The 68,453-nt window shown below is 57.6% G+C and overlaps 3 protein-coding genes across 3 annotated transcripts; all 3 read right to left on the minus strand.

Annotated features, from left to right (window-relative positions):
• Nucleotides 1-8,717: 8,717 nt before the first annotated feature.
• On the minus strand, nt 8,718-35,961 carry NPC1L1 (NPC1 like intracellular cholesterol transporter 1). Its single transcript, XM_030549410.1, has 18 exons — nt 35,908-35,961; nt 26,181-27,721; nt 23,018-23,118; nt 21,516-21,688; nt 20,852-20,980; nt 19,747-19,929; nt 18,879-18,993; nt 18,484-18,611; nt 18,207-18,344; nt 17,818-17,907; nt 15,403-15,593; nt 14,475-14,593; nt 13,192-13,318; nt 11,392-11,447; nt 10,754-10,904; nt 9,786-10,017; nt 9,004-9,117; nt 8,718-8,888 (listed from the first exon to the last, which is right to left on the minus strand). Exons 1-18 carry the CDS (start codon nt 35,959-35,961, stop codon nt 8,718-8,720), a joined length of 3,813 nt encoding a protein of 1,270 aa, XP_030405270.1.
• Nucleotides 35,962-48,664: 12,703 nt separating this feature from the next.
• On the minus strand, nt 48,665-57,551 carry DDX56 (DEAD-box helicase 56). Its single transcript, XM_030551780.1, has 14 exons — nt 57,439-57,551; nt 56,477-56,638; nt 55,818-55,978; nt 54,386-54,556; nt 53,887-53,977; nt 53,404-53,648; nt 52,818-52,937; nt 52,163-52,276; nt 51,490-51,584; nt 51,132-51,205; nt 50,671-50,760; nt 50,149-50,254; nt 49,546-49,646; nt 48,665-49,064 (listed from the first exon to the last, which is right to left on the minus strand). The coding sequence occupies exons 1-14, from the start codon at nt 57,490-57,492 to the stop codon at nt 48,978-48,980; spliced, it is 1,671 nt and encodes a 556-aa protein (XP_030407640.1). The 5' UTR covers nt 57,493-57,551; the 3' UTR covers nt 48,665-48,977.
• A 3,800-nt stretch (nt 57,552-61,351) lies between these two features.
• On the minus strand, nt 61,352-65,067 carry TMED4 (transmembrane p24 trafficking protein 4). Its single transcript, XM_030551781.1, has 5 exons — nt 64,849-65,067; nt 64,416-64,516; nt 64,002-64,127; nt 63,411-63,557; nt 61,352-62,737 (listed from the first exon to the last, which is right to left on the minus strand). Exons 1-5 carry the CDS (start codon nt 65,051-65,053, stop codon nt 62,588-62,590), a joined length of 729 nt encoding a protein of 242 aa, XP_030407641.1. The 5' UTR covers nt 65,054-65,067; the 3' UTR covers nt 61,352-62,587.
• Between the last annotated feature and the right edge of the window lie 3,386 nt (nt 65,068-68,453).

Raw genomic sequence — 68,453 nt, forward strand, 5'->3', positions numbered from 1 at the left:
TTCCTGCACACACCAGTTAGCCACCAGTTGAGGGAGCCTAAGACGCTCTGAGGAACGGTGACGACCATGTCTATGGCGTCCCTGCCTGGGTGGTAAACTGAGGTGAGCCAGGTTTGAAGGGGATGCAGGCGTAGTTTGGCGTGCTTGGTTACAAAAGTGCACGCGGCCATGTGACCGAGAAGGCTGAGGCAGGTGCGGGCCGAGGTTCGGAAAAGTTTGAAGGCTTTCTATGACCGAAACTAGTGTCCGAAACCGGGGTAGTGGAAGGCAGGCTGTTGCGAGTTTGGAGTCTAGAATAGCCCCAATGAATTCTATTCTTTGAGTGGGCACTAGAGTAGACTTCTCTAGATTGAGCATCAGGCCCAACCGCTCAAATAGGTCAGTAATGATGGCAACATGCCTGGTGACTTGGGCCTCGGAGGTCCCACGAATAAGCCAGTTGTCTAGGTAAGAAAAGACGTGTGTTCGCCAACAACGCAGGAAGGTGGCCACTACAGCCATGCACTTTGTAAACATGCGCGGGGCGGTAGAGAGGCCAAACGGAAGGACCCCAAATTGAAAATGTTGATGGTGCACCATAAACCGTAGGTACCGTCTGTGCGGAGGGTAAATGGTGATGTGAAAGTATGCATCCTTCATGTCGAGAGCAGCGTACCAGTCTCCGGGATCCAATGATGGGATGATGGTCCCCAGGGACACCAAGCGGAACTTCAACTTCTTCAGAAAGATGTTGAGACCGCGCAGGTCCAGGATGGGTCGGAGACCTCCTTTTGCCTTGGGGATTAGGAAATATCGGGAGTAAAATCCCTTGCCCCTGAACTCCTCCGGCACCTCCTCTATAGCTCCGATGGAGAGGGGCGTACGAACCTCTTGCCAGAGGAATTGCTCGTGAGAGGGGTCCCTGAAGAGGGACGGGAAGAGAGGGTGGGAGGGAGGGGGCGAAATAAATTGGAGGTGGTATCCAAATTCCACCGTGCATAGGACCCAATGATCTGAGGTTAATTGGGCCCACGCAGGGAGGAAGGAGGAAAGGCGATTGGAGAACTGAAGGGGATCCTGGGGAAGGACTGGTGCTCTGCTCTCGGGCGCACCTTCAAAAGTTCGGTTTTGGTCCTGCTGATGGTTGGCGGGACCATTATTCTGGCCCCCTTGGGAACCCGATTGCCGTCTGAGGTTCCCATGACCACGCCTCCTGCTAAAGTCTTGTCGTGGCCTGGATGGGGGGGTAAAAGGGCGCTGAGGCTGGGTACGGAAAGACCTCCGTTGGGTTTGCGGAGTATGCATCCCGAGGGAACGCATGATGACGCAATTGTCTTTGAGACTCTCGAGTCTAGGGTCCGTTTTCTGAGAGAAAAGGCCCTGTCCATGAAACGGAAGGTCCTGAATAGTGTGTTGCAGTTCAGGAGGTAGACCTGAGACCTGCAACCATGATATTCTCCGCATTGTAATCCCCGAGGCCATGGTTCTGGCCGCCGAATCAGCAGCGTCGAGTGAGGCCTGCAGGGAAGTCTGTGCCACTTTCTTCCCTTCCTCCAGAAGGGCCTGGAATTCTGGGCAGGAGTCCTGTGGGACCAGTTCAGCGAACTTACCCACCGATTGCCAGGTATTATAATTATACCTGCTGAGCAGGGCCTGTTGGTTAGCCACCCGCAGTTGGAGGTCTCCAGCGGAGTAGACTTTACGCCCCAATAGATCCATCCTTCTAGCCTCCCGCGATTTTGGGGCAGAGGCTTGCTGGCCATGGCGCTCTCGCTCATTCACAGATTGAACGACCAGAGAGCATGGAGGAGGATGGGTATATAAATATTCGTACCCTTTAGAGGGTACCATGTATTTCCTTTCCACGCCTCTGGCCGTAGGAGGGATAGACGCCAGAGATTGCCAAATGGTGTCCGCTTTGGCTTGGATGGACCGGATGAATGGCAGAGCCACGCAAGTTGGGGCATCCGCCGACAGTATGTCTATGCCTGGGTCTTCCACCTCTGGGACCTCCTCCACCTGAAGGTTGATATTTAAGGCGACTCGCCGGAGAAGGTCCTGGTGGGCTCGGAGGTCGATCGGGGGCGGGCCCGATGACGAAGTACCAGCTACTGCCCCGTCTGGTGAAGAGGAGGACGACAGACCCGGCACGGTTGGCTCATTTAGTGACTCCTGTTCCAGAGGAGCATCAGGGTCCAGGAACACCTGAGGGTCCGGCGCCAGAGCCGAATCGTCTGTACCTGCTGGATGAGGGCGGCTAACAGTGGCCTCTGGTGCACGATGTTCTGACGGGGTGGAACGAGATGGAACCGTGGGTTTGCCTTGGGCCTGGTGATATGCCCAGGGTGCCCAGAAGAACCACGGAGGCGCTTGTTCCGTGCCCTGAGCCTCCTGGAGGACACGGCTCTGCGGTTCTGAATCCCCATATGCGGCACTATCAGCGTGCGAAGACTCAGATGGGTGCTGTGATGGCCATCGCTGAGCAGAGAGCACGTGAGGAGGAGCCCTGTGTGCAGAGTACCACACGTCGTGCCGCACCGCAGAGCGGTACCGGGAGTCGTACCGGTGCCGAGAGGTTGACCGGGACCTGCGACCAGCGGGGTGCCGGGAGGTCAACCGGGATCGTGAAGCTCTATGGTGAGAGCGGCTGTAGCGTGAATGGTGCTGGGAGCTGGACCACCGTCTGGAGTATTGGTCCGGAGAGCGGGATCTTGAGCGGTGCCGCGAGTACGACCGGTACTGAGGAGATCAGTACTGGGACTGCGAGCGGCGCCTAGATCGGGACCGACGGCGAGATCGGGAATGCTGGCGAGACCTCGATCTTGAGTGGTACCTGCTTGCGGCGTCGATGGAAGGTGGCCTGACCAGGGCAGGCTTCCCCGTTGACGCAACAACCCGCACCGGCGGTGCCGGGAGTTGAGGCAGGGTGGGCTCCATTAGGGCAATGAGTTCCCTTGCCATCGAGAAGGTCTCTGGTGTAGTGGGAACGATAAGCTCTACCGAGGCGTGTGCCGGGGAACTGTCATGCACCGGACTCGACGACTCTTGCATGGCCGGAATCAACGGTGCCGAGATTGCCGGTGCTGCAGCAGTTGTTGGTGCTGGGCGACTCGGTTTTGGCTGATGCTCAGACTGCGGTGTAGATATTGGAGCCGCAGGAGCTTTGACCTTCTTGGCACGCGGGGAGAGGGAGCTGTGCCGGGCTGGCTTCTGGGCCAGTGATGGCTGGTGCTGGGGCATCTTGGTGGTGCCGGCGATCTCCAGTGCCAACGAGGCACTTCTCCCCGGCGCAGACTGTGTGACACTCGGTGCCGAAGATGGAGGAGTGAGGGCCACCTCCATTAGGAGCTGCTTAAGACGAAAGTCCAGCTCCTTTTTTGTCCGCAGCTTAAACGACTTGCAAATCTAGCACTTATCTGTAAGATGGGATTCCCCCAGGCACTTTAGGCAGGAGTCGTGGGGGTCTCCCGTTGGCATCGGCTGCCAGCAGGCCAAGCACGGTGTGAAGCCCGGTGAACCAGGCATGGGCCTGGGCACTGGGAGAGGGGAAGGGGCTAATCCCCAACCTTCTGAAGTATATACACTAACTACGTTAACAAAAGGCTAATAAAAGTATTAACTACAACTATAAAACTATATACACAATAAGTACTAGAATGAGTGAATAGTTAGGGAAGTGGAGATCAGCTAAGCAGCGCTCCACTGTTCCAACGACCGACATGGGCGGTAAGAAGGAACTGAGGAGCGGATGGGTTGGCAGGGGTATATATTCGGTGCCATAGCGGCGCCATGCCTGGGGGCGCCCAGTCGACCCGCTGGGTGTTGCTAGGGTAAAAATCTTCCGACGAACGTGCACGCAGCACGCACACACCTAATTGGAACAGATATGAGCAAGCACTCGAAGAACTTGGCCATCGCTGTATGGAATTGATTCCATTTCACCAATTCTAACTCTCATCTATATTTTTTTCCTTTTATGAATAAACCTTTAGATTTTAGATTCTAAAGCAGAGGTGGGCAAACTATGGCCTACGGCGCTGCTGGCACCACCTCCCTGTGGTCCCGGGCCGGGGGAGGCAGAGGGCTCCATGCATTGCCCTTGCCTCCAGTCACCGCCCCCCACAGCTCCCATTGGCCAGGAACAGGGAACTGCGGCCAATGGGAGCTTCGGGAGAGGTACCTGCAAGGGCAGCACACACAGAGCCCTCTGCCCTCCCTCCGCCAGGGGCAGTGCTTCCTGGAGCGGCCTGGGTGGGGCCAGGGTAGGTAGGGAGGGACCCGGCCCTCGCCCTGGTTCTGGCACACACCACTGCGACCCTGGAGCCTACGGTGACCAGATGTCCCAATTTAATAGGGACAGTCCTGGGTTTTGGGTCTTTTTCTTATATAGGCTCCTATTACCCCCCCGCCCCCCCCCCCACACCCCTGTCCTGATTTTTCTGTCTGGTCACCCTACTGGAGCCGCTTTAGGTCAGCGGCGTGAGGTCGGAGCTCAAACCCCTCCTGCACCCCACACCCCAACTCCCTGCCCTAAGCATCCTGCCTGCACCTCACACCTCTCGTGCACCCCAATCCCCTACCCTGAACCCCTTCATATACCCCACACCCCTCCTGCACCCTTGCCCTAAGCCCCCCCATACACCCTGCAGCCCTCCTGCACCCCAACCCCCTGCCCTGAGCCCACTCATACACCCCATATCCTTCCTGCACCCCAACCCCCTACCCTGAACCCCCCTCATATACCCCACACCCCTCCTGCACCCCTGCCCTAAGCCCCCCATACACCCCGCACCCAACCCCCTGCCCTGAGCCCTCTTACACCCCACTCCCCTCATACACCCCACACCCCTCCTGCACCCCAACCCCCTACCCTGAGCCCCTCATACACTCCGCACCCCTCCTGCACCCCAACCCTCTACCCTAAGCCCCCTCACCCCTCCTGCACCCCAACCCCCTACCCTAAGCCCCCTCATAGCCCCTTCACCCCTCTTCCACCCCAACCCCCTGCCCTGAGCCCCCTCATGCACCCTGCAGCCCTCCTCTGCCCCAATCTCTTGCCCTGAGCCCCTTCCTGCACACTGCACCCCCTCCCACACTCCACACTCCCTCCCACACCCCAACCTCCTGCCCTGCATACAATTTCCCCACCCAGATATGGCCCTCGGCCCAAAAAGTTTGCCCACCCCTGTTCTAAAGGATTGGCAACAGTGTGATTGGTGGGTAAGATCTGACTTGTATATTGACCTGGGTCTGGGGCTTGGTCCTTTGGGATCAGGAGAACCTTTTTTCTTTTATTGGAGTGTTGGTTTTCATAACCATTCATCCCCATGATGAGTGGCACTGGTGGTGATACTGGGGAACTGGATTGTCTAAGGGAATTGCTTGTGTGACTTGTGGTTAGCCAGTGGGGTGAGACCAAAGTCCTCTCTGTCTGGCTGGTTTGGTTTGCCTTGGTGTACAAAGGGACCTCAGCCTGGGCTGTGACTGCCCTGCTCTGAGCAATCTGTTCTGAATTGGTACTCTTGGTTGAGTCCCACCAAGGGCAGCATCATTACAGCCCCTCAGTCTCTCCTGGTCTGGGTTTAGACTGGGTAACTGGGTGAAAATTACTGGCCTGTGCCGAACAGGGGCCCTTCTGGCTCAAGAGTCAATGAAACAATTTCATCCCCAAGTGCTTAGCAGAGGCAGGAATCCTTTGTACTGAAATGCAGCTGCCTCTGGGGTGGAGCACAGTTGCTGTGCAGCAGCCTGCACCAACATCCCAGTGTGGGGTGGAGACGGAGGAACGCCTGTGACGTTATTGGTATAAACTGGAACCATATAGAACATGGTTTGCAACGAAGGTCCTTTAGTGGCACCAAATCTTATGTAAAGGAGGTCATATAAGGTGTCTAGGACCAGTTTATGGGGTTGCTGGTTATGATTATGCTGTCTGTATGTCTGTATCATTTTGTAGTTGAAGTTATAAGTATTGGCTGTATACTGTCTGTATTTCAAATTGGAGCTGTAGTTCTGGGTGACACCCTAGATAAGTTGGTGTTAGCTCTGCTTAGCCTGCTTGATGGCACATTAAGGACTATCAGCTACACAATTGACCCATTGAGAGGAGGCAGATACGCCTTGTAACTCAGCAGGGTGTGCAGGAACTGGCCATGTGACTGCAAACTCCATTTTGCTGTAATTTTCCACAATAAGAACAAAGAAGTGTTCTTACACCTGGAAGAGCCTATAAAAGGCTGATGTCTCATCTCCATCTTGTCTTCAATCCTGGTTCCTACCTCTGGAGGGACTTTGCTACAAGCTGAAGCTCTACACAAGGGACTGATGACCCATCCCAGCGGGGGATGTTCTCCAGAGACTTGATTTGAACCTGCAGTTTACTCCATCACTGCTACAAACCTGAACTAAGAACTTTGCCATTACTGTATGGAATTGATTCCATTTAACCAATTCTAGCTCCCATCTCTATCTTTTTCCCTTTATGAATAAACCTTTAGATTTTAGATTCTAAAGGATTGGCAACAGCGTGATTTGTGGGTAAGATCCGATGCGTATATTGACCTGGGTCTGGGGCTTGGTCCTTTGGGATCAAGAGAACCTTTTTCTTTTACTGGGGTGTTGGTTTTCACAACCATTCATCCCAAGGATCGGTGGCACTGGTGGTGATACTCGGAGACTGGAGTGTCTAAGGAAATTGCTTGTGTGACTTGTGGTTAGCCAGTGGGGTGAAACCGAAGTCATTTTTGTCTGGCTGGTTTGGTTTGCCTTAGAGGTAGAAAAACCCCAGCCTTGGGCTGTGACTGCCCTGTTTGAGCAACTGGTTCTGAATTGGCACTCTCAGTTGGGTCCCGCCAGAACCGCATAGTCACAACCCCGCACCGGGGTTTCCCTTTTGCAAGGTTAAATGCAGACAAAGGTAGAAGGGTGAGAACAAGGTTTAAATAGTAGTAAATTGTTATGTAAACACTGAGGTGGGTTCCGCCCGGCCCCAGGGCCAGAATCTGCCTGGAATTAAACACAGCAAATCAGAGCCCCCAGACTTCCGGGGATCAGAGATGTAGGCCCCCCTAGCTTGGCCCATCCTAGGGGCTCACAACTCGCTGGGCAAGGAAAGTGTATGCGCCCTTCCAGGGGCCCGAGTGATGGGGTGTCTTGCTGGGACAGCACTGAGTGTGAGGAGACAGCGCCCCCTAGTGCCAAGCTAGGATGTCGAGGTCAGTGCTGGAGGTAGGGAACCCCACTTCACTCCCTGCAGCACAGCACCCCCGGGCTCTGCCCTGGGGCTGGCACTGAGTGCGTGGGGGCCCTCCAAGGCAACGGGAGGGGAGATTTCAAGATGCAAAGGGGGGGGCTGTCCAGCAGCAGAACCCCCCAATCCGCATTGAGTCAGAGAGGAGTGACCCCCTGGCAGTAGCAGCAGCTCGGTGCCCCCTGGCTCTGCCCCTCAGAGGCGGTGGGAGGCCATGGGGGGGTCTCTGGGCCCCCGGCCCTTGCTCTGCTCTTCCTTGTCCTGGAAGCTGGGGTTCCTCGCGGTCAGACTACCCTCAGGGCTCCTCTTCTCCGGCTCCAGCTGTGGGGCCTCAGGCAAGGCTGCACCGGGGCTGGGGCTGGGCCCTAGGGTACAGGAGGGGCAGGTTAGAGCCAGGTGGGATGGCAGGCGCCATAGCTAGGGGCATAACAGGCAGCTTCCGCCCCCCCGCCAACCATGGTGCCCCCGTGCCCTGCCCCCTTCCCCCCAGCTCCCACCTCTGGGGCAGGATCCCTGGGTGTTGGACTGCGTTCCTGAAGATTTGCTCCTCCATGGGGCTGCATGAGGGGGTCCCTGGGGAGGAGGTTGGGGTTGGGGGCGGCTCCCCTCAGAGATGGACCTGGGGGAGCATGTCAGAGGGTGGCGGGGGGGCAGTGAGGGGAGCCGGGCAGCGAAGCATACTGAGAGAGCCTGAAGGGATGGGGGCAAGGGGTGCTGGGGGAAGCTGGGGGCTGGTGAGCAGGCAGGGGCACTGCAAGGGCGGGCAAGCAGCGAGGGGTGGCTGGGGTGCTGGAGGAGATGGGATGGGGCAGCGAGGGGTGCGGAGGCACTGAGGGGGATAGGTGAGCAGTGTGAGGGTGCTGGGGCGGGCGGGCAGCCAAAGGGCGGGCACTGGGGGAGGCGGGCAGTGCAGGGTAGTGGGGTGGGCGCTGGGGAGGCGGGCAGCTTGGGTGGGTGCTGGGGGAGGCGGACAGCGTGGGCGGTCGGGGTAGGCACTGGGGGAGGTGGGCAGTGCAGGGTAGTGGGTCGGGCGCTGGGGGAGGCAGACAGCGTGGGCTGCCAGGGCAGGCACTGGGGGAGGTGGGCAGTGCAGGGTAGTGCTGGGAGGCGAGCAGCATGGGCGGGCGCTGGGGGAGGCAGACAGCGTGGGCGGTCAGGGTGGGCACTGGAGGAGGTGGGCAGTGCCGGGTAGTGGGTCGGGCGCTGGGGAGGCGGGCAGCATGGGTGGGCGCTGGGGGAGGCGGACAGCGTGGGCAGCCAGGGCAGGCACTGGGGGAGGTGGGCAGTGCAGGGTAGTGCTGGGAGGCGGGCAGCATGGGCGGGCGCTGGGGAGGCGGGCAGCACCGGTAGGCGCTGGGGGAGGCGGGCAGTGCAAGGTCGTGAGGCAGGCACTGGGGCAGGCGGGCAGCATGGGCGGGCACTGCGGCAGGCGGACAGCACCGGTGGGCGCTGGGGGAGGCGGGCAGCATGGGCGACCGGGACGCAGACGTCAGGCACCGAAGTAGCTGAGCAGCACAGGCAGGAAGACCAGGCCGTGCACCAGGCCCAGCAGCGTGATAAGCAGGTTCAGGCGGAAGAAGAAGATCTGGATGAGCTGGGCCTTGGCAAATGCCAGCACCACGATGCCCGGCAGGTTGGTCATAGCCACGCCCGCGAAGACCTGCAGGGAAGGGGTTGGTCAGAGATGGCCCCAGCCACTCCCACACTGTCCCTCCCTCCCCGGGGCTGGCTGGCCCCTGACCCCCCCTCACCTTGCCCTACGGCCCCCGACTCACCGCGCTGCCCATGTTGATGGTGGCCTCCTTGGCCCTCTCCAGCCGAGTGGGCTGGGTGCTGACAGCAAAGGCCCGGGTCAGGTGGGACACGAACTCCACCGAGATGCCCACAGCCTGCAAGGGGCACAGGGCAGTTAGCGGGGCTGGGGCAGGCTCAAATCACCACCCCAGCACTCTGTGGTCCCCAGCACCTGCACCATCTGCCCACAGCACCCAAACCCCATGCCTGGGATCAGAGACCCCGCCCCGTCGGACACAGTGGCAGAGGGCAGCGAGGGGTCACTGGGCCTGCTGGGTAACAGATTCTCCATGCAGCACTGAATCAAGGACCCACCTACCCACAAAGTCCTATCCCAGCATGCAATGGGCTTCGGAGCATCACAGCCATGCCCTCCCCTGCCTTGGTTGGGTCCTGTGGGCATCTGTGAATGGCAGCCTGGGGCAGGGTTGGGGGATGCTGGGAAGCAGGCACCTGGGGCTGGAGGTTGGGTACGGGTGCTGGGTGGCTGGGGCTGGGAGATGGTGGCCCAGGGGTGAGATTCGGGGGCTGAATGCCAGGGGCTGGATGCCAGGCATCTGGGGCTTAGTGTTGGGCTCCTGGTGATGGAGGCTGGAAGCTGGGTGCCCAGGTCTAGGTGCCAGGTGCCGGAGGCTGGGTGCCTGGGGCTGGGTGTCAAGGGCTGGGTGCCAGGTGCCTGCAGCTGGAGACTGGGTGCCCAGAGATGGGGGCTGGGTGCCCAGGGCTGGAGGCTGGGTACTGGGTGCCCGGGACCGGCACGCACCGTCACCAGATTGATGAGGGAGACGGCATTGTAGCTGATGTCCCAGAGCGTCATGGCGCCCACGGTGTCCACCAGGATCATGACGATGGTGAGCAGGTTGATGAGGCCCGAGCGCAGGTCCATGCCCAGCAGCATGCAGCAGACGACGAAGGTGGGCACCAGGCAGAGCGCCAGGTTGAAGAGCCCCTCATTGACGATGGTGAGATACTGCTCGTAGAACACGTAGGTGACCCTGGGGGCCGGGCACAGTGTGAGACAACAACGCCCCCCACCCCAGGACCCTCCCTGCCTCACCCCTGGGATATGGGCCCATGGACAGCCCCCCCCAGGACCCTCCCCTGCCTCCCCCCGGACAGCCCCCTGGACGGATCCTCCCCTGCCTCCCCCCGGGACACGGGCCCCTGGACAGCCCCCCCGACCTTCCCCGCCTCCCCCCGGGACACAGGCCCTTGGACAGCACCTCTCCCCCGCCTCCACCTGGGATGGCCCCCTGGGACCCATTCCCCTGTGCCTGGCACATGGCCCCCCAGGCTGCCCTTGGGACCCCCACCCGTGCCGAGGACATGGGCCCCTGGATAGCCCCCACGAGCCCCCTGGGACCCTCCCCTGCCTTCCCCTGGAACACGGGTCCCGTTTACAGCACACACACCCCAGACCCACCCCCATGTGCCTGGGACATGGGACCCTGGATGGGCCCCCAGGACCATCCGCTCCCTGCCTCAGAGACATGGGCCCCATTGTGCTTCCCCTCTGTCCCTGCTTCCACTGGACTGGCCTCAGCCCCAATCACTCCAGACATGGGCCCAATCAGGCTGCCCCCCCACAGGGAACCCAATGGGCATCCCCTCCCGCTTCTCCTCATGGGACAAGGCAGTGACATCCTTATGGGAAACACCTTCCAGCGTGCCCTCCCCAACCCCAGGAACCCCAGACGCCCCCTGACCCCTCCGTGCCATCTGCCCCCTCACGTATAAGGGAAGACCCGGAAGTTGGGGTCAGTGCCCGGCACCCGCCGCATGGAGTCGGTGATGTTGGTCGCCAGTGTCCGTGCCGCCCTCAGAGCGGCCGTGTACTCCTGGGAGTTAGTGAGGGGCGTGTGGTAGGCCATGAACCGCGAGGCTGGGGAGATGGGGGGTAAGACCACTGCCCCCTGGCCTGGAGAGCTCCTCTGGGACTCCCACCCCTCCCAGTGCTCCCCTCCCCCATATCCTGGGACTCCCTCCCCCACCGTGCCCTCCCACTGCTCCCCTCCCCGAAATCCTGGGACCCTCTCCCCCACTGTGCCCTCTCCCTGCCCCCTCCCCCACTATGCCCTCCCAGTACCCTCCTCCCCTCCCCACCACCCACACTGCCTGGATCCTGCCTCCAGTGTGGTCCCACAGGGCCCCTTTGTGTCCACTCTTTCCCCAGCATGCGACAGGTAATGGGGCTGGACCCCCAGCGTTGTGTGGCGTAGGAGGGCAGTACAGTCCTGGCGCTCGCAGGGGGCAGAGTACTGTGTGCCATTCCCCCCTCCCCTGGGAGCCAGGCCCTCCCCGCCCATCTCACTGCAGAGGGGGTCTCCCCTGCCCCCTGTGTGGGTGTCCCTAGTGCGGCTGGCACTTACCCTGGATCTCGCCATCTGAGCCCAGCTTCACAGCGGTGTCGTAGGCTCCCAGCCCCCTGGAAGGGACGGGGGGGGTGGGTGAGAGCGGGGAGGGGCAAGGCGAACTCCCCCGCTCCATGGGAAGGCCCCCCCCCCCACCTGAGTCTGCCTACAGCCTGAGCTGCCCGCTATGGGGCAAGGGGTGCCTGGAGAGGTCCCCAGCGGGGCAGATGTGGGGTCCCCGTGTGGGGCAGTGCTGGGCCCGAGGGTGCTGGCATGGGGCTCCGAGTCCAGCCCCATCAGCCAGGGTACGCGTGTCCTGCACTGCTAGCCAGGCTGGGGAAAGAGGGGTGGTTGGGGGGTGCTGCTAGCTGGTCCCAGAAAGGGCAGGGGACCCCCCCTGCCCAAGGTGGTGGCTTCCCAGGGAAGAACATCCCTAGAATGGCAAACTAGGGGGGGAGGGGTGTGACGAACTGGGAATGTTCTTAATGTTTTCTCTGAATACTGTGTTGGTGCCTCAGTGTCCCCATGGCAGTTCTTAAGTATCTGGCAGAGCAAAGGGCCAGTGCACCTAAATGCCTGGCACTCTGTCTCCTAGCAACTGATGGCCTGGGCCCCTCCTCTGCAAAGGTGCCAGCTGAAGGTGTTTGGAGACAAAGGAATCAGGTGACCTCCTGGCCCGGGGAAAGGAGCTGAGGAGAGAGGAGGGGCTGGGAGGGGTTGTGAGTCTGGAGCTGGCTGGGGTCGAGGGTGGAGGGCAGACCTGGGGGTCTGGCTCACTGCCCCTCAGAATGGACCCAGCCGAGGGGTCCGGTTCTCTGTACCTACAAGCTCTGTTTTAGACCCTGCTCCTGTCATCGAATAAACCTCTGTTTTACTGGCTGGCTGAGAGTCATGTCTGACTGCAAAGTGGGGGTGCAGGACCCTGTGGCTTCCCCAGGACCCCGCTGGGGTGGACTCGCTGTGGGAAGCGCACGGAGGGGCAGAGGATGCTGAATGCTCCAAGGAGAGACCCAGGAGGTGAAGCTGTGTGAGCTTCTTGCCCTGAACAAGTCTGCTCCAAGGGAGAGGAGGCTCCCCAAAGTCCTGACTGGCTTGGTGGGGAGCAGTTCCAGAGCATCGCCTGGTGACTCCGTGACAAGGGGTCAGTTGAAAACATCTCCCCGTAGGTCAGGCCAGCGCTCATGGCCAACGCCCCCGGGTCCTGCCAGGAGCCTGTGCCCCGCCTGCCCAGGACAGCTATGGGCACATCTGAGGGCCTGGTGAGCTGCAGCCCCCTGGGATAATCAGTTACTTTGTGTGTGTGTGTGAGAGACACCCCTGGCTAGCAGGGGGCATTGTCTGTCTGACCCCCTCACCAGCAGGGGGCACTGCATGTGTGTATGTCTCACCTCTCACCAGCAGGGGGCGCTGTCTGTCTGTTTGTCTGACCCCTCACCAGCAGGGTGTGCTTCATGTGTGTATGTCTCACCTCTCACCAGCGGGGGGCACTGTGCAGGGCATGTGCTGCACCCCAGTCCCAGCCCCTGTGCCCGCAGGGCATGTTTCCAGCAGGGGCGGCTCCAAGCCCCAGCACACCAAGCGCGTGCTTAGGGCAGCAGGCCACTGGGGGCACTCTGCCGGTCACCGTGAGGGTGACAGGCAGACTGCCTTCGGCGGCTTGCCTGCGGAGGGTCCGCTGGTCCAGCAGCCTGCCTGCTGTGCTTGGGGTGGCAAAATGCCTAGAGCCGCCCCGGTTTCCAGCCCCCAAGGACTGCCCCATGCCTGATCCCTCCCCCGCTGCCATCCCTGCACCAGGCCCTGCCCCTGCCAGTACCTTACCCCTTGGGGCAGTTGAGGTTGGGCATGTCATGCAGGAACCAGGGCAGGAAGCGGTTGAACTGCTCCACCGAGGGGCGAATGACCTCGCTCAGGTTCCTCATGCAGCTGAGCGGGCAGCTGGCGGTGGCTGTGGGGCAAGAGGCTGGCATGGTGAGGGGGCCTCAGGGCGTGAATCCTGGGGCGGGGGGGGCCTGGGGGGCTCTGCTCACCCAGAGGAATTCCCAGGGCGGATCAGACCTGGCTCTGCCCGGACCTGTCTCCTCTCCCACAGGGCCAGTCCCAGGGACGTGCCAGAGCCCCCATCCCATGACTATTCTGGAATCACCGGCCCCCTGGAGCTGTTTCTCCCAGACCCCGTCAGGCCGGGGCCGGCTCATGGCCAGGGGTGGGAGGGCTCAGATCCCTGCTGCTGCTTTATCCCTCCAGGGAGCTCCAACTGCTTTTGCTGCCCAGATCAATGCAGGGCTCTGCTGAGCTCTTGGCCTTGGAGATCTAGTGGCTGGGAGTTCCACAGGCTCCACTGGATTGAAAACAAGCGGACTGTGCCCTTTATTGCTTGTGTCTGAAGAAGTGGGCTGTAGCCCATGAAAGCTTATGCTCAAATAAATTTGTTAATCTCTAAGGTGCCACAAGTACTCCTGTTCTTTTTGCAGGATGAGCTGTGAACCCAACCATGCCCTTTGCCATCCCACTACGGCTAGACTCCTCCTCGTTCCTTTGCCTCTCACTCCCACCTCCCAAACACACACTGATCAGAACTGAGTCTTGCAAGCGCTGGCAAAGTCATTTTCAGCTGAAACTAGCTTTCCGGTGTGGCAGGGGAGCTGGCCAGACCCCACTGACCCTACCAGCGAGCTTGCTGCCCCAGCCTGCCCCCACCAGGATCTCACGCCGATCGGAGGGGAAATCTGGCTTTTCAACCCTGCCCCAAACCCCTGTGGCTCTGGCCGGCCCCTCGCATTGGAATCGCCTGGCCACGGCATTCAGCGGTGGCAGCCAGATGCCACTGGGGCGCGCAGAGCCCCTCTGTCCGAGGTGTGGTCCTGTCTCGCTGAGGGGTGAGCCCTCTTCTCCAGTCCTCCCCCTCCCCAGACTGCAGGGTCCCTGCCTTGCCCTGCCCCACAGGGGGTCCCCAGCCCATCTCTGACCCCTCTTTCTGCAGTGACCACCTGCCCCCTTGGTTTGGGGGTCACAGTGCCACGCCTGCCGAGGGAGCCCTTTCTGTGCCCAGCTCTGGGCAGCACTATCAGGTTAACCCCCCCAGCCCTACGGGCGAGACCTACTGTTGGTGGATGGGCAGAACTGGCTGTCACTGGAGCTGATGCGGCAGCATCTCGACAGTGGGTGGAGCCAGTCAATGAAGTCATCCACCCAGGACGAGGCAGGGATGGCCAGGTAGGATCTGCAAGAGGAGCAGGGGCTGGACGGTTAGACGCTGGGCAGTGGGGAGCCCTGCCTGCTGGGATGCAGTATGGAGGGGGCCTGGCAGGGGATTGCAGGCCTGGCTGTAGGGCACCACAGGCCCACCCAGGTCACGCGGAGCTGGGCAGGAGGTGCTGTGTGGGCTGGGGAACCCAGGCTCAGATAATGACTTAGGTCCCAAGTGACCATTACAGGTGCCTGCTTTGTCCAAACAACAAATCAACACAGCGGAGCTCCCAGAAGATGCCCAGGGCTTGGGGGCGATGGCCTGCAGGTTGAGAGTGAGGAGCACCAGCAGAACTGCGGGGCAGTGGCATCGGGGCAGACCAAGGGGTCCTGGCAGAGCTGGGAGGGCAGGGGTGGCAGGTCAGAGCGAGGGCCCTGGCAGAGCTTGGGGGGCAGAGGGAGCGGGTTGGAGCGAGGGTCCTGGCAGAGTTTGGGGGGCAGGGGTGTCAGGGCAGAGCGAGGGGCCCTGGAGAGCCGGGGGCAGGGGCTGTGGGTCAGAGCGAAGGCCCCGCAGAGCCGAGGGGCAGGGGCCATGGATCGGAGTGAAGGCCTCAGAGAGCCGGGGGGCAGGGGCTGTGGGTTGGAGCGAAGGCCCCACAGAGCCGGGGGCAGGAGCTGTGGGTCAGAGTGAAGGCCTTGTAGAGCCAGGGGGCAGGGGCTGTGGGTCAGAGCAAGGACCTCGCAGAGCCGTGGGGCAGGGGCTGTGGGTCGGAGCAAGGGCCCTGCAGAGCTGTGGGTGGCCCCACGGCTGGGCACCCCTCTCCCAGCCCCAGGGGCACTCACACGTTGGGGAATCTTGTGGCATACTGGATCTTCTGGGTCAGGGAGTTGTTGTTGCAGCCGGCGCTGGAACAGACACCGTTCATGCCGGGCCCGGTGGAGAAGTTGTAACCGCCGGTGGTGACGAAGTAGGTGGGCAGGCCCACCATGAAGTATTGGTTCAGGTACTGGAAGTATTGCACCATGTAGGAGTCCTAAGGAGACACCGCAGGACCCGTGTTATAAACAGATAGCTAAGGGTTAATGTCTTTTACACCTGAAAAGAAGTACCTGAAACACCTGACCAGAGGACCAATTAGAAAACCAGACTTTTTTAGATCTGGGTGGAGGGAAGTTTGTGTGTGAGTCTTTTGTTCGGGGGTTTTCTGTTTGTCTTTTTCTCGGCTATGAGAGGATTTTTGTTTCCTGCTTTCTAATTGTTTGTTTCCAAGTTGTAAGTACAAATATAGTAAGGCAGTAAGGTTTTTATTGTTTTTTTTTTATTTACCTGGGTATAGTTGCTGAAATGTTTTAAATTGTATTTTTTTTAAATAAGGCTGTTTATTTTTTTTTTTAAGCAAATGACCCTGTATTTGTCACCTTGATACAGAGAGACCATTTTTATGTATTTTTTTTTCATATAAAGCTTTTTTTTTAAGACCTGTTGAAGTTTTTTTTTAGTGGGGAACTTCAGGGAATTGAGTCTATGCTTACCAGGGAATTGGTGGGAGGAAGAAGTCAGGGGGAACGCCAGTGAGCTTCCCCACTGTCTGCAATTTGGGGGGCGTGTCATAAACAGATAGCTAAGGGTTAATGTCTCTTACACCTGAAAAGAAGTACCAGAAACACCTGACCAGAGGACCAATCAGAAAACCAGACTTTTTCAGATCTGGGTGGAGGGAAGTTTGTGTGTGAGTCTTTTGTTCGGGGGTCTTCTGTCTGTCTCTCTCTCGGCTATGAGAGGATTTCTGTTTCCTGCTTTCTAATCTTCTGTTTCCAAGTTGTAAGTACAAATATAGTAAGGCAGTAAGGTTTCTATTGTTTTCTTTTGTATTTACCTGGGTATAGTTGCTGAAATGTTTTAAATTGTATTCTTTTTAAATAAGGCTGTTTATTCATATTTCTTTTAAGCAAATGACCCTGTATTTGTCACCTTGATACAGAGAGATCATTTTTATGTATTTTTCTTTCTTTTTATATAAAGCTTTCTTTTTAAGACCTGTTGAAGTTTTTCTTTAGTGGGGAATTCCAGGGAATTGAGTCTGTGCTCACCAAGGAATTGGTGGGAGGAAGAAGTCAGGGGGAAATCTGTGTGTGTTAGATTTACTAGCCTGACTTTGCATTCCCTCTGGGTGAGGGGGAAAGAGAGATTAGCTCTCGGTACTTCTGTTTTCCAAGGCTAAAAACGGGGAGGGTGGAATCCCTCTGTTTAAAATCACGGCGCTTGCTTCTGTGTCTCTCTCCAGGAACACCTGGAGGGGGGAAGGGAAAAGGTTTATTTCCCTTTGTTGTGAGACTCAAGAGATTTGGGTCTTGGGGTCCCCAGGAAAGGTTTGGGGGGACCAGAGTGCCCCAAAACACTCTAATTTGTTGGGTGGTGGCAGCTTTACCAGGTCCAAGCTGGTAACTAAGCTTGGAGGTTTTCATGCTAACCCCCATATTTTGGACGCTAAGGTCCAAATCTGGGACTAGGTTATGATAACCCGTCATGCCAGCTCCCTGCCTCTGCCACCCGGGGTGGTGGGGTAGCTAAGTTGGCTCGGAGACTGCCCCACCCAGCCATGGCCTTCCCCGCCGTCATTTCCGCACCTCATGCTGCCACCGACCTGGGCACAAGCCATGGCTAGCATATCAGCCCCCTCCACTGGCACCACAGAACAGAGGGCGGTGCCAAGATGTGGCCTGCCCTCCCAGGCGCCCCCAGCCTGGGCCCCCCAGAGATGCCAGGCCCAGAGCTCCCAGTGGGGCTGCAGCCCCAGGAACCTCCTGCCCCAGGGCAAGCTGGTGTCTTTGAGCAGGAGATGGAGCAACCTCAGGGCTATGGGGCACCCCCCCCTCCCTAGCCCCCGCCCAATCCACCAGGCGCCTGCCTCCAGCCAGCCTCCTTGGAGCCCAGTCCAGGGCAATGCCCCCAGGGGAGAGCGAGCCACGCACGGCTGGAACACCCAGGTGCCGAGGGCACGATGGAAAGGTGCCCAGATACCCTGGTGATGGGGCAGCAGAAAGATCTGGGCAGAGCAGGACTGAGCTGCCCTGTTGGGGCTCCTGAAAAGCTGCCAACATGGCCGCGGTGGGGCGCGACTGCCCAACGACCAAGGAGCGTCAGGGCCAGGCAGCGCTTGGACAGGGCCTGCAAGCAGCCCAGGCTCCGGGCGCCCTGTGAGAGCCGTGCAGCCCAGGCAGACACGGGGCGCATGCGGGGGGAGGAGAGGTTCCTACCTTGGGCATCGCCAGCTCCTGGTCCAGCCCCACGGGCACCTGCAGCGCCAGGTAGATCCCAGCGCAGAACATGAACAGGAAAAGCAGCATCTGGAGGGTCGGGGGGCACTGTGGTGAGGACAGCTCTACCATCCCTCCCCCCTGCCCCTCCCCTCCCTGCCACAGAGCACCCCAGCCCCAGCACACGGGCCCAATCCCGCCTGCGTAGAGGATCCCCCACCCGGGCACCTGGGCCCTCTCCCCCAACCTTGGACCCAACACGCTATCTGCCCCTTCCCCGCCCTGGCACCCGGACCACCTCCCCCAACCTTGGACCCAACACCCTCCCTGCCCCTTCCCTATCCTGGCACCTGGGCCCCCTCCCTTTCCCTCTCCCCCCCCCCACTCACCACCAGAGCCCTGACGGCACGGTTCAGCAGCACAGGGGTATAGATGCGCCGCATGAAGGGGCACAGCAGCCCCTCACTCCGTGCCGGGCACCCCGCCTTGCTCAGGCGGTGGCAGCAGCAGAGGTCGAGGCGGGCGGCCTGGGGGCAAAGGGAGCGTCAAATCTACCTGCTTGGTGCAGATGGGGAACGGCCCCACCCCCTCCATCCCTGTGCCCCCCGGCAGGTGCCCCTCGCCTCCTGCCCCCCAGCCCCGTGCCCCCCGGCAGGCACTTCTCACCTCCTGCCTGCAGGCGTCGAGGGAGACCAGCGCCACGAACATGGACATCTGGAGCAGGAAGTCAAAGAGCACAGCCAGGGCGGCGTTCAGAGCAAAGGTGCGAACAGCCGGCATCCGCGTCAGGGAGCCTGTGGGCACGAGAGCTCGTGAGTGGGGGGGTCCTTGTGCCCGGGGGGAGAAGCTTGTGAGTGTGAGGGAGGGGCCCTGTGTGAACCTGGAGTTACCCTGCCCAGACTAGCATTTCCCAGGCACGGGACCCGACGCCCCAGCCATGGCCTGGTGGCATGCCAGGAAGGGCACAAGCAGACATGGTGCTGGGCACCCCCAGGTGCCCCATACCTGGGCCCAGCCCTCTCCCAGCTCAGGCCCCCTTGTCCTGCACCACGGGCACTCACCCAGGAAGAAGCAGGTGGCCTCGGAGAAGCTGCACAGAAGCATGCTGGGTGCTACGGTGCCCAGCACCCGCCCGATGTGCTGCTCGCGCCGCTCGCCCGGCTCCTGCACTGACCTCTGCAAAGCACCCACCAGGGTGAGGGAAGGGGCTGGGTGATGCCCACCAACTGCCCCACCCTGCCCCTCAATTGCCCTGCCAGGGGCACCCACACCCAGCCTGCTGCCCCCCACCTGCCCTGCCCTGGCAAGGGCACACCCCTTGCCTATTGCCCCTCCCCCATGTCCTGCTAGTGGACCCACACACACACAGAACCTCCCCGCTCCCCCGCCTGCTTTTCTTCCTTTCATCACTTGCTCCCACAGCCAGACAGGGTTGATTCCCCCCACCCCACCCCTGATGCTGTGGGAAGGGCCCCTCTGACCCCCATGTTCATGAATGTCAGACCCTGACCCCAGCTTCCTCAGCCGGGCCCCAGAGGGACACTTCAGCCCATGACCGATGGGATGTTCCCCAGCAGGCCCCAGAAGCCTATGGGATGCTGCCCAGTAGGATGTGCCAGGAGGGGGCACTGCCCTGGGGTGTGGGAGATAGAAGGGATTCCATAGGGGGCTGCGTACTCTGGGGGGCCTGCGTACTCTGGGGGGCCTGGGTGCTCTGGGGAGCCTGGGCTGGGTGTGCTGGTGGGGCTGGGTACTCCAGGGGGCTGGGCTGGGTGTGCTGGTGGGGCTGGGTATTCTGGGGGGGGCTGGGTACTCCGGGGAGGGGCTGGGCTGGGTGTGCTGAGGGGGCTGGGTACTCCAGGGGGGCTGGGCTGGGTGCTCTGGGGGGGGCTGGGCTGGGTGTTGGGGGGGCTGGATGCCCCGGCTCACCTGGTACTCCAGCACAAAGATGAAGATATTGTCAGCGCCCACAGCCAGCACGAGGAAGGGAACCACCTCGATGATGATGAGGGAGGAGGGCAGCCCCACGTAGGAGTAGAAGCCCATGGAGGAGAACACGGCGCCCAGCACCACCAGGATCCCACCCAGGCCCAGCGTCACCTTGGAGTCCACCTGCAAGGTGCAGTGCAGTGGGTCAGGGCAGCTGGCACCGTGGGAGGCGGGGCCTCTTGGGAGTGATACGGAGCCTGGGGGAGATGCGACAGAGGCCTTCCAGGGGTTGCAGGGAGCGCGGTGGAGGGCTCAGCCGGGCTATGGGTAGGCTCTGGGCCTGGAGCTGTGCATGGCAGTGCCAGGGGATGGTTGCGGGGTTAGTGGGGGGCCAGGGGCGGCTCCAGGCACCAGCACGCCAAGCGCATGCTTGGAGCGGCAAGCCACAGGGGGCGCTCTGCCGGTCGCCATAAGGGCGGCAGGCAGGCTGCCTTTGGTGGCTTGCCTGCAGAGGGTCCACTGGTCCCGCAGCTTTGGCGGACCTCCCACAGGCTGCCGCCGAATTCGTGGGACAGGGGACCTCCCACAGGCAAGCCGCCAAAAGTAGCCTGCCTGCCGTGCTTGGGGCGGCAAAATGCCTAGAGCCGCCCTTGTGGGTGGCGCTTTCCCCTGGCTCTCGGGGCAGGCTATGGGGCTGGAGTTGTGCGTGGCAAAGCCAGGGGGCGCTGGGCTGTGGGGCGAGCGAGCCGGGGCTCTGCAGAGGTGCAGGGTACATGCAGTGGACTTGGTGGTTCTGTGGCAGCTGGTTGAGTTTGTTCCAAGCTGGGCAAAGGATCCTACCGGGTCTAGAGACTGAGGGTCCACAACAGGCAGCCCTAGCCCCCCACTCTGCAGGGAGAGGGCAGCCCCCTCTCCAGGGCGCGCTCAGCCCCAGGGGGTGCCAGCAAGGGGTGGGCGAAGGGCTGCTTGGCTACTGGAGACTGGCATGAGAAAGGCCAGCAGACAAGCACTGCCCTCACCACAGGCTCATGCCAGGGCCCCACCCCAGTCCCCTGATTTCCAAAGCAAGCGCGATAGCCTCCCACCAGCCCCGCTGCCCCCGTACCAGGATGCGCCTGCAGCTGGAGTACTCGCCCAGGGCCAGCGCGATGTAGAGGAAGATCACCAGGTAGCTGATGGCGAAGATGGGGATGTCCTCAGCCATGGTGCGGTTAATCTCGTCCTCCAGGGAGCGCTGCAGGGGCCGGGGGTTAGAGACAGGCAGTGCCACATGGGGTAGGGGCAGCGCCTGCTTCCCGCTGCCACTTGCTGGAACTGTGCCCGCTGGAGCCAAGAGCTGTGCCCAGGGGCCTCCTATGGGGCTAGAGGGCTGGGCTGTGCCCTCTATTTGCTCCTGCCCTGACTGCGGCTGTCCCTCCCCTATCCCTTCCTGCTGTTCCCCCCTTTCCTCCCAGCCCCAGTCTGGCATCAGGAAATGCCCCGTGCCTGTCACCGTCTCCCACGCATATTCCCCCAAACCAGAGCTTGCCCACTGTGCCAGCAGCAGAGGCTCATCATTGGCCTTTAATGGGGCAAGGAGAGGGGGCAACAGGATGGGGGGAGTCACTCCGAGCTTGGGGCTGCTCTGGGCTGTGCAGTATTGGGGGTCCCAGCTCCAGAGAGCAGTGGGGGCTGAATAGCCCTGAGCCATAAGAGAATTCTTTGAGCCCCCATCGTGCAGGGCTGGCCCCCAGCCGGTCTCTGTGATGGCCTGGCGCTGCCCCCAGTACCTCGGCCATGTAGGCGATGGTGTAAGTGTGGGCATGGGTCCGCTGGAACTCCCCCACCACCTGCAGGAAGCGCTGCTCCCACAGCAGCACCCAGGCATAGCGTGGGTCGCTGCGCGGGTAGTTGTTCAGCGAGAAGGTAAGGATCAGTGCCTGGGCCTCCGAATAATCTTCACCTGGTGGGGGGAGGGCACTGAGAGCCAGCAGGCACAGACATCCCCCTCCTCCCGCCAGCCCCTGACAGCCAGCCTCCTGCCCCCGCCCACTGCAGCACCCAGTCCACAGGAAAGGAGCGGGTCTGATAAGGGAGATCGTAAATATCCAGACTTTGCCACCACCCCCCCCGGACACCTTTCAGCTCAGGATCGAGGGCCACTTCCCGAATCTCAGCCCTCGGGATCAGTGCGGGAGTGGCATGGAGCTTTCCACCATCACTGACAGGCAGCCACCTCTGGCCTGCTGCGCGGTAGCTGGCTAACCCCATCTCGCAACGCCTGATGACCGTTTAGGACAGGAAGTGACAGTTCTGTACCCAGCTGATACTGCCACAGGGTGAAGGGAGGTCAGGGAGGCAGGCTGGAGTCCCTGGAGCACTGGCCAGGATCCTTAGCACAGGGTCCTGGGATCTTGAATGGCCCCAAGCAGCCAGGGCCTCAGTTCCTGTCTCCTCTTCCAGACAGCACCTCCAGGAGCATAGCGCCCCCACTGGACTGAACCAGCTAAGTCATGTGCCAGGGGCTAGGGGCTTCTCACCCAGATGCCGGGAGCCCCGCAGGGCCGATGTTCCAGAGTGGACCTGGAGTCACCCTGGTTGGACAGGCACAATCCCCGCTCAGTCCCACCAGGCCAGATGCAAACAAGCAGCTCTATGGCTCCCTGCTGCCCCCCACGCCAGCCCCACCACCAGCTATCCCACAATCCAGCCCTATAACGGGGTTCCCTCGAGGCTCAGCCCTCTCCTGCCCATTCTTTCTGCAGCCCGTCTCTGGCTGGACCTTGGCCCCTCAGCAGCTGGCACTGCCACTGCTCAGACCTCCCCCGCTCGGACGCTGCTGCTCCTCTCTGCCTCACACCTTCTTTGGCGCATTGGACACCCACCGTTGGTCTTCTCTCACTAGGTCCCGCTTGGTTGTCCCCACCCTGCCCATTGCCTCTCCGCTGGCGAGTCCTGCTCTGCTTTGCCAGTCATGCCAGCTGGCACCGCTCATGTGGTACATGCCCAACAAATACCACTGGGCATCGGCTGCCCCTCACGCTGGGGAAAAGCTCCCTGCGAACATCCCTGAAGCTGCCTCATTATCCACCTTTCAGCCCCTCCATCACTGTGCCCCCGGCTGCAGTGCCAGGCTGCTGGACCGCTGTGCCCAACACCCGCCAGGCTGACCCACCACATGCTTCTCTTGTGTCCCCCTCCCCCACGGAGCTGTGAACCGGTGGAGGAGGAGGGCAGTCGCTGCCTGTGAAGCCACGGGGCTGGGTGCCCACCTGGCACTGGTGCCCCTTACCTGTGTAGCCACCCACGGCCAGGAAGGGGAAGATGGGCGCGCCGTAGTCAGCCATGCAGCTCAGCTGCAGGTTGGTGATATCCTTGAAGGAGAGAGGCGAGCTGGGAAGGCAGAAGGAGTGAGTGAGGGCGGGATGCCTGCCAGGGGCGCTGTGGGGCCCCTGTGCCCTGGTCCTCCTGGTGCCACAGTCCCATTGGCTCTGCGGCACTTTGCCCACGCACAGCGCTCTGCGAGCTGCAGCTTGTGCCAGGAGCTCCCCCTAGGGACGGAGCCAGGGTGGCGGCAGAGAGAAAGGGGGGCTGGAGGCAGACTGCAGGGCGGGAGGGAAACTGCGAAGCAGAAGGGTGGAGAGATCAGAGATGGAGGAAGCCAGTGATAGGGGAGGAGCTGGCGGTGGGCATGGCAGGGGGAGCAGGAGAGGAAGGTCAGCAGCCTCTAACCATCCCCATCTCCAGCCTTTCTGCAGGGGGCGCCCAGCATGGCAGAGCTACTGCCCCACAGGGAGCTCCCCTCCCCAGGGCTGAGCCGCTGCCCATCCCCCACAGCCCTCCAGGGAAAGACCCCCAATGTAGATCCAGAGCCTCCCAGCACACATCCCAGCAGGGAGCCCCCCAGAAGCACCCTGTTAGGAAGTGGGAACTTTTGGTAGTATTTTTGTGATGCCTACCTGTGACTCAGTTTCCCCCGTACTTTTCATAGCAACCCTATGGGGGCGAAAGAGTTAAATCTGCCCTTGGGGCTGGGCAGGAGCTGTGGAGATGGGAGTGGCCGAGGCCAACCCAGGTCTATGGGAAATCCAGGCAGGGAGCAGTGTGTAACACTCCCAGAGCTGGAGGGGGCAAGGGGTGGGTTCCTCCAGCTCTCACCAGGGATGCTGAGCAGAGGCAGCTGGAGAACAAAGCCCAAGGGGCCTGGGCTGGGGATACAGAGCCAGCTTCAGGGACAGGCAATGAGGCAGAGCCTGGCAGGTGCCCGTGGCCGCGTGGCTAGGGGGCACCGGCTTGGCCAGCACCACGTCTCTGTGCTGAGCTCAGCCCGGTCTGCGTCCAGCTGACCAATAAACCCTGTTCTGCTGGGACAGGCTGCCTGGGGTCCCTGCACACTCGGCTGGCTCGGCCACACTCGCGGGCAGAGCTCCGGGTACAACGCAGGAGGGCTGCGATGCCATGGCCTACCCTGAAGGATGAGGGGGACCCTTGGGAGACTGGCAAGCTGAAGGGGTCCCCAGGGCTATTTAAAATCTGGGGTGCACCCATAAGTCCCTCGTCCCCAACATCGGTACAGCTACCCTCACTGCCATTGTCAGGCCGGTGCCCCCCACCAGCACTAGCCCAGTCTGCACCACCAGTCCTACCCACCCCAGGCCACCCCCATCCAGGCACCGTCGCTCCCTCCCCCAGATGACTGGCTCGAGCACCCTGGAACACCGCCATGCTCCGTGGGGACCTGGTGCCATTTCACGCCTTTCCTCTGGGTGGGCACCAGGGGGCGACAGGCAGTGGCACTGCTGGACTCTCTCCCGCCAAGTGCCCAGCCACACCAGGCATTTGTGATGTGGCTATTGGCTTGGGAAGTAACCACATCCCCATGGAAACCAGATGCCATGGCAATGCCAGCCTCAGGACCTGGTGCTCGGCGCCTGAGCACAACAGCAAAAGGAACGGCACCTGGACCAGCCTGGCAGCAAATGCCGGCCTGTTGGCCCCCAGTATGGACCCCATGGCGGAGGGGATTGACTAAGCCAATCCAGGTGATTCCCAGCATCAGACAAGTGGGAATTTTTGGTAGTATTTTTATGAAGCCTATGTGTGCCTCAGTTTCCCCTGTATGCTGTGGGAGAAAGGGCTGTGTGCTCTCTGGCAGGCTACGACACAGGTGTGAATGGCTCCTAGTTGTCTGTGGCCTTCAGTCCCACATTAGGAGAGCTCTGGAGAAGAGCATGCAAATCCGATTGCCCGGGCATTGAGCCCCAGAGAGCAGCACTGCCCGCCTCTCCCAGGGCTGAGCCGCAGCTCGGGGAGCTCAAAGTGGGCTGTGGGAAGCAGTTGGGGCACCTGACCGGAGACAAAGGGAGGTCAGAGGGATGGGGCTGAGGGCTCTGGGCTAAACAGGATGGGCAGGGCTGGATCTTTCTTTTCTCTGGGCTACCCAAGGCCTCCCTGTGCTGTGTCCAGCCGAGTGCCCACTCTGACTGGGTGCCCCTGCAAATGCTGGTGGAGGGGCTGCCTGGGTGAGACTCGCTGAGTGGAGCTCATAGTGCGAAGCTCGGGGGCTGACGGCCTAAGGAGGTGGTAAAGCTGCAGAGCTTGTCCTGGTGGAACAGCGAGACCGCCGGGGGTCTGGCTCGCTGAAGGGGGCCTCCCAGAGACTGTGCCGCAGCTAGGGCCAGGGCCCCGGTCCTGGGGATCCGTGACACTAAGATATCACGGAGCTTCCTCCTGGGGATGGACTGGGAAAGGAGAGAGGCACCGAAGAGCCGACACTGAACTGTCACTGGATTGACTGTGGCGTCTGACACTTCGCCGAACTCAGCTGCGCTGTAAGCACAAGAGGCGGCCAGACGGAGGCATTAAAGCCAGAATAGCGAAGCCAGATGTGATTTGCGACCCATACCAAATGCTACATGCTGGGCCCAGCTGCCTAGGATAAATCCACACTAGCAGACGGCCAGCAAAGCTCCCAAACGCAGAACCCGGTGGGAGGATGAAAAGGAAAGTGATGGGCCAGGAAATGCTGGGTGAAAACAGAGGTGGTAGAACATGTGTGGAGGGAAGAGCTGAGCCAGGGGACGAGGCATGAGCTGGGCTGGAATCCCGAGGCCGACAGGCGACGGGTCGGACCGAGGAGGGCTTGGAAACGCACAAGAGAAGCAGAGTGGAAAGCCATCAGTCCTGCTCTGGAAGGAAAAGGCCACAGATGGGGGGTTGGGGGGTATATGGGATAAAGGGGCATCAGTCAAGTCCAAGTCTCTACAGACCATTAGAGGGTATGGAACCATGACCTTCTGTGTTGACTCCTACCCCCTGAGCCAAAGGGGAGAGCTGTGGGGGGAGCCCAGGGCTGGGCTAGTGGGGGGCTGCAGGTTGGGAATGAGGGGCATTGGCAGAGCCGTGCGGGAAGTGTGCACGCCCCCTGTTCTCCCACACCGGGGCCTTGCACTTACTTGACGCAGTAAAGGAAGTGGTCTTTCCAGTCCACCATGCCCGTCTGGCCTCCCTGTGTCTGGCTGGCCGTCATCTCCAGACGGGTGCGGTTGTTCTGGAAGTACTGCGCCAGGCTGTTGACGCAGCAGTCGGTGGCGCTGGCATTCTCAGGGTTCAGGGGGGCGTAGCAGATGTCCTTGAGCGTCACGTTCCTGCCGTCCTCCTCCGACCAGATCTCGATCTCCTGCAGCCGTGTCTGCAGCTCCAGCAGGTCCAGCAGGACAGCCAGGGAGAGGATCCCGCTGAAGTTCTTCCTGCCTAGGAGGAGGGAGTCATAGATGTAGCTGGGGCGGCTCTTCGCTGTGAGGATCACCTGGTTGGTCCTGAAGAAGGGCCCGAAGTTCTGGTCATAGAAGTCCTTCTCCTGCCGGGCCTGGCTGTCAGGCGAGGACCAGAGCTCCACAGGGTCGGTGGTGAGCTGGATAAAGACCATCCCGCAGGAGAGTCCTATCACCACCACGGCTGAGATCAAGATGACCAAGACTGGGTGGGAAGCCACCATGGTGCCCCATCTCCGGAACGTATCCCCAAGGACACGGTGGGTGGCCTGGCTGAGCCTCTCCGAGCGTGTCATCTGGTCCCTCTGGCGCTGCTGCCCCTTGCCGCTGACCTGCTTGGATCTGGAGATGCAGCGCCACACCAGGAAGGCCCCGAAGAGCATGGTCAGCAGGCAGAAGAGCAGACAGCACACAAACAAGACCCCATCTAGGCTGCCTACCTTGAAGGGCGGGGGCTGGGGCGTAGGGGTGGAGATCTGTGGGCAGGACTCGGCACAGTCCAGGCAGGAGCACGGCTCCCCGTCGGCACTGACAGCCTCGCCGCAGCGCCAAGTCTTGCCGTTGAGTGGCACAATGCCCTCCCCAATGGCACCGTTGGTGGGCACCAGCTGGAAGTCGATATCCAGCGGGGCCAGCCCGTTGCTGCTGTCCCCCTGGAAGTCCAGCCAGCGCTGGCTGGTGCACAGGGTGGCACCGTACTTGCCGCACATGGCAGCGATGGCATAGCCACCAGTGGCAGGGATCCGGACGCCCTTGCAGGAGTTGTAGGACTGGTCAGCGAAGCTCTGGTTGTAGAAGCACTGGTACTCCAGCACGCCCACCTGGCGCGTGCCCAGGATGGTGGTTCGGTTGAAGAAGCGAGTGACATTGGTGAAGAGGCTCTGGTTGGGGCTGCAGATGTTCTGGCAGTAGATGTTGGCGAAGTTCTCGGAGCAGGCGGGGCAGCGGGTCAGGACAGCCTGGGAGACGGCCAGGCTGAGCTGCAAGGCCACCATCTGGTTGTAGGAGCAGCAGGCGTATGTGGTGGTCTCGCCTGTGTACAGCTGCGGGCACACCTCCTTCAGCTTGTTGAGGGTGGCGTTTTTGAGCAGCCGGGCCGGTGTGTTGGAGAGGCAGGGCACCGGCGACCACAGCAAGCTCACGTTGATCTCGGGGTTCCGCCCGCACTCACCGTAGAAGGAGCAGTACCCAGCTTTGTGGGTTTCTGTCAGCGCCGCTGCAGTCTGTCCCCACAGGAGAGAAAGGAGACAGGTTACCAGCAGCGCAGATGGGGAGCTGGGAGTCACTGGGGATTGAACTCATCCTAAGCCCCCAGCCCCACGACCCAGGGACAACCTGGGGGCACCCCCAGTGTGAGCCAACCACCTGCACCCCGACCCCCAACTCAGGGACACCTCCGGTGTGAGCCAACCACCTGCACCCCAAACACCAATTCGGGGTCACCCCCAGTGTGAGCCAAACACCTGCACCCTGACTCCCAACCCAGGGACACCCCCAGTGTGAGCCAACCACCTGCACCCCAACCCCCAACTCAGGGACACCCCCAGTGTGAGCCAACAACCTGCACCCCTACCCCCAACTCAGGAACACTCCCAGTGTGAACCAACCACCTGCACCCCAACCCGCAACTCAGGGTCACCCCCAGTGCGAGCCAGCCACCTGCACCCCAACCCCCAATTCAGGGACAACTGCAGTGTGAACCAACCACCTGCACCCCAACCCCCAACTCGGGGTCACCCCCAGCGTGAGCCAACCACCTGCACCCCAACCCCCAACTCAGGGCCACCCCCAGTGTGAGCCAACCACCTGCACCCCAACCCCCAACCCAGAAACCCTCCCAGTGGGAGACCGACCCCTCCACTCTGACCCCCAACGTGTGACTCTGACCCAGTGCCTTGACAGCACCACATGACCCTTCCTAGAGTGCGACTGACCCCCAACCACACAACCCCTAAGCTAATGAGACCATCCTCCTCACCCCAACCCCCAACACTGTGGACCCTCCCCCCCCAGCACGAGATCAGCACCAGGCCCTGCACCTGCCTTGCCTTCCCACCCCACTGAGAGCTTTCACACCGCCTGGCCAGCTGCTCCCAGTGCCCCCTATTTCCAAACTGCCTCTGAATTCTTTTCAACCTCCTCAAGATCGTTTTTTGACCCAACATCTTTCTGAACTTTAAAATGGGGAATTTTCCAAATCAAGCGAGTTTGATTTTGGAAAACTGTCAGGTGCCCGAGCCGACCAATCAAACTGGCAGCGGCCCCACTGTGCCCAGCCCTCGACTTCTGGCAGGATTCAGGGGGAGCTAGGAGCTGGCCCTGGCAAGGTGGTTAATGACTTCTTTGTTCGGTTTTCACCAAGAAGATTGGTGGTGATTGGACGTCTAGCACAGTGAATGCCAGTGAAAATGAGGTAGGATATGAGGCTAAAACAGGGAAAGAACAAGTTAAAAATTATTTAGAAAAATTAGATATCTTCAAGCCACTAGGGCCTGATGAAATGCATCCTAGAATACTCAAGGAGCTAACAGAGGAGCTATCTAAGCCATTAGTGATTATCTGTGAAAACTCATGGAAGATGGGAGAGATTTCAGAGAACTGGAAAAGGGCAAATATAGTGTCAATCTATAACAAGGAGAACCTGGGGAATTACAGACCAGCCAGCTTAACTTCTGTACCCAGAAAGATAATGGAGCAAATAATTAAACAATCAATTTTTAAATATCTAGAAGATAATGAGGTGATAAGTAATAGCATGAATTTGCCAAGAACAAATCACGTCAAACCAACCTAATAGCTTTCTTTGCAGGGTAACAAGCCTTGTGGATATGGGGGAAGCGGTAGACGTGGTATATTTTGACTTTACTAAGGCTTCTGATATTATCTCACATGGCCTTCTCATAAACAAACTAGGGAAATGCAGCCTAGATGGAGCTACTATAAGGTGGGAGCATAACTGGTTGGAAAACCGTTCCCAGAGAGTAGTTATCAGTGGTTCACAGTCAGGCTGGAAGGGCATAACCAATGGGGTCCCACGGGGACTGGATCTGGGTCCGGTTCTGCTCATTATCTTCATCAATGATTTAGATAACGGCATAGAGAGTACACTTATAAAGTTTGCAGACGATACCAAGCTGGGCGGGATTGCAAGTGCTTTGGAGGATAGGATTAAAATTCAAAATGATCTGGACAAACTGGAGAAATAGTCTGAAGTAACTAGGATGAAATTCAATGAGGACAAATGCAAAGTACTCCGCTTAGGAAGGAACAACCAGTTGCACACACACAAAATGGGCAATGACTGCCAAGGAAGGAGTCCTGCGGAAAGAGATCTGGGGGCCATAGTGGATCACAAGCTAAATATGAGTCAACAGTGTAACGCTGCTGCAAAAAAAGCGAACATCATTCTGGGCTGGATTAGCAGGAGTAGTGTAAGCAAGACACAAGAAGTAATTCTTCTACTCTACTCCACACTGATTAGGCCTCAATTGGAGTATTGTGTCCAGTTCTGGGTGCCACATTCTAGGAAAGATGTGGACAAATTAGAGAAAGTCCAGAGAAGAGCAACAAAAATGATTAAAGGTCTAGAAAACATGACCAATGAGGGAAGATTGACAAAATTGGGTTTGTTTAGTCTGGAGAAGAGAAGACTAAGAGGTGACATGATAACAATTTTCAAGTACGTAAAAGGTTGTTTCAAGGAGGAAGGAGAAAAATTGTTTTTCTTAACCTCTGAGGACAGGACAAGAAGCAATGGGTTTAAACTGCAGCAAGGGCGGTTTAAGTTGGACATTAGGGAAAAGTTTCTAACTGTCAGGGTGGTTGAGTGCTTGAATAAATTGCTCAGGGAGGTTGTGGAGTCTCCATCACTGGAGATTTTTTAGAGCAGGTTAGACAAACACCTGTCAGGGATGGTCTAGATAATACTTAGTCCTGCCATGAGGCAGGGGACTGGACTAGATGACCTCTCGGGGTCCCTTCCAGTCCTAGCATTCTATGAATGCACCCCGTGACGGTGCTACCCGTGGGAGCCAGCTGAGGTCACTCAATCAGGGTGAACTGCAAACAAAACGGGGCAGACAAACCCCAAACGCTGGTGGTTATTCCAATACTTAGATTTACCAACCAGCACAAAAGAGCTTCTATAGTACCTCACTGGTCACTTAGAAGTCCAAACAACACAGTTCCCTTAAAGTGCCCAGCCTCAGGCCTCTGTCCAGACACACCTGTCAAACATATGATGATGATTCCTGAAAATCTTACTTCATCATATAAAAGAAAAGGTTCTTCCAATCCCAAAGGATCAGCCACATACCCAGGTTCAATTATAACTTAGATCTTACTCAAAATACATGCTATAGCCAATTCTTATTAACTAAGCTAACATTTATTAAAAAAGAAAAGAGAGAGAGTGTTGGTTAAAAGAGTAATACACATACAGACTTGAATTCAGTTCTTGAGGTTCAGATACATAGTAGAGATGAGCTTGTAGTTGCCAAAAGTCCTTTTAGAAATAGTCCATAGGTTATAATTCAATGTCCATATTCAGGGTGACTCCAGTCAGTGACTGGGGATCTCAATCCTTGTGGCTTAAGGTTTCCCCCTCTTGAAACGCAAAGCAGATCTGAGATGAAGAAGGATCCTGTCCCAGGCTTCTTATACATTTCCAGCAGCCTTTCGGCCTGAGAAAACAATAGGCTTAACTCCTTCTCCCAAACATCCTGGCAATTAGCACAGAGTAATCTATCCATTAAACAGTTCAGATACAGGTTACCACAACCTTCAAAGAGACACATAGACAATAATACTATTTCACTCAAGTATCATCATAAATGCTAATATTCCTTTTTTGATCTTTGAATTAAAACTATAGCAACAGACAAGACTTGTTTGCTGGCATCCCAAGACCTGAGCAAACATCTACCCTTCTACCCCTAACAATGCAGACTTGCATTTCTATTCATTTACATATCTTGCTAACCAGTCCTTAAGGTTCACCCATGGGTCAGGTCAGTCGGTGAGGTGAGTTAATTAACTTTTTCTGGCCCTGTCACCTTTCAGTGAGATATTATATTACACTCATAACGTCACACCCCCAACACAAAATTGATGCAGGAAGGGATGACACCAACATCACTGACTGCATCCCAAAAGTTCCCCATCCTGGGTTCTGTCTTATTACAGCTTGTACTGGGTTAGAAGCTATATTAGTGTATAACAGAAATGTTTTACCATACTCATGTTCAATAACATGACTGAATCTCCTTACAAACTTAAGGTCAAACTTGGTTAGAACAATAGTGGATTGGATCTGCTCTTGCAGCAGGATTCCTGTATGTCTCATATGATCTTGCCAAGAGCTAAAGAAACTAGCTATTTTATCTACACAAGCTCTGGCAAATGTTTGGAACCCAATTAACATCAAATCAACACAGATATTAATGTTGTTCACAGTGTAGGAATCTTGGCATTTAGCCATGAAAGCAACATGGTAGTGTGCCTTAGTTTCCCTTTTTTATACAGAACATTAGGTCTGGAATGTTTTTTCTTCTGTGAAAAGTTTCAAGGCTGTTTACAGGCACTAGCAGTGAAACATCAGTATAACAAGGCCTTTTAACATAAAGTGTGTTCTTATGTATTTCTCTTAACATGTTCAAGGGATTTTCCAAAAGATTAGGCACATTGTATATTTTTACAGTTTTTGGTATTAGCAATACACTAGCTACAAAAATTACCATTAGCAATAACAACAAATTTATTGCAAGTGTCCATTTATAATCATGTTTGTCATGCCATACCTTTGGCTCAATACCATTGGGGTTTTGACATTTTAGGGTTAACCTGTGGCTTCCCTTTGCAAAATTCAGTTTTCTCTTTCCTCCTCCTTCTGCAGGATTACACCCTGATTTCTCTTGCTTAATAGAATTCACTGGCTGATGGGGTGGGCTCTCTTTGCTAACAGCTATTAGCAGGGCCGCCCAGAGGGGGGGGCAAGAGGGGCAATTTGCCCCAGGTCCTGGGCTCAGCAGGGGCCCCCACGAGTTTTTCGGGGCCCCTAGAGCGGGGTCCTTCACTCGCTCCAGGGGGCCCGGAAAACTCTTGCAGGGCCGGGCCCTGGAGCTTCTTCCGCTCCGTCGGCGGGGGGGGGGGGGGGAGAGGGTCTTTCTGCTCCGGGGCGGAAGGACCCCCACTATTGCATTACCGCCGAAGCAGGACCTGCTGCTGAAGTGCAACCCTCTTCCGCTATAAATTCGGCAGCGGGGGGCCTTTCCAGGACCCACTGCCGAAGTGCCCCGAAGACCCGCGGCGGGGGCCCCCCGCCGCTGAACAGGGCCAGCTCTAGACATTTCGCCGTGCAGGGGGAGCCCTGCCGCTTGCCGGTCCCGCGGCTCCGGTAGACCTCCCGCAGGCTTGCCTGCGGATGCTCCACCGGAGCCACGGGACCAGCGGACCCTCCGCAGGCACACCTGCGGGAGGTCCACCGGAGCCACCTGCCGCCGAAGGCCCCAGGCCCCCAGAATCCTCTGGGCGGCCCTGGCTATTAGCAAGTCTTTCTTCTCCCTGCCAGTCAGATAATTTGCATCAACACAGACACTAGCTTTTAGATTTTCAGCTGCTACCCATTCCAAGGCTGGACTCTGTTTTACAGACATACCACACAAATTCAAATAGTCGGAGGGTGAGAGTCTGCTTGCTCTTCCCTGCATCCTCAAGCATTTGGCCATAAAACTGTTCTGCTTTGAAATACCAGTAACCAAATCTCTCCTCAGACCCTGAAGCATAGACTGCTCACTTACAAAATTAGCATGGAGACAGTCCTGTCCCAACACCATTGTCTCCCCAACAAGCTGGCGAAACCCAGGCACTTGGTCATAGGGCTGTTTAAATCTCTTAACAACTTTTACTCCATCTGAGACCGTCTCAAAGCTATTCACACTGGATTTTTCAAAAGCAAAGTCAGTGGATTCATTTGCAACAGAAAGTTTCTGGCTGTTAGGAACTGAAACTTTCTTGATTAAATCACTTTCACACCCTTCAGTTGTACCAAACTGCTTGCACAGATTACCATGAGGATTTCTTTCCTTAGCTTCTCTAAGCAGCAATTTACCTCTCACGGAAACTCTGCTCTTACCCTTTTCACTTAGGGCTTGCTCTAAATGAACACTTCCTTGAGCTACAACAGCCTGTTTCTGGGGCTTACTTACATTTATGATCACCTTTGGCCCCTCAGGCAGATTTTTACACAATTTCCTTTCAAGCAAACTCATAGACTCACTAGTTAAAACTTAGAGGTACTCTCCTTCCCTCTGCAACTTTCCTTATAGTCACTGGCAACCTGCAAGTTGTCAGACTCAACACACACAAGTTTAGGAATCATTTTCTCCTTGTTACAAGTTGTTAAACTGTCAGTGGGTAACATAATCAAATTACTTTTCTGCTCTCCTTGTGCCCTGGCTAGGATAGCACCCTGATCAGACAGACATTCAGAAACTCCATTCACAGACACACTGCTTTCTTGCACAGACAAACAGCTATTACCCACCAGGTTAGACTTCCCCTCTCCCCAGCCATAGCAAAACTGGTCAAACACAGAAAACAGCCCAGAGTAATACCACAGATCACCATAGTTATAAACTGGATTTTCAAGAGGATACAGTTTCTGCTGTTCTTCCCTTGCTTTTTGACTTGGAGTTGGAGTCTAGCCGTCTCCTGTTGCATCTGTTGAGCTCTCTCCTCAGCACCCAGTAATTCCTTCTTTCTCTCTTTCAGCAGCTTCTCTTTCTAATTCAGCTATTTTTTGCCTTTCCAGCAATCGAAGATCTGTTAGATTCTGTTCATGCTCCAGTTGCAGTTTATTTGCTGCCTTTTGCATTTCAATTGCTTCTACAGTTTCTGTAGTATGAGGTAAGGGCTGTGTTCCTGCCTTCTGATCACTGGCCATTAACAGATCTCTGAAGTTCTTCATTGGTAGCTTTCTTTCTAAAGCTTATCCCCTTTTCTGAACACAAATCTTCCAGGGCTTTTTTGTCAAGACCCTCATATGCTCTTTGCTCATCCATTGCAACTGCTCTTTAACCAACCAAACTTTCAATACCAAAATTCAAATTTGGATAGCATGGGATTCTGACCCAAAGCTTGATTGACCTGGTTCTGTGGATCCTTGCAAGAGTACGCCACTGTGACAGTGCTGCCCATGGGAGCCAGCTGAGGTCACTCAGTCAGGGTGAACTGCAAACAAAACGGGGCAGACAAACCCCAAACGCTGGTGGTTATTCTAATACTTAGATTTACCAACCAGCACAAAAGAGCATCTATAGTATCTCACTGGTCACTTAGAAGTCCAAACAACACAGTTCCCTTAAAGTGCCCGGCCTCAGGCCTCTGTCCAGACACACCTGTCAAACATATGATGATGATTCCTGAAAATCTTACTTCATCATATAAAAGAAAAGGTTCTTCCAATCCCAAAGGATCAGCCACATACCCAGGTTCAATTATAACTTAGACCATGCTATAGCCAATTCTTATTAACTAAGCTAACATTTATTAAAAAAGAAAAGAGAGTGTTGGTTAAAAGAGTAATACACATACAGACTTGAATTCAGTTCTTGAGGTTCAGATACATAGTAGAGATGAGCTTGTAGTTGCCAAAAGTCCTTTTAAAAATAGTCCATAGATTATAATTCAATGTCCATATTCAGGGTGACTCCAGTCAGTGACTGGGGATCTCAATCCTTGTGGCTTAAGGTTTGCCCCTCTTGAAACCCAAAGCAGATCTGAGATGAAGAAGGATCCTGTCCCAGGCTTCTTATACATTTCCAGCAGCCTTTCGGCCTGAGAAAACAATAGGCTTAACTCCTTCTCCCAAACATCCTGGCAATTAGCACAGAGTAATCTATCCATTAAACAGTTCAGATACAGGTTACCACAACCTTCAAAGAGACATATAGACAATAATACTATTTCACTCAAGTATCATCTTAAATGCTAATATTCCTTTTTTGATCTTTGAATTAAAACTATAGCAACAGACAAGACTTGTTTGCTGGCATCCCAAGACCTGAGCAAACATCTACCCTTCTACCTCTAACAATGCAGACTTGCATTTCAAAGCTCTATTCATTTACATATCTTGCTAACCTGTTCTTAAGGTTCACCCATGGGTCAGGTCAGTCGGTGAGGTGAGTTAATTAACTCTTTCTGGCCCTGTCACCTTTCAATGAGATATTATATTACATTCATAACGTCACAACCCCACACACACATGAATGCACCTGCCCACAAACATCCTCGCCGATGCCAGCGTTAGTCCCATCTGGTGCTGGGGACAATGCCAGTCCCAACAGCCCAGAAACTGGGCACCCGTTAACCACGAGCTGGGGCAGCCGGCTGAGCTGCCCCTCCGCACAGCACCCTCGCCATTGCGGTCGGAGAGATTCCCACTGGGGACAGAGGCAGGCATCTTCGGCCAGCGGGGCTGTTATCACCCCTGGCCCGCAGACTATGGGCTCAGACCCCTACGTAGGGACCCCTCAACTCCATCAGACCTTTGCACACTGAAAGCGTTGGCCGGATCGGGGCCAGTGCCCCCTAGATGGGAAAGTCCCCATGTTCCCTCCCCTGCCCCCCTGAGCCAGCCAGTCCGTGCCCTGGGGGTGGATCGGAGCCTGCCCATTCCCTGCCCATCCTTGAAGCTGTCCCAGACTGGCACAATCACCCTGTTTTTGGAAGAGACAATGCCAGAGACGCCAGCCCAGCCCAGTTCCCTGGGTGGCTCCAGGAGGCCTTCAGCAGCTGTTCTGTATAAGGGTCTCCTGCCGTCCCCGAACTCCCCAGACCCCGCCAAACAGCTGGGGCAGTGGGGTGTGACTGGCCATGCCCAGGACTCACTCACCAGGCCCAGGGTGGCGCTGAGCAGCACTAGGGTTAGCGGGAAACGGCCCAGCATCCTTTCAGTATAGCCAGCCCTGGAGGAGCAGGTGGCAGTGGGAGCCCAGGGCCAGGTCTGTCCCACCCCTACAGACCCTGCATTAATGCAGCTACTGCCTGCTATTAGCCCCGCTGGCCTGATGGCCAGGAAGCCAATCAAACTGCACCACAGCCATAAATCCCTTGTATCATTAACTTGGGGGCAGGCCGTCTGGGCCAACAGGAGCTGCTGTTACAAATATTCTAACGGGGATTTTTTGGAGGGGGGGAGTGTCTTTAAAATAAACAAACTGAAAACTAGAAATCTCAGCATGTAGGGTCATGTTGACACCCCTCTGGGTCAACAGCCAAGCTGCACCCTTCAGATCTCTGCCACCTGAGCTACTGCAGGAAGTGACAGCAGTAGTAGGTTGTCATCCTCTGCATGGACCAGCACTAGCAGCGGACGGGACAAACACTCTGCCAGTGGGGTTCACAGTTTTTTGCTGACAGCAGAGGAACGGTGAGACTCAGGACTCTTGGGTTCCATGCCAGGCTCGGGGGGGGGGGGAGCGTCTGTAGTGGGCACAGACACTTCTGCCCATTTCTCCCAGATCAGATTTGACCCTCACTGCCCCACCTCCTCCAACTTGTCCTCAGCCCAGTCCTGTCTCCCCCGCCCCGCCCGGCTCCATGTCCCAGCTCCAGTCTTCCCCGTCCATCCAACCACCCTCATAGGGGGAAGCCCCACAGTCACATCATACTGACCAGCACAAGGGCTCCTCGGGCAGCAATTGTCCTCTGCGTTTCACGGTCTCCACATAGGTTTGAGAATAAGGCCATGCTGCCTCCTTTCCAGCCAGCTGCATCATTGAAAATCCCCCCCTCTCCCCCCAAGCGCCCCCTGCAAAACTTGCTCTGGGGATCCCTCCGCTCACCCATCCCAGCTGTCCTGCCCCAACACAAGTTGGTTTTGGCTGCTCATCTTGCTGACCCCAGGGATCTCTTTGGAGATACTGCAGGTTTGGGTGATGAGTTTCACATTAGTTATGCGTGAGGTGCAGCTAATGTGCAGCAATCGCAGGGAGTGTGCCAGTTCCCAGGCAGAAAGCCTCTTTGTTAGCGACTTGCCTCACTGCGCCCCTCCCATCCCAGACTCCTTGTCCCAATCTGCACAGGAGAGCCAGGCTCCCGGCCTGCCCTCATGCTGGCCACTACCCAGGGCTGGCTCCAGGCACCAGCTGGGCAAGCTCATGCCTGGGGCGGCAGATTCTATGGGGTGGCTTCTGCCTAATCCTAGGACAGCACAGCTGCTTTTTTGTTTTGTTTTGTTCACCGATCCGGCTGCTCTGTAGGGGGCGGCAGCACGGAGCAGGGCAGCGTCTTGCTGGAAGTGAGCTGCATGTTCCATCTGCCCCAGCCGGTGCCAGGCCTGTAGCAAGCCTGGCAGGGCAGCTCACGTCCTTCCCTCCCTGCTGACCGGATCGGTGCGGAGCCTGCCTGGCAGGTGGCACGGCGGTCAGGGCCGTGTGGCAAGCGCCCCTCTGAAGCCCTGGCTGCCCCCCTTCTCTCTCCCCCCCTCCCCCTCCCATGTCTGCAGCACAGGGAGTTCCCCTACACCCTGGCTCCGGCTGCCCCACAGGTTGTTGTTTTTTTTTCCTGCTTTGCCGCTCTGGCCGCGCCGCAGGTTTATTTATTTATTTATTTTTGCTTGGGGCGGCAAAAAAGCCAGAGCCGGCCCTGCCACTACCCCAGTCCCCAGAGGATCGATTGCAGGGCACGTCCTGCTCAGCTCCTGCAGCCCTGGGACGGAGCACGCTCAGTCACTATGCGGGGACAGAGCATGCTCAGTGCATTCAGAATCATCAGAAGTTAGCAGCCAAACTCTAACAAGTCTCTACGGGGCACTTGCTGCAAAGATTTTTCAAAGACTCGTAACTTGGCCAAATGTGGGTGTATTTTCAGGAGAGCAGCAAAAGGCCCCTCCCGGCCACTGGGGCAACCCCATGCTCCAAAGCTTGGGGTTGCTAGAGCTTCTCACCCAAAGGTTATAAGTGGGTTTTTTTTTAACATGGGCAAAACAATGTATTTTTCCACCGATCTCCTTGGAAACATCTGGGCTGAAACTTTTCTGAACACGCAGCTCAAGGCAGATGCTCAGCTGGAAAATTTCCACCCAAAAGCCCATCTTGAGCCAAAGTAGCTGCAAACAGGATTGTGCGTTGGCAGGCGCCGGGCGACTTTGAGGAGAGATGCTGCTACCGGCTCTGCCTGTGATAAAGAAGGGTGTGAGCCCGATGCGGCTCGGTCTGATTCACCACAGCGCATCTGCCCCAGGTGGAACTGAGCAGCACACGTACCCTTGCACATCGGCAATAAAAGCCGTCGAGATAAAGGCTATCACAGAGAAATTAGATCAGGGTTCGAGGGCAATGCAAAATGTTTCCCTGAACAGAGCAGGAACTCCCCTCCCACGCCAAGTGCCAAGTCAGTGGGTTCTAAGTGGGGAAGGGGCCTGGTCCGTGGCTGAAGGGGTAGGTGGGTGGGGGAGGGCAGTGGCTTTGAGTGTGGGCTGGTGGGTGGCTGGTGGGCTGGGGTCGGTGTGTGATGTGGATGTGTGGTTGGGTGGCTAGGGGGTAGGTGAGGAGTTGGCGCGTGGGGGTGGGGTCGCTGGTTGTGGTGGCAGGGGTAGGGGTAGGTGTGTGATGTGGGCCTGGAGATGTCTGCTTGTAGTGGTTGGCAGCAGGTGTGAGTAGTGGCTGGGGTTGGGGTGGCTGGTTGCGGTGGCTGGTAGTAGGTGAGGGAGTTGGGGGGTGTGGCTTGATGTGTAGTTGGGGTGTGAGTGGCTGGGGTGGAGTGGCTGGTTGTGGGGGCTGGGGGTAGGTGTGGGGCTGGGGGTGTGCAGTGTGGGGGTGGGGTGTGGGTTGTGGTAGCTGGTGGTAGGTGTGGGGCTGGGGATGCGCAGTGTGGGGGTGGGGGGTGTGGTTGTGGTGGCTGGTGGTAGGTGTGGGGCTGGGGGTGTGCAGTGTGGGGGTGGGGTGTGTGGTTGTGGTAGCTGGTGGTAGGTGTGGGGCTGGGGGTGCGCAGTGTGGGGGTGGGGGTGTGGTTGTGGTGGCTGGTGGTAGGTGTGGGGCTGGGGGTGTGCAGGGTGGGGGTGGGGTGTGTGGTTGTGGTAGCTGGTGGTAGGTGTGGGGTCGGGGGTGCACAGTGTGGGGATGGGGGGGTGTGGTTGTGGTGGCTGGGGATAGGTGTGGGGCTGGGGTTGTGCAGTGTGGGGGTGTGGTGTGTGGTTGTGGTGGCTGGTGGTAGGTCTGAGGCTGGGGGTGTGCAGGGTGGGGGTGGGTGTTTGTGGCGGCTGGGGTAGGTGTGTGTGTGCTGGGGGTGCACAGTGTGGGGGTGTGGTGTGTGGTTGTGATGGCTGGGGATAGGTGTGGGGCTGGGGGTGCGCCGTGTGGGGGTGGGGGGTGTGGTTGTGGTGGCTGGGGTAGGTGTGGAGTGGGGATGTGCAGGGTGGGGGTGGAGTGGCTGGTTGTGGTGGCTGGGGGCAGGTGTGAGGCCAGGCATGTGCACTGTGTGGGGGGTGTGAGTGGCTAGGGGTAGGTGTGGGGCTGGGGGTGCGCAGGGTGGGGGTGGGGTGTGTGGTTGTGGTGGCTGGGGGTAGGTGTGGGGCTAGGGGTGCGCAGGGTGGGGGTGGGGATGTGGTTGTGGTGTCTGGGAATAGGTGTGGGGCTGGGGGTGTGCAGTGTGGGGGTGGAGGGGGTAGTTGTGGGGGCTGGGGGTAGGCGTGGGGCCAGGCATGTGCACTGTGGGGGGGGTGAGTGGCTGGGGGTGAAGTGTCTGGTTGCAGTGGCTGCGGGGGGGCGTTGGTGTACGGCTGGCAGCTCCCCACACTGCTGAGGGATTCAGCGGCTGAGTCCCCAGGCGATTCTCCTCTCTGGTGTCTGTGCAGAGCCCCAGCCTGGCATCCCGTGGAGTCCCCTGCACATGCATGGAGTGCGAGCCACCTGACCTGATTGCACAGAGCACGTGAGCCCCTGCGCTGACAAGCAGCCTCCCCGGTGGCCGAGCACCATCTCGCAGAGCGTCCCGGGGTCCCCGGAGCACCCGGCCAGATGCTTTGCACAGAGCCTAGCCTGTCATTGCTCTTCACTTAACAGCGAACCAGAGAGATCATCTGAACCGGCCCCTCCTCGCCCCGCTTCCCTGGGCAGCGTCGGTGGGCCAGCTGTGACCCCCTCCCCATCCAGCTCCTGCACTCAGCATGGGCAGGGGAGAATGGCTGAAGAGATGGAGGCCATCCAGGCCCTGCCACTCTGGGACAGTCCCCACAGATGTCCTCCTCTTGCAACCCGACTCCGCGGTTACATTGCAATGGGCGAGCACTTAACTCAGTGACTTTCTTTCGTTAGCCCTTTGCCACAGGCCTTGGGGGTCTCCATAGGGTTGCCAGGTTTCTACTTGCACAAAACCAAACACCCTTGGGCCAGGAGGTCACCTGATCTCTTTGTTCACCTTTAGCTATCCCTATTTGGAAGGTGGAAAGGGGATCAGGCAGGGGGTTGGGGCATGGGACAGGGTCTGGGTGCAGGCTCCAGGTGGCGGTTACCTCAAGCAGCTCCCAGAAGCAGTCTCTTCCCCGCCCCCCAGTTCCCAGCCAATGGGAGCTGTGGGGGCAGCGCTTGGGGCAGGGGCAGCATGCGGAAACCCCTGGCTGCCCCTATGCACAGGAGCCGGAGTGGGGACATGCCGCTGCTTCTGGGAGCCACGCAGAGCCACGGCAGGCAGGGAGCCTGCTTTAGACCCACCGCTGACTGGAGCCGCTAGGGTCCCTTTTCAACCAAGTGTTCCAGCCAAAAACTGGACACCTGGCAACCCTAGATCCCCATCCAACATGGAGTCCCCTGCCCCACGTTCCCAACAGGGTTTGCAGCTTTGGGGGTTCCATATAATGCGTTCACAATGGCCCCCGTACAGATGTGGGGCTGGGGGGATGGTTTGTTGTACGGCGTGTGCGGCTATGGGGGGTTGGTTTGTTGTATGGTGGGTGGGTGTGGGGCTGTGGTGGGACCATGTTGGAGGGTGGGGGCTGGTTGCCCCTCTTGCCCAGGACTGGTGCTGGTCTATGGTTCATGCCCCTCCTTGGGTGTGATGCACTGGGCCCACCCATGTCAGCAGGGCCAAAATAGGACATTCTGAGGCCCTAAACTATGTCAAGTGTAAGAAGGCCCATACTGTTAAAAAAATCATAATAATTTATTATATTCACAGAAAGGACATCGAATATATAAACACGAAGGCTTTATAGTAGCATATATACAAAGGCAAAGTTGTAAAAATAGAATAATAATCAAACTAATATTTGCAATATTCCTGTTTGCATTATAAAATAGTTTCAAATTAACGTATTTTCATCTATGATTTCTTAATTAGTAGATATGAAAACTTTACAGCTACAGCAACACAAAAGCAGTTACAGTTACACAGACCAGCTTACTTAAAGAAGGCAGGACAACCTGCAGTATGTCTGTTTGCACATCACATTCATTTTAATACTCACTGTCATGGAGTCCCCGGGCGGTGCTCTGGAACTGCTCCCCACAAAGCCAATCAGGACTTTGGGGAGCCTCCTTTCCCGCAGGGCAGATTCTTCAGGACAAGAAGCTCACACGTCTTCACCTCCTGGGTCTCTCCTTGGAGCATTCAGCATATGCCCCTCCGTGCGCTTCCCACAGCGAGTCCGCCCAGGCGGGGTCCTGAGGAAGCCAGAGGGTCCTGCACCCCCACTTCGCAGTCAGATGTGACTCTCAGCCAGCCAGTAAAACAGAGGTTTATTAGATGAGAGGAACACGGTCTAAAACAGAGCTTGTAGGTACAGAGAACGGGATCCCTCAGCCAGGTCCATTCTGGGGCCCAGCGAGCCAGACAACCCCATCTGCACTCACTCCCCATCCCTAGTCAGATCCAAACTGAAACCCCCTACAGCCCCTCCTTTCTGGCCTTTGTCTCTTTCCTGGGCCAGGAGGTCACCTGATCTCTTTGTTCCCCTTTAACCATCCCCTTGCAGGGGGGAAGGGCCCTGGCCATTTGTTGCTAGGAGACAGATTGTCGGCCATTTATGCACACTGGAGACTTAAGAAATGCTTAAGGGAAACTGAGGCACCCACACAGTATTCAGAGGAAACATTAAGAACAGTCCCACTTTGTCACATCTCTCCCCCCGTCGAGACTGAACTGAGCGAGGTCACTTTAGCCAGTGACCTGGAGAAGTTTGAACCCACCAACGTTCCCATGGATGCTCCAGCACCTCTCCCATTCCTTGGTGGGAGTTACACCAGGCCCTTCCAGTTTCACACTCTCCTGTGGGTCTGTTTTGCTTGATGGCACTTGCAGGCTGCATGTGGAAAGGTTTATGTGGCCCATTCCCTTTTGCCACCCCAATACCCCTGGAGTTTAAACTGGGATTGGGTCTTTTCCTAGTGCTCCAGTTTGGAGAGCTGCAGTTCGGGCTCTCTTGGTTAAAAGCCCCTATCTGGACCTTGGCCACGCTCTGAACAGGTCTCTCTGTCCCCAGCCTCAGCCCATTGCCACCACGTCGGGGGAGAGTGGTCAGTATACGTAGTAAAAGGCCGCCCCAAATGATACAGCTGCAGCTTTCTAAGGGCCTGCACCATGGCCAGGCATTTTTTCTCTGAGGCCGCATAGTTCTACTCTCGGGGCAGCAGTTTCTTGCTCAGGTACCCGATGGGGTGTCTCCACCCCTCAGCATCGGCTTGCATCAGCACCGTGCCCAGCCCTGTGTTTGAGGCATTGGTGAACACTGCAAAAGGCTTGGCAAAGTCTGGGTTTACCAGATTTACCAGGCCCTGGATTAGAGCCCCCTTAAATATACAGAGAGCCCTCTGGCACTGCTCGGTCCAGACCACCTCATCTGGCTTACCCCTCTCACCTAGCTCAGGGATGGGGGCAGCTAGGAGCCTAACCTGGGGTACAAACCTCCGGTAGCCCCCCACCATCTTGATAAAGGCCTGGACTTGTTTCTTGGTCTGGGGAATAGGCCAATTTCTGATCATGTCCACCTTGCACTTTTCGGCTTTTACAGTCAGTCCTGCCTCCTTGAGGCAGCCCAGCACCCTCTTCACCTGGGACACGTGTTCCTCCTAGGTCTGGCTAAAGACACACCTGTCATCAATGTACGCCAAGGCCAAGTTCCCCATCCCCCTCAGCTTGTCTAGAATCTCCCCAGGCCTAGGCATGGGGTGGACATCACACACGGTGATGGCTTTAAGCTTCCAATAGTCCCCACAGAACCAGATCATCCTGTCTTCCTTGGGGACCAGCCCCACGGGTGAGGTCCGTGGGCTGTTGAATGGGTGGATCATATCTAAAGCCAGCATGTCCTTGACCTCTCTCTCCAGGGTTTGGGCTGCTTTCCCAGTAACTCTGAATAGTGAACACCTGATGGGGAGATTGGCTCCCACCTCAGGGAAGAGATCCACCAGGGAGTCTTCCCCCTTCTCCTCCCAATCCTCCCCTTCCAGGTCCAGGGGTCCCCTCACTCTCCTCCCATATAGTAGCTCGAATGGGAAGAACCCTGTGGATTCCTGGGGCACCATCACCTGCCTCCCGATTCCCCCTAGTTTTACTTCCCCTTGGGGAGCCCATTCCCATTACAGGAATCCCTTCTCCTGCAGGATTCTGTCCCTGCAGCCTTCCCCAAAGGGGTTTTCAGCGCTGTGGCCAGCAAGTTCTCTTTGATTTTCCAAGGAGGGATCCTTCTGCAGCTCAGTCTGGAATTCAGCTGCTGGGGAAGGGAGTGGGACCTGTTCCCTCTTACTGGCTGGGCCTGGGGTCACAGCCCCCTCCCTGCCGTGGGATCACTTCCCAGCCACACGTCTGGACCAGGCAAACCTGGTTGGCAGCAGACCTGCCCTGCCTGTGTGTCCCCCCACTCAGCTGGGGTCTCAGCTCCCACCGTGCTCAGCGCTGCCCTGGCTGTCCCTGTGGGGGCAGGCAGGGAGGTCTCTGCTCTGGTCACAGCATCAGAGCCAGCGTGAGCCCCCTATCTTGGTGTGCAGGGGGTCTGGGAGCATCTCTCCATCCCACTCAGCCCCAGGGGTCTGGTTACAGGTTATCCTGAGCCCAGCAGCCCCTCCCTCCTGTCAGCCAGGTCATGTGCATTTTCACTGACCATTTCCATCTTAGCCAGTTGGTTCCCTGGATTCATTCCTGATATATTTCAGTTGCAAAAATGACCTTTCTCCTGAGCAGTTTGTTACTATTGGACTAAAAAAAGCTGCAAAATCGCTTCCAAAAAACAGTAAAAAAATTAATTTTATATTATAAAAATTGAGATTTATATATCTATACAACAAATAATATATTTATTAATATATCTGTAGCTATCTATCTATATATGCCCAAAACCTGTTGTTTTACCAAGATATTTTTGTGAAAGTTAGTGCTATTTTGTCTATGTTCTCACAGAAAAACAAGAGAGGATATCTCATTTTTTTTTACACCATGAATAAGGAAAATTATCCCTCTTTTAATATGAATAAATTTTTAAAAATTGATTAATTTTATTACAAAGTTTATCCAGACTCTCTATAAAATATATTTACAAATGTTTATTCTGATTAATTTTCGCTATGAAACAATGAATTGTTGGGATTTTTCTTTTGCCATACTATAAAAACACAACGTATTATGCATATGATATGTGAGTTATGTCTATATATGAATTTTTACATAACATACTACCTATAATAAAATATTATCTTGTGTGCTCCAACCCTGCTGAGCAGAATATCCCAGTCTTTTTTCTAGGCAGACATCTCTCTTCTCCCCCAGGACCACTAATTAATCTTGAGTAAACACCTCAGACACACAAGAGTGACAACGAGCTATATGTGCAAAAGAGAAAGAATTTACCAGAAAAAAGACTGGTAATCTCTAGCCAGGCACTGAGAAAGTGAGGAAAAACTAGCCTCTATTCAAGCAAATATAATGAATATTTAATAGCCTGTAAATCATATATACACACAGTTTGAAATAACTTGCTCAGAATATTTTGATTTATATGTATATCTGCCTTCACTTCTTTCAAAACCCTCTATTTATCCTTTCAGCAGCACTCGCTGATATGTATTGGGAAAGTTCCAGAAACTGATGGAGGGAAGCCAACACAAATTTATCCTCCTTGAGATCCACTTGACCATAGTCCATAAGACGATTACCTGCAAACTCAGTCATGTGAAGCCTGGATAGCACATGGAGCAGAAAGCGGCATGCGCACTAAAACACACAATGGTCTGTATGTACAGACCAGAAGAGGAACAAAACACACTAACATTTAAGAAAATGAAGAAAAACAGGAGTGAAGACACTGTATGACTGAGTGTGCAGGACCATAAACAAAAGATGGCAGCCTTCTGGCTATCACCAGCCAAGGGGGACGCTATATGTGACGTCACTCCTAGGACAAGTCCCATACGAGTATGAGCTTAGCAGGATTGCTACACGACACTGCTGTCTCCGACCTCACATTTTTCCCTGATTTTATCAGCAGTGAGATTATTTATTTATTTAAATAAGTTCTGAAAGCACAGTCAGAATTTCACCTGTAGCAGCTGGCCCACAAAATGCTGCCTTAGGAGACTGATAGCAGACTTACTTATAGAAATACTAATTTTACACGTGCAGTTATGGCTTTTTTTCTCAGTCCTGGCCTCCTGGCTGTCAGTAATGAACAATTAGTGAAGGGTGAGGGTAAGGTAAGGGTTTTTGTGCCAGATATGTAAATTTGTGTCATATTTGCATGAAAATGTCTATTTAGAGAGAATCTTCTTTCCCCCATATCTCCTTTAGTTATCAACCAATTTTGAGGAAATTGGAAATGGAGTCAGGTTTTTCTTGTTTCGAGGTCCCAAGCTTAGTTAGTTTATGCGTTAATCTGGCGCTGCGTGTCAGGGACTGTGGGTGCCCTCTGCCCCATCCTGTTATCACCCGGCTAACCGACGCCTACGGCCTTGGATCACAGTCCCAGGCCCCAATAAGGCTGATGCAGCAGCAGATATGGGGAGCCTGGTCGATGTACCAAGGACACCTGCTTGCTCTGTCAGGCAGCCTATGAATGTACAGGCGAGGGCCCTGGGCAACCCCGACCCCGCCCTCCCGTCCCCCAGGTAACAGGACCTCACCCTGCTATTCCCCAGGCAACCCTGACTCCACCCTCCCGTTCCCAAGGTAACAGGACACCATCTTCCTGTCCCCCAAGTAACAGGACCCCACCCTCCCATCCCCCAGGTGACTTCAACCCCACTTTCGTGCCCCCAGCACACTTACCCCCTCACCCCTACGAGACCCATTGCTGTCTGGGATCTACCAGCCACCCCAAGCTGCAATATGGACTCAGAAACCCCCATAGATCACCCGAGCCCTGGTGTCTGGGGCCGTTAAGCCCTGCCTAGCGCTTGCAGCAGAGTGCCCCCAGCCTGAGCCCTGGGTCACATTGGGCTGAGCCAGGCCAGGAAGCCAGCACACCCCTGGCACAGGCAGGGACTTTCCCTTGGCAGGGAGAGGGCCCCGGAGGATGCTCATAGTTGGTGAGAAGCATCAGAGGGGCAGCCGTGTTAGTCTGGATCTGTAAAAAGCAACCAAGAGTCCTGTGGCACCTTATAGACTAACAGACATATTGGAGCATGAGCTTTCGGGGGTGAATACCCACTTCCTGTGATGCACGGCAGTTGGTGAGCTGGCTCCTCCCCCCATGGACACCCCCAGGACAGGGCAGGGTGGGGCCCACTTCTAGGCAGCAGAGCTCTCGCTTTCTAGGCTGCAGTTGTACTGGCCATCCCAGGGAAACACCCTGGCCACAGAACCCCCAGCAAGACAGTGCCTTCACCTCGACCCCCAGCCCGGGGCCTGCTTAGAACATAGGGCGCCTGCTAGGATCCCAGATGGGTGCCCCCAGCCTCTCCATCTAAACCAGGAGAGTGAAAATAACTTGGCAACGTGGCCCTGGGGCATTAGCCCACCCTATGCCCATGGGCTCTGTAGGCCTGGATTGATGCAGGGACTGGGGCCCTGTCAGAGTGGGTGGGGACAGGCAGCAATAATTTCCCTGAGAGCAGCATGGCTGGGGGCACAGAGAAAGGCCAGGCAGGGCAGATGGAGTATCCCATCTAAACTCCACAGAACACTCCCCAGTCTCTGTAACCGTTCGAGGTACCCGCCTGTCCCGGGGAGCATGGGACGCGCATTTTCAATGCAATAGGAACAGCAGCCCCCTGCACAAGCCAGAGAACTGAATGAAAGGTTCAATGCCCTGATTGCCCCAAGAAATCCAGCTCAGCTCTAGCTCTCCCAGGTCCGCTGGTCTGCTGCACAGGTGAGGAGAGTCTGGCTTGTTCCTTCAATCCCAGTTCTTGTTCCATGGCAAGCAGGGAAGGGGAAGAACAATGTAATCAGAGGGCCTGCACCCCGGGCACTGAGCAGAGGGGCCAGTTTTCTCATGAACTGATGGCTGTATTTGGGGTGATGGCACTGACCGGCCCAGGGGAGATACAAGCACCTGATGCGTTTCTGACTTTGAAAGAACAGAACTTGCTTTAAAAGGTGGCGGGGAGGCAACCTCTGGGGCCACACAGAAAAACAATCCTTGGCTGTAACTAAACGTGGAATCCTCCCTATGGCTCAAGGCTGCCACAAGCAGCCGAGGACCTGAGAGCCCTGAGCCCAGGGGCTGAGCTTTGGCTCCTTTGCCACCCCGACACCAGGGCATGAAACCCAAGGCCACCGTGCAAAGTGGGTTTGCCAAAGCCCCCAGTGATGTGTGCTGCTGGACACTGCCACAGCAGTGTCCCCTGGAGGGGCCAGCATGCGCATGGGGTTTGAACTGAGCCAGGCTCCAGGCACGTCCCCCAGGTTAGAGTCCAAGTGAGCGGCCGGAGAGCCTTGCACCGTAACCGGGATCCAGACACTGTTCCACCCCTTATGGCAGCTCGTGGGATGAGCATTGGCACTCACAGCTAGGCAGAGGGGCCAGCACTGCACCAGGCCTGGCTAGACACCCCCCTAACATTCACATCCAGCCTGCACTCCTCCAGCCCAGCATTCAACCCAGAGCAGATTGGGCGTGAGAGGATGGAGCAGTTCCCCCTCCTCCAGGCTGCTCAGAGCAACCCCAAGCTGTTCCCTGGCCAGTGCCTCCATGGGAGCAGGGGTCAGCCGAGCCCCAAAAGAGAGAAACCCAGCCATGTTGAGCCAGGACTGAGCTTTATTGGGGTCAGCTGCCGTCTACAACCCTTTGGCCACAGCCCCCCGTTCCCACAGCCACACACAGGCTCCCGAGGCCTGATACTGGGGCATGGCTGACGGCAGCAGCAGGAGATGCCCACGCCCAGCCACAGGTGCCCCATAGGACCCCTGCTCAGAGAGCGGAGCCAGGCCGGGGCAGCGGGGTGCAGCATTTGTCTCCTCTTGGCCCAGGGGGGGAAATCAGCCCCAGCCATACTGGACATTGTCCATTCTGAGTCCAGACAGGTGTTGTCGTTGACAGGGGCCCATGGCTCAGGACGTCTTCCCTTCGCTAGCTGGGCGCCGAGGTCTCCTCCCCATGTACTGGAAGCTCCGCAGAGGGTTGCGCCCCCCCCGGGCCTAGGAGAGAAGCAGAGGGGGTTAGGGGCAGCAGCTGGGAGTCGTGGGGGGCTCCACCTCCCTCCCCTCGCAGGCTGCCTCTCCTGCATTGGGGCCCCATTCCCAGGCAATGCAGTGGGGGCTGGCTGCTCAGTGATCCCTGCCGGCCAGATGCAGCTCTGCCTCCCCGAATCAAGAACATGGGCTGTTGCGACCCACTTGCTCCCAGAATCTCCTGCTGTCTTGAGTCCACCCATACTTCCTCATCCCCTACAATGTGGGTCTGACCTCCAGCCCGCCCAGCACATGGTGGTGCCAGCTACTGAGCCCCTAGGATAAGGCCTCCTGGGGCTGGGTGGGCACCATGACAGCCCCTCTCCTTCCCAGGCCCTCTGCCTTGGCCTCAGCTCCATGCTGGGGACCGGACGCTTTGTGGAGACTCCCCCCGGCTCCAGCCATCAGTGCTCTGAGGCTTGGGAAGGAGCCCAGCCCAGACACCCACCTGGAAGCCCCCCCTGGGGCGGCTGCTGCTGGGGGCCAAGTGTTTCCGTTGCTTGCGCTTGTTGAGCAGGGGCTGGGCAATGGCGCGCAGGGTGGGGGGCACTGCCGGGGGGGAGAAGACAGGTCAGGAGCTGTGGCTGGGCCCTGAACCTGGGACTCCCTGCCCCACCCAGAGAGGCCAGGACAGAGCTGGGGAAACCCTACACCCTAGATATCCCTGCTGCAGGGCCAGGCCCTCCCAATCCTGCCCCAAACTGGCAGGAGACTGTGCCCTGGGGCTAACAGTCCCTGCGCCCCACCCCAGATGTGCTGCGACTCAGTGACTGGTCCCTGTATAACCAGCTCCCATGACCCACTCCAGAGGAGCCAGGTCTCAGTGCCAGGTAAGGGTTCACTGTATAACGAGCCCCTGGAGCCTGCCCCGCAGGAGCGCATCATAGTGCCGGACAAGGGGGCCCTATAAAGGGTCTGGAGGATCTTTGGGATCATGCTGGGTGAAAGGTGCTAGAGAGGCAACAAGGGACCCCAGAAGTGCCCCTGTCCCTGTTCCCCTCCACCGCACAGCTGGAAACCTGCGAGCCCAGCCCTGGTGGGTGGCACTCACCCAGGTACTCAGGCACATTGCGCAGGTGTGGTTTGACGATGGCCGGATGCAGGGGCCGGTCGTGGCGCAGCAGCCGCAGGTCGTGGGGATTGTCCTCGAAGTACGTCTGGGGGGAGGGAGAGGGTTGAGCCCAGACCCAGCTGCAGAGAGACAGGGCCCCTTTGAACTGTCTCCCCCCCCCCGCCCCAACCAGCCTGCCCCGTGGTTCAGTGCCCCCCTGCCCAGAGCCCATCATGGGAGTCAGTGCTCCCCCCACCCCAAGGGTTCCATGCCCCCTTGCAGCTCACCCCGCCCCTGGGGTTCCATGCCCCCAGCCCCCAATGCCTGCTCCCTTCAGCAGGCGTCAGGCTCTGGCGCCCACCCCCCAGGCCAGAGACAAGGCCATGCCTAGGCACGCCCCACTGCAGCCAGCCCGTCTGTGCGCACTGGGGAGCCAATCCCCCAGGGCAGTAGGGTTCACTCCCTGCAGAGGGAGGGGCCACACTCGGCTTCATTCAAAGCCCCCTCACTGCTGCCCCCCACCTTCAGCTTCTCCGAGTTGAGTAGCTCCTCTTTGATCTCTCTCAGCCGCGCCTCCTTGATGGCCTGCTTGGTGACGGAGCGCATGGCGTCCTGGGAGGTGGCAGGGGGAAGATCAGAGCCCCCAGCACAGACAGGGCCAGAACCTGGCCCCCCAGGCTCCAGCACGTCCCTCCCCCACAGCTCTGGCCCTCCGGTGGGACTTCAGCCCCATAGGCCCTGGTAACTCCCCCAACCGCCCAGGGCCTGACACCAGCTCCAAGCCCCCCAGCTCTGGCCAAGCTGCCCTGGGCCCCACTGTCCCTCCCCCAGCACTGTATGGGGAGGGTTCCCCAGATGCGGGGGACCCAAGGGGAGGGAAAGGGATGTTTCCCACCCGGCCCCTGGCTACTTGGCAGGCTGGGCGCTGTTTTGGGTTGGTGGCTCTGCCCGCGCCCATCTCTCGCCCGCCCCCCTCCACTGACCCGGCATCTGTAGCGGAGCCCCTCGACTTCCTCCATCCGGAACTGGTAGGGGCGCAGCACAGGCTCGGTGTTCTCTGTGAGGACAGAAAGGGCCTGTCAGGGCCAGGGACCTCGGCACCATGGCCCAGGAGGGGACCTGCAGCCCCCAACATCCTGAGGAGTGGGGGCAGTGCTGGGGCAGGACACAACCTGTGTGGGAGATACACAGAAACCCCCCCACACACACACCCAGCCCCCACCAGACTGGCTCTACCCTTCCCCAAGAATGGCTCAAACTCTTTCCCAGCCAGACAGCCAGTCAAGCCACGTGCCCAGATCTCCCCACACCCATAGGACCCCGACCCCAGCCCTCACTGACCTCCTGCGAGAGCCTCCTCAATCTCGGCCAGCAGGGGGCACTCTGGGTGTGTCACGAAAGTCAGGGCTGTGCCGGGGTTGTCAGCACGGGCCGTCCTGCAGGGGGCAGAGGAGAGAGCATTGAGGGGTTCTCCTGCCATGCCTAGGATCCAGCAGCTTCCACCTGCCCTGCTGCGCAGAGGGGCCCTACCGCCCATGGATGGGCAATTGGCCCTAGGGGCTGGGACCCAGCCGTGGAAGGTACTGAGGCCAGGCCAGGGCTGTGCCCTCCCCATAGCACTGTCCCGGATTGGGCCTGATTAGCCGGGTGTCCCGGTCGCCGATGGGACAGCCCCAGGGACTTCAAGAGGCCTTAGCGCTGGCTCCCAGCTCCATGGGCCCCCGATGTCCCCCCAGCCCCACCTGACCTGAGAGCCTAGAGACAGAACCCCCTGACTTGGGGGCTGCTGCTGGCACAGCCCCAGTGAGCTCAGTGCCAGCCAGGTGCCCTACACACGCAGGCACTGCAGGGAGAGCCAGAGGAGCCCAGCCTGGTGCCTCTGGCTGGAGGCCCAGCCATGGGGCAGTGCCCCTTGGAGACACCCTGGGGCTCCACCCTGGGGCCAGCTGGATGCTACCAGCCCATATGGACCAGAGCAGAACGTCCCATCCCCCCCTGCAGCCCGAGCCCCTACCTGCCGGCCCGGTGGATATAGGACTCAACCGAGGGGGGGGGGTCGAAGTTGATGATGGTGGCAACGTTCTGGAAGTCGATGCCCCGCGCCACACCATACTCTGGGTCTTTGCCCCTGCAAGGGAAGGGGGAGGGGCACCTCAGGGCACAGCCAAACCCACCAGCCCAACCAGAGACCCAGGAGACTAGCCAGCACTGCCAGTGCAGGACAGCTCCCTAGAGCTCTTCCTCCAAGGCAGGGCTGGGATTGCAGGGAGCGAAGGGCCCCAGCAGAGCTGAGGGGCCGGCTGGGGCTGGGAGCAAAGGGCCCCAGCAGTGCTGAGGGGCCGGCTGGGGCTGGGAGCAAAGGGCCCCAGCAGTGCTGAGGGGCCGGCTGGGGCTGGGAGCAAAGGGCCCCAGCAGTGCTGAGGGGCCGGCTGGGGCTGGGAGCAAAGGGCCCCAGCAGTGCTGAGGGGCCGGCTGGGGCTGGGAGCAAAGGGCCCCAGCAGAGCTGAGGGGCAGTGCTCAGAATAAGGCAGGGGCAGTATGGAGAAGTCAGGTGCTCCCTGCTGGTGACAGAGGCTGGCGCTGCCGGGCCTGGCTACTGCAGACACAGACCAAGTGCCTGGTCTCTGTTGCCAGCGCCAGCCAGCCTGGGGGTCCCAACGGGTCCTTACTTCTCTGCCTTGGCAACCTTCCTCCTCTTGGCCCGCACCGCGGGCTCCGCCAGCGCCTGCTCGTCGGTGGCCACGATGTAGTCGTAGAAGCCTCGGTTGAACTGGCTGATGATGTGGCACCTGGAGTCCAAGCAGAGGCGCCGGTGAGAGCCACAGGGATCCGCCCTTGGGGGCTCACCCAGCGCTATTGGGCTCCCCGTGGGTCCAGCAGCAGCTCAGGGTTGGCGAGCGCTAACCCTCAGTCAGGGCCTGTCGGCGCGGCAGTGCTAGGGCCGGGCACTGCACGGTGTATGTGGTTCCTCTGGGGATGAGGGAGGGCAGAGTGCCTGTCCCCTCTGCACGGACTGCAGGGACCACCCCCCAATGGGCCATCCCTCCCCACTCCCTGGGGTCATTCCCAACCCCCCAGGACCCCTCCCCCTCCCAGACTGCATGGACCCCTCCCCCGATCTCTCCTGCCCCAGTGGGTCAGCCCTCCCCACCCCCAGGACTCCTCCCCCTCCCAGACTGCATGGACCCCCGCCCCGATCTCTTCTGCCCCAATAGGTCACCCCTCCCCACCCCCAGGGTTTGCTCCTGGGCTCACCGGGACTGCACGGGCAGCTCGGAGTTGAGCACGCAGGCTGGGATGCTGAACTGCTCCAGGAAGAGCTTCAGGCGGTAGCTGCGCTCCACGGTATTGACGAAGAGAATGGCCTTGCCTGGCACCAGCCCCAGCTTGAGCAGCGCATAGAGCAGCAGGAACTTGTCCTCCTCGCCCGCGCAGCGGATCTGGTACTGGCACAGCTGGGCCGCCTCCGGCAACTGGGACTCCTGTAGCTTCAGGGTCACCTGCGGGCGGGGCAGGGCTTAGCACTCAGTCCAAACCCCGCCCCTTGGGGAGGGAGCCCAGTCCCCACACAGCAGTGGGGCTGGAGGATCTCATTTCCCCCTCCAATCCCAGGGACCCCCAGGATAACAGGCCAGGATGGTTCAGTGAGGAGCCCGCCCCAAAGCCGCAGAGCAGAGCTGCCCAGAGCCATGGGGGAAGACGCCGAACCCACTGAGCTGCCCCAAGGTCCCCCCTTACCGGGTTGTGCAGCACCAGCTCCTTCAGTGCCTGCACCTCCTCGTTAAAGGTGGCTGACATCAGGAAGCTCTGGTAGATCTTGGGGAAGTGGCTGCCAAGGAAACAGAGACCAGCTCAGAGCCTCCCCCCGGCCCCGGAGTGACACCCCTCAAGGGCTCCAGGAGAGGCTGGCCACCCTGCTGCCGAGGGCTCTGTCCACAGCCCACACACGAGGGATATGATCCTCCCCACAACAGCAGTTGCTGTCTCCCAGCCTTGAGCCTTAGCCAGGACAGGGGAGCCCTGTCTGGACCTTATAGGCAGTATGGACTCTCGGACGACAGACAGAAAAGCAAATCTTCCCTCCCCACAGCCCCCTCCCCAATCAAGCCCACTCATTGGGTCCCTGCCCCCAGATCACACCCTGTCCCCAGGGACCCCCCACCTCCCAGATCACACCCACTCCCCAGGGCTCCCTTCCTCAGGCTGGGGGCAGGGCTGACCAGCCCCAGCAGCTCACCACAGCAGGTTCTTCAGATCCTCCTCGAAGCCAAAGGAGAAGAGTAGGTCGGCCTCATCCAGGACCAGCACCTCCAGGGAGTGGCGCAGGCTCAGGCTGTGGCCCTGCAGGTGAGCCAGGACCCGTGACGGCGTCCCCACCACCACATCCGGCTTCTCCATCAGGATGGGCCTGCCAGGGGCACAGAGCGACGTGAGGGGCTGGGCCACACGGGGACAGGGAAGGGAATGTCAGCACCAGGCCAGGTACACAGCGATCGCCAACACCTCCTACGCGGTGGAAGGGACCAGAACTATCCATGGCCACACAGCAAGTCAGGGACAGCCAGGAAGAGAACCCAGGAGTCCTACTCCTTGTCCCCTACCCCAAACACTAGATCTTGCTGCCTGCCTGCAGGTTTCCAATACAGCAGCATTCCCCAGAATGCAGCCAAGAGCCAGTCAGGGCACACACACCCTCCCCCACGCGCACAGGCCCCCAGGCACACATGCACCCCCCCGGCCCTAGCACTTAAGGTTGCAAAGAAAACCTTGCAGCCCAGGATTCCACTGCAACTGGGACAGCAGCTGCCTGGGTTTGCAGGGACCCAGACCGGTCCTGCTCCTTTCCCCAAGGACGACACAGCTCTCAGGGCCTGGCTGCTCCCCACAGCTGGCTAGAGAGCAGGAGGGGCTGGAGCAGAAGCAGCCTCTACCAATTGGGGGAGGAGGGGACATGGGGTAATTGCCCCAGGGGCTCAGCTCGCAGGAGCTGCTGGCCAGTGATCCTCATTGAGCAGAGAGGCTGTGCCCCCAGCCCCCAATCCTGTCCCGAATGGAGCTAGTCCATAGCCTGGGCTGGCCCAGCCAGATCCATGCTGGTCCCGGTAGCCAGCCTGGCTTGGATCACAGCCAGGCTTAGCTAGTCACGGCACTGCTGAACCCCTACCCCCAACCAGGGAGGTGTCCCCGAAACTCCTTCATGGGGAGTTTGTGAGCCTGCAGAGCTCCCAAGGCTCCTGCCTCAGGGGGAAGGGAAGGGCAGCGCCTCCATCAGGGCAGGAAAGGCAGATCCACGTGGACAGCTTCAGCCAGAGAGCAACTGCACCCAGTGGGTGCCCTGCCTGACGCATTGCCACTGGCTCACGGGGCTCTCTGGTTTCTCCGGGGCAGCAGAGCCCTTCAGGTTGGGAGGGGCCAATAGCTCCCTGTCGTGTATCCCCAGACATGCTCCAAGCCAGCCGGCCCTTTGGCTCCATGGTGCACCAGGGTGCATCAGGTCCCACGAATGGCTGGCACTCGGAGCACAGGCTGCTCCCAGGGAGCAGGCAGCTTTGATCACTGACTATGAGTGGGCACCAGGCCCCCTAAGTCCCTATCTTCCCCCTCCCCAGCCCCTAGCCCACTCCCCCTCCTGTCTGCCCCAGCCCGCCCCTTCTCCCTGGGGCTCTCACCTCTGTGCAGACATGTCCACCTGCCCAGAGACATCAGCAACACGGACATCACGGGTGCAGTACGCCGTCAGCTGCTGGATCATCTGCAGCACCTGCTGGCCCAGCTCCTTGGTGGGCACCAGGACCAGCCCACGCACGGCCTGCTCCATCACCAAGGGGGACTGGAGGATAATGGTCAAGGTCAGACACCAGCTGGGCACCCACGGCCTGCCATGCGCTCAGTGGGATGTCCTGGGGTATCTCGCTGGAGCGGATACAACGCCTGTGCTCCAGGAATGGACACTGCCTTGAGCCGGGCATTGCCTCCATTCCAGGGCAGCCCCTCCCACCCCACCCCAGGAGCTACCATCTCCTGTTACACAGCAATGGCCTTGGGGCTCAAGAGGGCACTAAGCTGCTGGAGAACCAGATTCTGATCCAATGCAACCGGGTCCCCACGCTGCCCGCAGCAGAGACAGTCACCATCCCTCCACCCAGGGCACCTTGGCATGAGCAGCAAAAGGGGCCCATGCGGGCTGAGGGGCAGAAGGACCCCAGCTGTTCTGCCCAAGGCAGTGGGACCCCTAACAGAATCAGGCCTAGACCCAGTGCAGTGAGGGGCTCCCCCACAAAGGGAGCCCTGCCCGAGTCATTAGTTGTGCCCCTGGGTGCAGACGTACCATCTTCACTTGGAGCAAGTGCTGGATGAGGGGGATGGCATAGGCGGCCGTCTTCCCAGAGCCAGTCCTAGCCCGGGCCAGCAGGTCCTTGCCTTCCAGGGCCAGTGGAATGGCCTTCTCCTGGATCAACGTGGGCTTGGCCCAGCCGAGCTCAGCGATGGCCTGCAGGGAGGGATGGAGGGAGCCTGGTAGAAACCCCAGAGAGCAGCCAAAGCATCTGGGGCACAAGTGGGAGGGGGGAGTGGCGCTGCAGGGCCCTTCCTGCCCCTTGGTCGGCTGAGACTAGAGCACTCAGTGCCCTGGGCTCTTCCCACTGGGGGGGGGGGTGGGAGGGCACACAAGCAGCCAGGCTCTATGCCCAAGTCTTGAGGTCCCCGCCACAACCAGCAGCTGGCAGCGGAGATCTCACAGAGCTTTGCCAAGGAGATGAATTTCACCCCGGCCCTATCACCCCATGCCACAGAGCGGGGGACGTGCCCCCAGCTCCACACACCTGGGTGGCAGGACCAGGAACAGAAGCCCAGCACCCTGATAGGCAAGCCAGCGCTCTAGCCACTAGGCCATGCTCCCCACAGCACAGCTGGGGGGATGCCAAGAGGAGGGGGGGGGTCACATCATCACCCCCCCAAACACACACCCAGGGCAGCAGCTGGGTATTGCCAGGGGACCCAGGCACCGAGGGGGATGTGATTAGTGGGACGCCCCTGGTCCCTCGCTGAGACACCCCCCACGGACACAGGGACGGAGGGCGGCGGTCTCCTGAGGCCTCTGCAGGGAGAAGGGCCTCCCGGCTTCGTGCCTCCCACCCTGCCCTGGCTGTACCCCATGGTCCTCTCCCGGCTCGGCGAGGGGCTAGGGATTGGTGGGGGCAGGGCTCCTGGGTTCCCGCCCCACCCAGGGGCGGGGGAATCTAGTGGTTAGAGCTGGGGGGGAGCCGGGAGCCGGGCTCCAGGGGCCGGTACCTGCAGCAGCCGCCCGTCCAGCCCCATGTGCGCGAAGCTCGGCAGCGGCTCCATCTCCAGTCTGCGCTGCCCGCCTGTCCGCCCCCGCCTCAGGGCGCATGCGCCATTTGCAGCGCGGAAGCATCATAAAGGCGCAACCACGCGACTAGAGCGTCCCCCCCACACTTCCGGCTGCTGCCCCCCTGGGCAGGAGGAGAGTCTTGCACCCCGCGGGGAGGAGCCCCACCCCCACGGCGGGAGGGGGCAGGAGCAGAGCCCTGGCGAGAGCCCATTGGCCAGGGAGGGGGAGCCCCCTGCTCTGACCCCTGGTCCCCACTCCCATCCCAGAGCCAAGGACAGAACCCAGGAGTCCTGACTCCCAGTCCCCCCCCCCCCCCCCGCTCTAACCAGTAACGTCTAGACAACCCCCCCTCCCTTCCCGAGCTGGGATAGTGGGGCTTGGCCCTTCTTGGCCTCAGTCCCCAGAGCAGGGCTCAGGAGACAAAAGGGCCATTAATGACCCTTTGGCTCAGGCCTTGACATCCAGGGGTGCTGGGTTCCACCCACCCACCTAGCTAGCCGGGGCAGCATCAAAGGCATTGCTACAAGCCAGAGGCTGCACAGGGAGAAACCACAGGATGTTCACTGGTTCTGACACCTGGCTCCACCCCAGCCACTCCCCGGGGCTGGTTCCGATGCCCAGCTCCACCCAGCAGCTCCCCAGTGCCAGTTCTGACCCAGCTGTCCCCCCCGCCCCCGACCAGTTCCAATGCCCAGCTGCAGCACAGCCACTCCTCACTCCAGTGTTGCCAACTCTCAGCAGTCTGGTGATACCTGATGTTTAGTAAAGCACCTGCTCCTGGAGTCAGGTGATTGTGTAAGTTTCTACCAGTCATGTTGGTAGAGAAAAGCTGGGAAATGCCTTGCCTAACAGCTCAGAGACATGAAGGCAAAGAAAAAGAACCAATGTAGAGCCTTTTGGTTAAGCTGGGGCCAGATTCATGGTGTTTAGGCTCACTCCACATGGATCCAGGCCATTTTACAACAAGTTTACTTGTATTGTGGCAGCACCCAATGCCATTACAGATTAGGGCCCCCACTATTTTATAGATTTCAAGGCTAGATGGAACCAATGTGAGCAGCTATGCTGACCCCTTCATAACCCAGGCCCTAAAATTTCCCTGAATTAATTCCTGTTTGAAGTAGAGCAGATTTTGTAGAAACACATCCAGTCTGGATTTAAACATTGCCGGTGATGGAGACTGCACCACGAGCCTTGGGAAATTGTCCTAGTGGTCACTTACCCTCCCTGTTAAAAACGTGCATCTTATTTCCAGTCTGCATTTGTCTACCTTCAGCTTCCAGCCATTGCACTGCTACCTCTTTACTTGCTAGATTGACAAGCCCCACTGAATTTGTTCCCCATGTAGGTGCTTATAGACTATGATCCAATCACCCCTTAGCCTTCTGTCATAAACAGATAGTTAAGGGTTAATGTCTCTTTTACCTGTAAAGGGTTAAGAAGCTCAGTAAACCTGGCTGACACCTGACCAGAGGACCAATAGGGGGACAAGATACTTTCAAATCTTGGTGGAGGGAAGTCTTTGTTTGTGCTCTTTGTTTTGGGGGTTGTTCGCTCTTGGGACTAAGAGGGACCAAACGTCAATCCAGGCTCTCCAAATCTTTCTAAACCAGTCTTCCACGTTTCAAAATGGTAAGTAACAGCCAGGCAAGGCGGATTAGTTTTATTTTTGTTTTCTCAACTTGTATATGTCCTTTTTCTGCTGAGAGGATTTTACCTCTGTTTGCTGTAACTTTGAACCTAAGGCTAGAGGGGGTTCCTCTAGGCTATACGAATTTGATTAACCTGTAAAGTATTTTCCATCCTGATTTTACAGAGATGATTTTTACCTTTCTTCTTTAATTAAAAGCTTTCTTTTTAAGAACCGGATTGATTTTTCCTTAAGATCCAAGGGGATTGGATCTGGACTCACCAGGGATTGGTGGAGGAAAGGAGGGGGGATGGTTAATTTCTCCTTGTTTTAAGATCCAAGGGGTTTGGATCTGTGTTCACCAGGGAATTGGTGAAGTCCCTCAAGGCCACTCAGGGAGGGGAGAGTTTTGGGGGGACAGGAAATGCTCCAGACACTGACTTCTGGATTGTGGCAGTGTACCAGATCTAAGCTAGTAATTAAGCTTAAAAGTGTCCATGTAGGTCCCCACATTTGTACCCTAAAGTTCAGAGTGGGGAAGGAAGCTTGACACCTTCTCTTTGCTGAGCTAAATAGACTGAGCTCCTTGACTCTCTCATTACGAAGGTTTTCTAATCCTTTAATCATTGTCTTGGCTTTTCTCTGCCCCCGCTCCAATTAATCACCATCCTTCTTGAACTGTGGGCACCAGAACTGGGCACTGGATTCCAGCTGCAGTCGCACCTGCGCCAGATACAGAGATAAAATAACCTCTGTGCTCCAGATAATGTTTATGCATCCCAGGTTCACATTCGCTCTTTTGGCCCCAGTGTGTCACTAAGAGCTCATGTTCAGCTGACGCCTCCACAAGTCCTTTTCAGTCACTGCTTCCCAGGATGAAGTCCCCTGTCATGTAAGTATGGCCTGCATTCTTTGTTGCTAGATGTAGAACTTTATATTCACTCATATTAAAATGTGTATTGCTTGCGCCCAGCTTACCAAGCAATCCAGCTGGCTCTGTATCAGTGACCTGTCCTCTTTGTTACTTACCACTCCCCCCCATTTGGGGCACCTGCAAACTTCATCAGTGATTTTATTCTTTTCCAGGTCATTAATAAAAATATGAAACAGACCTAGGCCAAGAACTGATCCCTGCAGGACCCCACAGGAAACACCAGAGTGTGATTCTCCCAGGGGGAGGATGTACTCTAGCATATATCTCATCACATACCCCTTTTGCTGTTCTTACTGCGTGTCAGTTGTGAGCGATTCACTCGGGGTCACTGTGGCTGTGATTGTATCTACACTTTGGGGTCATGTCCATAGGTGAACACAGGCATCTCCCTGCTCTTCCCACATGCTTTGTGGGTTAGCTGTTGAGCTCAGAATAGCTCCTGTTGTGACCCAAGACCTTCAGAATGGCACTGACAAGGGGCTTACAGGTATATCCAAACTGGTCTGTACATGCTGGTTCACCACTGGATGTCAGGTGAGGTTTCATATGAAAGCCAGGGTCACGCTGCTCCTTAGCATTGGTGTGAAATGTACACCTGGATAGCCCGTAACAAGTTACGTACATAGACTGAAAATATGTTGTCAGAGTCTGCAGCAAAGTACGAGACACTGGCAGAAGTGAAAAGCAGGTTTTTTGTCAGACAAGAGAGATTTATTCCCCTCGATGGCTGCCCAGCTAAACGCATTCAAATGTTAACAAAGAGATGTGAAGTCAACAGGAATGGAGCATGCAAGCTTGGAGGCAAGGGGGGGGGAGGTTATCCTGTCCATAAGCAAAGACAACTAACTGTGGGGGAGGATTTCTAGAAGGTGGAGAACACCCTCCACCCGCGAAGTAAACAGACTGTGCGGTTGCATTCATGAAAACTGGCTCAGCCAACCTTGGCTGAAATGCTGCAGAGGGCTTTGGGAAGTTAATCTGGTGGGAGGCTCGAGAAAGCAGGTTATGATCGTGTTGTGTGTATAACCATTTGTTCACTGTCACCTCAATCTCATGTTTTTGATAAACTTCAATTTAGCATGAAAACAAGACCATCTTTACAAAACCTAAATCCATTTTTTCACAGCATGTTGGTGGGGGGGGGGCTCAGTGCTAGGCACTGTACATACGGGCCTCCCCAAAGAATTTACTGGGGTTGTTTTTCTAGGGTCTCCCCTATTTCCCCAGCAGTAGAAACAGCCAGAGAGCTCAGAAACTGGCCCCAGTCCAATAACCATCCCCCAGCACACAAGTTACCAGAAGAGGTTTTATTTCACTCCAAAATCGTAACAAAGAACGTCTGTTATGAATTCTCCCTGCAGCATGGGGGCTGGGCCCAGACAGAACCAACCCAATTCGGTAGTACCATAGGGGAAGGAGAAAACATCAAACTGCATTTCAGATTTACTGCATCTTAACTACACCAGGGCAGCCCCACACTCATCTGCCTTCACCACCATAAATACCAAAAGAGAGGGGAGTGTCCACTGACACTGGCCGCTTCCTCCTGCCACGCAGCAAAGCTGGGAATTAACTCCAGGGGAAAGCATCCACTGCAATATGCTTCACCTCCCCCGAGCAGACCCAGCGCCAACCCAGCTGAGGGAGGGTGCAAGGAGCCTGGGATCTCAGACGAAACTGAACAAGTCACGTGCCGGGGGTGAGACAGGCCGATACAGCGTGGCATGGGGCCAGCCCTAGAGGGCTAAATTCAGCTCTCCCTTCCTGAGCGTTCCTGGCCACAGTCAGAGCATCTCTAGTCTCTTATGGGGGACTGGAGCAGATGACCTGGGAAAGAGGAAATGGAGTCTGGCCTCCCCTGCAGGTAATGCAGGTCACCAGGGAAAAGAAGAGGCCGTGCCACTGTTCTGGGCTGCAGTTATCAAAATAGATTCTGGTATAAAATAGCGGCTGCCCCTCACCTCTCCTTGCACCCAAGGGCTGAAATACACACACCGGGTGCGAAGCTGCCAACCAAACGCACTCCACTCCCTAATGCCTCAGCTATCAATCACAGGCGGGATGAACCAGAGCAAAACAGGTGCCAGTAGGGTAAAGGACAGGGCACCAGGGCCCTAGCAATTGGAGGGAGAGCAGCACAGATGGCACCCCTGTGCGAGGACAGAGCGACCTCTGCCCAGGCTGGCATACCCCGATGCCCTACCAGTAGAAAGGCAGATCAATGCCAAGCCCTCAGGAGGAGCTGCTAGCCCCTGCTGGCAAAGACAGCCAGGATCTGGCCTCCTGCTGCCAACATAGCAAGATGCCTGGTGGCCAGGCTGGCTAATCATGGCCCCCAATGGGCTTGGGAGCATGGTGCTGCGACAGCCAGCAGGCACCAATGCTTCCCAGGTCCAGTGCGATTCAGTGCCTACTTATGCTGAGGGGGCTGGGGGGGGCACAGCGATGGGCATGCCAGCGTGGGGAGGGGGCAGGGGGAGTGGAGGGGGGAGGGCGCTGCAGTGGCAGTTGGGGAGGCCAGGGATTAAACCAGTTTCTTGGCCTCGAAGAAGCTCTTGAGGTGTCTCATCTGCCAGATGCCGGTGAGGATGAGGATGATGGTCTGGGCAATGGACCACCACAGCACCCGCTGGTTGGTGCTCTCGCTGGTCATGCGGAACCGCTCCTCCCGGTACTGTGGGGGGAACACATGGGAAGAGGAGTCAGAATGGGTGGGGAACCCTCCCCAATCCCTGCCCCCCCAGGCACAACGCCACCCCCGCTCGGTAGGCCCCTCTCCATCTCGCCCCAAAGGGGATCACTGACCCTGCTACTGCGCAGCCAGAATACGGTGCCTTCTTCACATGCACAAGCAGGCACCCCCCACACTTACTGCCCCCCACCAATGGCTTCCAGACCGGGCAGGTCTCCCACATGCACACTTACATCCCCTGCCAACAGCTTCCAGATTAGGCAGGCACCAACCCACTCAGTCCCCAATGGTCCCAGGTGTGACACTGCCATCCTATGCCCAGCTGCCTCATGTCACCCCAACTCCTCATGAATCCCGCCTCACCCAGCCACAAGCCGAAGCACATCTCGTATTGCCCCTTTGGCAGACCATGAGGCCAAGTGTGTGTTTTCAGCCTGTATGTCTCCCTAATGAGCCCTCTTTGCCATGGCCACAGGGCTGGCTTTTCTGCAACGGTTCCCTGTCCCAGCCCTGTGCAGATTCCAAGAACGCCAACCAGCACTGTGTGGGCAGATATTACAACCCTGTACTCTCTGAGGCGAGTTGTAGAGGGGGTTGGACAGTCACCTCAGTAACCCTCAAGAGCCCCACACCCACATACCCCGGGGCCCCTTACCCTTTGGTAGTTCTGCTCCTTCTGGATCTGCTCCACTTGGTCTAGCAGCTGCCGGGCTCGGAGCTGCAACTCTGTCAGCTTGTCCTTGGCTGCAATCTCGGGGTAGTTGTTGGTGTGCTCTCCGACCTGGATGTCCAGGTGCACACGCTGCACATGGCACACGTGGGGTCAGAGGCACAGGGCTTCCAGCAACATGGCACATGCAGTTACAGGTTACAGCCCCAGGGAATCTGTCCTTCAGCTTCCACACCCCCTCTGGCTCCCTCCCTCCAGCATCTGAGAGCACTTTATACATATGAGAGAGACCCACTTTCCCTTCCCACAAGCAGTAGGTATTACCCCTATGCTACAGCTGGAGAAACTGAGGCACAGAGAAGGCAGGCAATGGCCTACGGTGATCATCCCAGGAGAGAGTGGCAGAGCCAGGACTGGAGCCCAGTCAGGCAAGTTAGGCAGACAGCCCTTCCCCATTGCCAACATGCAGTGTCTCAACTGCTGTCCCTCAAGAAACGGACAACCTCCACCCTGAGCCCTCCACCCCGCCGGGTTCAGAGGCAGAGCCGGGGTGAAGCACTAATGGGATTCTCTTACCAGCTTGCCGCCTGCGAAGAGTGCCATGCGCGTAGAGTTGGAGTGCAGGCAGATTTGGTGCTCGCCCGGGGTGTGCGAGGTGAAGGTGAAGCGGCCCTCTGAGCCATACTGCCGGGACAAAACCACCTGGAACCGCCAGTGACAGAGTCATGAGTGCAGAGCAAGCCCCACCATCCCACCCCACCCCACAGCGCCAGCGTGCTGCTGATGGTACTTTCCTAGGGCAAGGGAAGCCTTGGGCCAGTGAAGCCCGGAGCCCCTGAGATCTGGTCCCAAAGGGCAGAAGAGGCCTTACCAAAGGGAGGCACCAGGATCTGGGCAGCAGGAAGGAAGAGGGCACATAAAGGATAACTGGGCTCTGCCTGAAGCAGCAGGGCAAGTCCGGGCAGGAGGCACAGCCACCCCCAGCATTACCTTTCCATCAGGGTCCTTCACTTCCACGTGCATGCCCAGCCCCGGCGTGGAGGGCAGGAACGACTCTGACTGCTTGTCCCACAGCTGGGTGCGGTAATTCCCTGCATGACAGAGACGGGGATCAGGGCAGGGCCTGCCTTCATACCCCCAGATGGCCCTGCCCCCTACTCCATTACCCTCCACTGCCCTGGACTACTCCACCCCCAACACCCCCGCCCCTGCTGCCCATCCCCCCAAACACCCTGCCCCACATCAAACCCAGCCCACTCGCCCCCATCCCCATGCCACTCCCCTCGTGACAACTCCCCCCGTACCCTTTACCCCATGTCAGCTCCCACCACACCCCTCGTGTCAGCCCCCCCATACCTTCACCAGTTGGTCTCGCCCATCTCCCCCCCACCTCCCCGCTCCGGTTGGTCTCGCCCCCCCTCACCGATCACCATGGTCTCGTCCGGGATCTCCTCGATGAAGCAGCGCTTCTCGGTCTCCCCGATGTGAAAGTAGAGCGCATGCGCCCCCCGGCCCGCCAGCTGCGCCAGCAGCACCAAGGCCGCCACTGTCCGCAGCATCCCGGGCAGCCGCTCCCCACCGCCGCCGGCCATGGACAGCCCCCCTCCCTCTCCCGGTCTACCGCGCATGCCTCGTCACGGCTCCCCGGGGCTTAAGGACGATGCGCATGCGCAACCACTCGGACGCCTGGCCCTGGAGGAGAACTGCGCACGCGCCACAGCTGGGAGCAGGGCTCTGAGCATGCGCAGCGTACAACCACCACTCACGCAGCCACACGTACGGGTACGCGCGGGGATGGGGAGCGTCCTCCAGCCCCGCCCCTAAACCTGATGCAGGAGGGGAATGCGCATGCGTAGCATCTGTCCTCGCCTGAGTGTAATGAGCATGCGCTCCGTAACCACGCTTCTTGGCTGGTTGATTCAGTGGCTATAGCCCAGTGCTTGCAATGGGGGAGCTAGAGGTTCGAGATTGGTGCTATCGGCCAGGGCGGCTGGGTCCTGTTTGCAACTGGGACAGAGCTCCTGGGTCCCATCCAGTCTCTGCTATTGCTCTGTAGCCTGCTATCAGAGGGGTGGCTTGTGGGGAGGGCAGAGTTAAGGTGTTTCTATTCTGGAGAGGTGCTTGCTGTTCACTCATTTCCCTGCTGTTTTCATATCCTCCCGGAGTCCAACCAATATTCCTGAGCGCTTGGAGCCAAACGAGAAGGGGGATGGGGGCTCCATTTTGGAAGTTCTTCCCAAGGTTTTATTGACTCAGACAAAGCCACTTGGCTGAGAAACTCTGATTTTGATCTTCCTGGCGAGTGATGTTGACCAGGACTGGGGGAGGGTGTGTGGCCTAGTTAAAGTCCACAGGGGCTGGTGCAGACTTTTTGAAATACACATGGCCCAGGAGAGGCTCTGCTATAAATTCTGCATGGCCCAAATGCAGGTGCGTGGAATTAACACAGGATCAGCCTGGAAGGAAACAGAAGAAGAAAACTAGCTTATAGGAGGCGCAGGGTTGGAACTGTACAGGCAGGAAATTGTCACATGGAGGTTGGGAGATTTCTGGAAAGGAATGGGTTCAATCCAGCATAGGTCCTGCATGGCTAACAGTCCACTAGGATCCCTGAGTGAGCTGGAAGATGTAGTTCATGGGAGGCAGTGGGGTGTCCAGTGCCTGACCTTACAGCACTCAAATGAATCTTCAACTCTGGATGACCACAAGGTGCTGTTGTCATAGGTTTTAGATACGTGGACACATGTGGCTACATGTCTCAAACACTGGATCTCCCATGTCCTAGTGAGCAAATTAATTCTCCCTGTCAGTGGATGATGAGGCCAAGATGGCAGGCACAGTCACACAAATAGTTCATAAAAATCTTACAGAAAATTCCCATCTCTGTCACACAGGCTTGTTCTGGGTGATGCTGGGACAGGTCAGGCAGTATCAGTCCAAGCCCCTTCTGAAAGCAGGACTAATCCCCAGATGGATTTTTGCCCCAGATCCCTAAATGGCCCCTATAAGGATTGAACTCACAATCCTGGGTTTAGCAGGCAACTGCTCAAACCACTGAGCTATCCCTCCCCTTAGCACCTGTCTCCTGTTTTAACCCAAAACACCTGCCCTGGCCTCCTCAGGGCCAAACCCTAACGGCACTTTAGTGGCTAGCCTGAGTTGAACATTCGTTTGAGTGCAATATCCTTTGTCCTGGTGCGTTTCCCATTGGTCCTATTGTCTTTCCTGCAGCAATGGCTCTCTCCATGGCCCTCTGGGCCGCTCAAACCATGGTGAGAATGGCCAGATGGGGTGATGGGAGTGTTCTGTGACACGGAAGCTGTAAACATTGGGTGTCCCTACCTGATCATAGGGCAAGTGCAGTAAATATTGGCACTGGTTTTGCAGGCCATGGTGATTCTGGTGTGGGAAATCAAGCCAGAGGACCCAGCTGCTACTGGCTTCTTGAAGCTGGCCAGCCCTTATGCTGCTTACCTGTTTGCTGCAGTGGCATGGGCCCAGCACGTCACAGAGTATCATGGGAAATCCTCCTATGGTGGGGGAAGAAACAAGACTGCCTTCCCTAGCAGAGAGGGTCATGGAGGATCTCCATGCAAGCTTCTTGGAGATCTCTCAAGATGACCCAAGAGACATCCCTGTTCAGATGAACAAAGCGCTCCATATGGCACCCTGTGTCTGGCTCAACAAGCCAAAGAACTGAAAAATGGATGGGGACCCTACCCGAGCACAGGACTCTGTGCTAATGTGGGCTGTATAATCAGGCTGCCATCCTGCCCTTTCTGAATGTATTCCCTAGCATTTCAGGGGTAACATGAGACCTGTAAAGCAATCCAAACTCAACACCTCTGTGACAAATGAACGGGGGTGGGGAGCTCCCTTTTATGGACCCAGCCAGCCAGTAGCTATAAAATACCTCTTAGTAGCTGTTCTCTAATTGCTTTACCTCTAAAGGGTTAAAAAGTCTCACTGCTCTTCATTAGTAAAAGGAGGTGAGTAGGTCCCTGGCCAAAAGAGCCAATAGGAAGGCTGGAACTTTTTAAAATTGAAACAAGACTCCCCTTTGGTCCGTCTGTTGGTGCTTTCCCAGGGAGAGGCGGCCAGGGCAGAGCCAGGCTGTAAGAAACTTGGGCCAGGTATGAAAAAATAATCAGTATCATAACTAGAAACTACTCATTTAAAACCCCAAATACGTTGGTAGATCAGGAAATGTCTCAGAAGATGCAATTAGGTGTCAAGTATCAGAAGGGTAGCCTTGTTAGTCTGGATCTGTAAACGCAGCAAAGAATCCTGTGGCACCTTATGGACTAACAGACGTTTTGGAGCATGAGCTTTCGTGGGTGAATACCCACTTCGTCGGATGCACCCTCCTGCACCCCAAATCCTTCATCCCTGTCCCCATACCAGAATCCACATGCCCATCTGGAGCCCTCACTCCCCCCTAACGCCCCAACCCTTGAACCAGCCCTGATCACCCTCCCACCCTCTGAACCCCTTGGTCCCAGCCCAGAGCACCTTCCTGCACCCCAAATCCCTCATCCCCAGAGTCTGCACCCTCAGGCAGAACTCTCACACCATCACACACACCTCAACCCCCTGCCCCCTCCCACACCCTGAACCCCTCATTTTTGTCCCCATCCTGGAACCCACACCCCCAGCCTAGAGCCCATACCCCCTCCCATACTCCAACCCCCTGCATCAGCCCAGAGCCCCCTCCCATACTCTAAACCCCTCATCTCAACCCCCTAGTCCGGAGCCCCCTCCTGTACCTCAAACGCCTCATCCCTGACCCCACCCCAGGGCCCACACCCCCTCTCACACCCCAACCCACTGCCTCAGCCCAGAGCCCCCTCCTGTAATCTGAACTCCTTATTTCTGGTCCCACCCTGGAGCCCGCACCCTCAGCCGGAGCCCTCACCCCTCCTGCACCCCAGCCCCCTGAGCCAGCCCGGTGAAAATGAGCGAGTGAGTGAGAGTGGGGAGAGCAAGCGACAGAGGAAAGTGGGGATGGAGTGAGCGGGAGCAGGGCCT

Source organism: Gopherus evgoodei, chromosome 2 (genome assembly GCF_007399415.2).
Source record: "Gopherus evgoodei ecotype Sinaloan lineage chromosome 2, rGopEvg1_v1.p, whole genome shotgun sequence".
Taxonomy (NCBI): Eukaryota; Metazoa; Chordata; order Testudines; family Testudinidae; genus Gopherus; species Gopherus evgoodei.

What these genes read in the sequence shown, in the direction of transcription:
- NPC1L1 (XM_030549410.1), bottom strand. Translation starts at nt 35,961, where the DNA reads ATGCCTGCCTCTGTCCCCAGTGGGAATCTCTCCGACCGCAATGGCGAG. An exon ending in CCAGCTGCAGGCGCATCCTG is followed by an intron (nt 19,930 to 20,851) that starts GTACGGGGGCAG and finishes TGCACCTTGCAG; the next exon opens with GTGGACTCCAAGGTGACGCT. An exon ending in TTCCGGGTCTTCCCTTATAC is followed by an intron (nt 10,018 to 10,753) that starts GTGAGGGGGCAG and finishes CCCGGCCCCCAG; the next exon opens with GGTCACCTACGTGTTCTACG.
- DDX56 (XM_030551780.1), bottom strand. Translation starts at nt 57,492, where the DNA reads ATGGAGCCGCTGCCGAGCTTCGCGCACATGGGGCTGGACGGGCGGCTG. An exon ending in GTGGACATGTCTGCACAGAG is followed by an intron (nt 54,557 to 55,817) that starts GTGAGAGCCCCA and finishes TGCCCCTGGCAG; the next exon opens with GCCCATCCTGATGGAGAAGC. An exon ending in TCAACTCGGAGAAGCTGAAG is followed by an intron (nt 50,255 to 50,670) that starts GTGGGGGGCAGC and finishes CCCTCCCCCCAG; the next exon opens with ACGTACTTCGAGGACAATCC.
- TMED4 (XM_030551781.1), bottom strand. Translation starts at nt 65,053, where the DNA reads ATGCGCGGTAGACCGGGAGAGGGAGGGGGGCTGTCCATGGCCGGCGGC. An exon ending in GGACGAGACCATGGTGATCG is followed by an intron (nt 64,517 to 64,848) that starts GTGAGGGGGGGC and finishes TCTGTCATGCAG; the next exon opens with GGAATTACCGCACCCAGCTG. An exon ending in TGAAGGACCCTGATGGAAAG is followed by an intron (nt 64,128 to 64,415) that starts GTAATGCTGGGG and finishes TGGCGGTTCCAG; the next exon opens with GTGGTTTTGTCCCGGCAGTA.